Genomic DNA, 72089 nt, shown 5'->3' on the forward strand with positions numbered 1-72089 from the left:
GAATATAGTTTTTCGACAATATTATTTTTACTATGTATGACTTATATTTTCTTAGTTAAAATCATGGTCAAAATATGGCCCCAAATATGAAGGGACTAGTAAATCAAATATGATCCCAAATTGTAGAAACTTTAATTCATAAGAACCTTTTCAATAGAGGATGTTTTATTTATATGATTACAAACCTTAGCAAATCTAAGGGATTTGTGATTGCAGTCACTCAAAAACATGGGCAACCACTTAATTTTGTGCTTTACCTAAAAAAAACTTAATTTTGTGCTTTCTCACACGTGATATTTTATCTACCATAATATTTACGGTGGCACACAATCGTATAATTTCCTATTGCACGATGTGAATATACATGAACTACAAATATATTTCTCAGTCACTTTGACACATTAAACATGATCCCCTCGTAATATGAATTTATATCACAATCTCTTGTGTTCAGTACAATAGACAGAATTATAGAAAGAAAAAATATATATACTACTAAAACAGAGAGCAGTGGCGTCATCTGGACGTAGTCATTCGAGCTCCGTCGTAGATTCCTGCCGTCTCCTTGGGACGGTGATGTTAGGGTTTCTCGTTATGTGGCGGGATTTGGTGTCATCTTTTTCAAATCTTTTCAAGGGTTCGACGACAACGGCTACGGCTTCAAGGCACTAGTCCTTACTCCTTAGGGGGCATGTGTACGAAGACTTTTCGATTGTCATCGACAAGGTCAAGCCGACTCCTGTAGGGGAGCGGTGACAGCGGAGAGATAGAGGCGTGTAGGCGGCTCGTTCTGGCGACTGTAATGGTCATTCGGTGTTCTTGGGATCTCGATGTAATTTTTATTATGTTTGAGGTGCTTTTTTACTTTCGGTGAATTTTGATAATAATCAACAAAAAAAAAGAAATCAGCGTTTCTTGGCGGACTGAGGAATAGGGAGAAGAGTGGTGGGGAAGAGGAACAGTGGATGAAAGGTAGGGGTGGGGAGTGAGCGTGTATGCAGTAGAAGGAGGGGGCTAAATTTCGTGTTTTGACCCTTTTGACAAAGAATTTTAGGATCTGACCCCGGTTTCAAAAAAATTCGGGATTTGACCCTTTTGCTACCGCCAGGGGCTCTGGCGGTAGGGTTAGACAACCTACCGCCAAAGCACCTGGCGGTAGGGTGCGACGGAGGGGGGCGGCGGCCGTTTGACTGCGCTGACATGGATAAGTACCTACCGCCAGGGGGCCTGGCGGTAGGCTGTCTAACCCTACCGCCAGATCCCCTGGCGGTAGTTTGTGGCAGGGTTTTGCCATACAAACCTTCTGTAACGAAATGTGCAATGGACCTGGCGGTAGGTTCACCCTACCGCCATGGGGGTGTGACCTTACCGCCAGGTCCCCTGGCGGTAGGGTCCTGTGTTTTTCCAGTGTAAAGCTTTTGTAACGAAAAATGCAAGGGCCCTGGCGGTAGGTGCGCCCTACGGCCATGGGGGCTGGCGGTAGGGTGTCTGACCCTACCACCAGGCGCCTTGGCGGTAGGGTCCTCTGTTTTGTTGTTCCTAGTTCATTTGGTTGCTTGTTTTCGAATTCAATATGACAGCAATATCGCAACAAGTTTTACAAATATGACAGCAATATCACAGATTTTAAACAATTAAACTTGGGCATCACACAGATCCACATTAGATAACTTGTGCATATAACATTTCAAACGAACTTCAACGGAGTTCCACATAGTAGCAAACACATAGATCCACAAATAGCAAACACATAGTTCCACGTAGTTTCACAACCACTAGAAAAGTTCAACCAAACGAAGTTCAACCAAACTAAAAGAGCCAAGTATCGAAGAGCATAATCAGTTGCTCCTTCCCCTCTTGGAGGTACGGTCCTCGTTACTCTTTGAACGAGTCTCTATGGTCTTCTTCTTGGGCCGACGAGGAACCGGTTTCTGGAAAGGGTCCGGACTCAGCAAATCCTTCTTCTTCGGATTCCTCTTCTTCGGCAGCTGAGATGCTTGAGATGTTTGAGTTGGTGGAGGGCCATAATCTTCATCGTACTCCTCCTCCCCGTTGCTCTCATCCTCCTTCTCCTCCCCTTCTTCATGTGTGGCCTCCTCCTCCTCCTCCACCTCCCCAACCAACCTAGACGACGAGGTAGCATGGCTCGATGAGCCGATGAGACCCTGTGTGGCTACAGGCTGATAAGCTTCAACTGACCCAGCTCCAGCACACCCAAGCAGCCCTACCAGCTTGCGACAATGCTGCACGAACTTCTGCACTCACAATGAAACAAGGTCATAATAAGTATCAGATCGACTGATTGCAAGTGAACAAGATGCATCTGTTTCGAGGAGGCTGAAATTGTACCTTCATCGTCCCCCTCACTTTGTTCTCCGATTGTACGCTCCCGAGGAGATCACCTAGTGCATCTGAGGCTTCAAAGATGCATATGTTCAGCTCACCAGACTACAACGACATAAGACAGTCACGATGACGAATGAACTAATTTAAATACAACCGTCGGTTCAAACTTACCACTCTGTTGATGAGGGGTGCAAACTCCATAAATCCACTGTGCATGTCTCTGATGCCGGTCTGGTAGGCCTCTTCCTCGGGGTCATCCCTCTCTAGCTCTGCGATGTCTTCCGCCGTCCACCGAGGCCTGAGACGAAGACGGTGCTTCTGGCCATCATCGTGCCACCTCATGTGTCGGCCCAGGTAAGCATCCCAGTCAGTCACTTTCCTCTCCCCATCTTTACGGAACCTCCGTCGGTTCCACTCCGTCACATGAGTTTTATGCTCCTCTCCCCAGTCTGTGATCGACTGATTCTTCTGCCGGCTCATCCTGCAAGGCATAAGCAACAAGAATCATCATAAGCGCAATAAGATCATCATAAGCAACAAGAAACATGATAATCGTAATGAAATCATGGGCACGGAGAACAAAGCGCTCACAGGTGGAGCGCGTGGCCGCCGGTATCGGTGGGCTGGCCCGGTGGGGTATGCTGATAAATCCCAAACTGCGTGGCCACGCGATGTGGCAAGTGCCACTCGACGGCGTACACACAGATCATGGGCACGATGCACCGCCAGAGACCACGGTCCGCATCGCACATCATGTTCAGATCAAAGTCCCATTCTCGGTCTTGTCGATAGGGCCACCAGTTTACCTATTACATATACATTGGTAAGTTCCCACTCTCGGGCAAAACTGGAATCAAAGAGAAAGGTGTTGAGCGAGTTCATATACCTGCGTATGCGTCAAAGCGTCCAACTCGTTGGTGTAGGTCTTGTACGAAGTCTTGTTTAGGCCCATGTAGAGTTTGACAACGTCCCACTCGTAAGCTACGGTGGGGTTTCGAGTCTCGTCGCCGTCTTCGCTATAGTCTTCCCATGGGCATCTTGGCATCTTCTCCGGACGCCCCACCGGCAGCCGCTCCCACATCCAAATGGAGAAGGCCCAGACAAAGCCACCCATATTGGACTTGTCTCCCGTCCTCTGCGTTGCGTCGTCAAGCTGCAAAACATCAAATGAGTATCAGATATAAGAAAATGTCATGGACACACTTTCGTAGGTAGGTAGGCAATTAGACACTCTCTTACCGAACGGTATAGGTAGGCGAGAGATGCGGTCCCGCAACTGTACCCTGCATCCCAGTCCGCTAGGAAGAACAGATACGCCCAGTTGGCAGAGTTCCCGGAGCTGTCTAGAAACACGACCTCCGAGAGAATATACCACAGATAGGCCCTCGCGTACAACTCCACAGTCACCTCATCCGCGCCTTGGGGGCATGTCTTCCGGTGCTCCGAGAGCCAGGTCAACGGCACACCGGATGTACGGTTACTCTTGGCACCGGGGCAGTCACCGAGGAGGGTGGTGACCCTCTCCTGCCAGTTGGTCCTCTCCACTCGACCGGTGAGTGCATGACCCTCGATCGGCATGGCAGTAATCATCCCCCAGTCCTCGAGGGTCACCGTCATCTCCCCGCATGGCAGATGGAAAGAATGGGTCTCCGGTCGCCACCGGTTAATCAGAGCTGTGAGAGCTGCGTGGACAAGCGTTGGTGGCTGACGCTTGAACTGCAACACGAAACCCAACAGACGGGCTTTCTTGAAGAACGGCGTGTAGCGCTCGTAGTAGTCCATATGCCCATGAACCCCGTGACCCCTCATGCGCAGTGGCTGGAGCATCTGTCAAACATTGAAGGCCAAAAGTTAGGAGATCATTTTCATCAATCCAAAAACTTTGATCAATATTTCATTCGTATCACTTACCTCTCCGTTCTCTATGAAACGGCACGATGACCCTTGTCGAATGCCCAGTCCAGCATGGAGTACCGTTGGCCGATGTTGTCCGCAAGAGGTGGGCGCCTTAATAGAATTTCATGAACAAAAGCACCATAAGCATAAGCATATATACATAAACAAACAATGAACTCAAATCATATCAAAATGCATCATATCAAAATAAAATTTTAAGCATATTCCTCCAACAACATCTACTACACATGATGGATCAAATCATATCAACATGCATCATATCAAAAAAAACCTCCAACATACATCATATGATCATATTTTTAAATAATTTTTTCCAAACAACATCTTCATATCATCATATCAACATGCATCATCAAACTAGGGTTCATCTTCACACTAGATCATATCATCATATCAACATGCATCATCAAACTAGGGTTCATCTTCACACTAGATCATATCATCATATCAACATGCATCATCAAACTAGGGTTTATCTTCACACTAGATCATATCATCATATCAACATGCATCATCAAACTAGGGTTCATCCTCATATCAACATTACATCATAATTTGTTTAACAAAAAAATTTATGAACTAGGGTTCATCTTCACACTAACATATGAACTATTGATTAGAGTTCATATCCAATACCACTAGTTACTAAAGAACTAAGAACTACAACTACAATCAATCTTAGGTGAAAAAAATCCAATCCAAGTTCAAAAATATGAGGGATTTCAAGCAAATAATGTGTCGAATCGGAAGCAAGTTTGCAAAAACTAATTGGAGGGATTGGAGGAGCTTACGTTTCTCTCTTCGGGGCCATCTCGATCCGCAAAAACGGTGAAGAAACGGTGAAGATCCGAGGGGGGAGTGGAGGAGATGAGAGAGGGAGAGAGGGAGAGAGGGGCGACTTGGGGGAGAAAATGAGGAACTGCCGACGGGGGTGAGGGGTGGGGAGATGGGCAGGGGCGCGGGGGTTTCGGAGCAATTAACTGCCCGGACCCTACCGCCAGGGGCTCTGGCGGTAGGGTTAGACAGGCTACCGCCAGGGGCTCTGGCGGTAGGGTTAGACAGGCTACCGCCAGGTCCCCTGGCAGTAGGGCGCGACGGAGGGGGACGGCGGCCGTTTCCGCGTGCTGACGTGGATAAGTACCCTACCGCCAGGGGCCTTGGCGGTAGGCTGTCTAACCCTACCGCCAGAGCCCCTGGCGGTAGGAAAAAGGGTCAAATCCCGAAAAAATTTCAAACCAGGGTCAGATCCTGAAATTCTTTGTCAAAAGGGTCAAAACACGAAATTTTGCCGAAGGAGAGGGTGGGAGAGAGAAATGGCTTGTCCTGTTTTCGTGGCATGCAGTAAAAAGGGTCAGGTTTCCGTGGCATGCGGTAGAGACAAGAGGAGTGAATGCATCTCCTCTGTCCAATCTTTCGTGCTTGTCCTGTTCGTCCTCTCTCTCTCTCTCCATGGAATGGAATGGGTGGCCCTTTTTAATTGCGCTCTGCTGCATCAGCGGGAAACCGGGGAAGATGATGAGACCTGGCCGTGGAGAGAGAGCGCGCTAGAGAGCTAGAGAGAGAGAGAGAGGACGATGCCGCGTCCGATTATCGATGGGTTGTACGCGCGCGGGATGGCCTGGCCTTCTTTGTCGCCGCGTACAGGTTCACGACAGCGTGCCGGCCGGTTCCTCGACGGCGTTCAGCCCGTATGCCGACGAGGCGTGCGCGCTGGTCGGCATGTACGTTTGGTTTGGCCGAGGTTACGTCCGTCCGTCCGTCTGCATGCATCCATGCATGAGGTAATCATTGGCATCTGCATGCGTCGAACAGCTTGTCCAGCGATTAGGATCAGGGCGCATTCTTGTTGCGCAATCGCGTTTGTCGGCGTCTGCGAGTGATCGACTGTACTTTTTTTAACAGGCAGAAGCACTGTTTTTTCTTACAGAAAAACGATAAAAATGTAACGTACAAAGTGGCGCACGATTTTTAGGGAAGGCGGCAAAAAAACCCCGAGAAAAGACAAAGAAAAGACGCACTCAGCCAATGCCCACACATGGCATGGCCCTAACAAATGCCAAATCCCGTTGCTTTGTGGCCTCCAAGGTCAGCATGGCAACGTCTCGGTGATCATGCGGAGACCCGTGAAGATGCGCATGTTTCTTTCTTTTCAGATAGACCACAAAAGGTGTAGATGATCCTCCCGCTTCGTCGTCGACGAACATTCTTTTGCTCGTTTGCAAGCAAATTGTCCCACCAATCAGACATGGCGCCCGGCTCACGCAGGTAGATTGACTCCGGTAAGCCCTCATTTGTGCACGCGTTCACCTGGTTTCAGACGGTGACCGAGAAGGAGCAATCCTTGCAAAGATGGGTCGCCGTTTCTCGCTCCAGGAAGCCTAGCTGGCATCTCGGGTAGTGCGACAAACCCCTCATTCACTGTACTACACGACAAGTTTCTTTAGTTAGCTAGAGTGACTAGTGAGGGTGGTGGTGGATACAAGGCGCGGTCTGTAGGACACGTCACACATACGTACGCTAGCGGGTTTTACACGGGAGGTATATCCCTATGGACCGACATGTATAGTACTACGGTCATTGCAATACAGGAGACATGAGTTTCTCTAGGGATGTTCCAATATACTAGTACTACGGTGGTGGTCTCGTGATATTTGCTTCTAGTTCCGGAGAGGTTTGAAATAAGGACGTTGTGTGGAGGTGGGCAGTTCATCCTGTAGTAGTGTAGTGCACGGGAACCAGTCCTAGGTGCATGGATGGAGCACGCTGCTTGAGCCACGGCGCCGATCGACTTGCTCTCCCGTGTGTGTTGTGCGTGGGGGCCCGGCCCCAACCCAGTGCATGAAAACTGACGCATGCATGTACGTTTGGTTTTGCCGAGGCCACGTACGTACGTCCGTCCCGCTACATGCATGCATGAGGTGCATGCATGGCATGTGCATGCGTCGAACAGCTTGTCCAGCGAGTAGGATCATGGCGTCGTTGATGCCGGCGTCGGGTCGAGCACGACGAGGCCACGCCACCGGCGCGATCACGCTTGCTGGAGTCTGCCAGTGATCGATCATACTGCATGCACAACATGTTGGTTAGTATAGGTAGAGGGAGTGAGTGTGGTGGTGGATACAAGGCGGTCCCTCCGTAGGACACGTCACACGTACGTAAGTTAAGTGGAAGAATCCGATAAGCTAAAAACTCATTGCAGAGACTTAAATCTTAATAACCGCGCCTGCTATACCCAGCACATCCACGTCTTTTTTTCTTCCGTTCCGGTGCGATGATGTCACTTCTACCGCACTACAGTAAACGCGTCTGCTACTACTGGAATAGTAAAACAGTCAAGAATTCTACATCTACTGTAGTAGTAACAGTGAATGGACTCGACCAGGGCACATGTGCTGCACTACTGTTGCGTGTATACTACTGTCCTTCCTACTTTGTGAGAGAGGGAGGGGGAGGGGGAGGGAGAGAGAGCACAATAGTTAAACCTCAGTCAAGTAAAAATCCAATTTGGATCAGTCGATTTTCCCTAGAAGGAAGCAGTCGCAGGAGTGGAGGAAGAAGCCGCTAGAGTGAAGGAAGGAACTCGTTAGAGGGCTACCCGATCACCTGTAGTTAGGGGGCGGCAACACGGTGGTGGTGCAAGTTCGCCGGAGAAAAAACCGGTCATTGCCGGGGCTAGTGGGATGGCCGGCGGCAGTGGCGGGAGGTTCAGGGGAGGGCAGGCCATCTAGGCGGTTGCGGGAGCGCCGCCGGCCGCGGGTGGTGGTGACGGTGACCTGGATTGGGGTGTACTCACCACGTCGGCCTATCATTCATGGGCCGGGCCAAGGGCCACCGACAACCAAAGAATGGGCACATAAGCTATGGCCATCGGCATACTCAAGATGGAATCGTCCGAAGACTTTGCGTATACTTCAAGGGATATTCAAATATTCGGCATGTTTATCTCTAGATGCAACCGACCATGTGTAGCCCTAGGTACCCCATCGGCCCCTATATAAGCCGAGGGTTTAGGTCAGTAGAGGCAAGTTAGATTCATTCATACGATCTCGAGGTAGATCGTCATGTACTTTGTACCCCATCTACAATTAATGCAATACAAGCAGGAAGAAGGATTTTACCTCTTCGAGAGGGCCTGAATAGTGTGTCTCAAGCCGAGACCAGCAGATCGGGACCCCTACCCGAGATCTGCCGGATTAGCTCCGACATTGGTGGCCCATACACGTCCCACTGTGTGGTCATGCAGGCTCGATGGAGGTATCGGTTAACAATCATACCCACACCGGCATAATCTCTATGTCGTAACATCAAAACCTCGGCTCAACCGAGACACAAGAACGTTCAAAACTCCTATTCATCGTGTGGACATAAATCCCGACGTTTCAAATCTGGCGATCGGATGCCCTACCGTATCTTTGGATCTGGCCGAGGATCCTCAAGCGGTCGCCACCCGGGAGCTGGTTTCGCACCTGTCATCGGATAACAGTAACACCTGGTCGGGCCTAGCCTGGAGCTCAAACCCGAAGATTCATCCTTGGAACCCGATCGAGGTGGCCGCACAGTCCAGCCCAAGGCCGACATCAAGCCCGCCTCGTGATGATCTCTCCGGGAAACCGACATTAGATCTATCCGGGATGAAATTTTCTGTCCCACCCACCCCCATGTGGCGTACTGCCCTGATAACTTAGGGCCAACCGACGTCAGGGATTTGGCTTAAGTTACACAAAAACCAAAAGAAACAGTCTGGCAGTTATGGATGAGATTCATGTTCGTAAAGAACAAAATCCCAGAATGTTGTAATGCGGAGGCTTTAGCAGCATTACGATTCAATTGCCAAGACGCAGGACTCACAGACACTTTGGCATGAAGACACATTAGAACGTTCCCTGAGCTATCAGACATCGTAACAAGATATTGCGTCATGGAAGACGACTGGCTAGAGCAGAAACAACAAAAGAATTCGATTCAAGACCTATTAGATTCTAGAGATGACAGGTGCCCACGTCTCAGCCGGCGCCAAAAGCGCTTAAGGGTTGACAAGACAGTTGATCAGCCGAAACGTAAGAAGAAACGGTCGGGCAAGGGACCCAAGTCTGGTTGGACGTGATTTTGGATGGACCATGTGCAATCCACTCTGTCTCCTTGAACACAAATCCAACCCACTGGCTTCAAGCATGTTGGGCCGTCTGACAGGTGACAAAAGGAGGAATAAACCTCCTAGATAATCTCAGAACTCAGAAAAGCCGAGCAAAAGCACCAAGCTGGAAGCAACAGTCGTCTGATGCGACGAGGTCCTAATGCTCTATGAGACTAACCCCTCACGAAACAAGGACAAGGTAGCTCTTCGGGAGATCAACTGCGTTAATCACGTGGTATCCTCGGACAGAAGATAGTCGGACATCCGAGGAGTCGCGGCCTTGGTCCTCAACCCTATAATAGGCTGCTATCGATTAACCAATGTCCTAATGGACGGAGGTAGTAGCTTAAACCTCATTTACGAGGATACTTGGAAAAGATGCAGTTCGACAAGTCGAAGATTGAGCCAAGTCGGATTGCCTTCAAAGGAATAATCCAAGGAAGAGAAGCACGATGCATCGGCAGGGTCATGTCAGACGTGATATTCGGTACACCCGAAAACTACCGAACCGAGGAGTTAACCTTCAACATCATACCTTTATGAAGTGGTTACCATGCGCTCCTCGGACGAGATGCGTTCGCCAAGTTCCACGTTGTCCCGCATTATGCTTATGCCAGGGCCAAACGGTGTAATCACAATCCAAAGCAACGCGGCCAGATTGCTTAAAGCTGAGAACAAAACGACATGATTGTGTGCGCCCGTCAACAAGGATGCCGTCATCCTCGACAAAAGATCTAAATCCACATCATTCAAACCAGCCGACAAAATAGTTAAATATCAAGTTCATCCCGATGACCCATCTAAAACGGCTTCCATCGAAACTCAGCTAGACGCAGAGCTCACTGAAGCACTGCGCAATTTCCTCCTGAAAAATTATGAAATTTTATCCTGGTATCCATCAGACATGCCAGGAGTACCGAGAAACCTTGCAGAGCACAACATCACTATCGAAACCAAAAAGATACACAATGGGAGAAAACTAGCCAAGCTGCTAGAAGCCGGAATCATCCGAGAAATCAAACACCCAGAGTGGCTGGCAAATTTGGTCATGGTGCCAAAAAAGGAGAACTCATGCCGCCTTTGTGTTGACTTTAAAGACGTCAACAAGGCCTGCCAAAGGACCTGTTCCCGCTACCATGGACCGACTAGATCGTTGATGCCACAGCCGGGCATGACTTCTCTGCTTCCTCGACACCTACTCAGTCTATCACAGATAAAGACGGAGGGATCCAACCAGGCGTCCACTGCGTTCATGACTCCCTATGGGCAATTTCGTTTCAACACAATGCCCTTCGGGCTCAAAAACGTTGGCGCTACTTACCCGCAAATGATTTAAACATGTCTAGAGCCACAAATCGGCAAAACAGTCGAAGCATGCGTGGACGATGTGGTCGTGAAAACTAGACAGTCCAGTGATCTTGGGGAAACATTCAAAAATCTCCGAGCATACAATATAAGTTAAATCAGAAAAAATGCGTCTTCGGTGTGCCATCCGACAAACTGCTCGGCTTCATCGTATCCCATAGAGGAGGGAAGCAAATCCTGACAAGATCAAAGCACTGGCACGATTAGAGGTGTCAGTGATGACAAGATCTATTTCCTGGCATTGGCGACGACGCCTAGCCCTGGCCAGCAGCGGCGGAGAGGGGAAGAAGATCTACGGTCACGATTGCCCACGAGCACGCGGCAAACCGGCGCAAACTTCAGCCGGTCGCACGGCCAGAATCATTCACCTTTCCTGATTTTCCCTAAACACAAGAATTATTTTGTTTTATGCCACGCACGTAAACAAATGGTCGTCCATCGAGAACGCCCAATCTCTCTATGTCTCTCTCATCGTGGATCTCTCTCGCCCACTCTCATTGGCAATGGAGAGCAGTAGTGGGAGAGTACCGTGGGAGGAGGAGGATCATATATCATAAACTGGCAGCAAAGCAGCAGCAGCTAAGAATCTTTTCTTTTGATCCGCCATGATCACATGCATGGGCATGGCAGAGTACTAGAGTGACTCCTCCCTACCCTCTCCTCTTTATACCTCTCTCCCCGGTTTCCCGTTGCAGCTCGCTCTCTCTCTCTCTCTTGCCAAGCTCTCTCCTTGGTTTCCCGTTGCAGCTCTCTCTCCCTCTCTAGCCAAAGGTGGTGGCAGGCTTTCTCAGTCCCTCCCCACTGTCCATTGCTCTCTCTCTCTCTCTCTCCACTGTGTGCTTGACTGCTTGCTTGGTAGCAGGCTTTCCCCACCCCTCCTCTACACACACACCGACGCGGCCACTCCATCTCAATCCCGGTCAATCCCACTCCCACTGTCCCACTCCCACCTCGTCGCCTCTGCCTTCCTCTCATCCCATTCATCCACCAAGAAAGAGGAACCCCTTGTCTCTGCTGTGCTGTGCTGACCGAGATGCTGGGTCGGAATCGGAGGGGTAGGGGGAGGGGAAGGGGTAGGGGAAGAGCCGGGGCGGAAGCGGATCCGCCGGGCGTCGGCGTCGGCGTCGAGGAGGTGACCACGCAGCTCGTGTTCGAGCAAAACAGGCCCATTTGCGCGCCTCTGCAGCAACAACTTAGTGTGAGTACTTCTTTCGCCTTGTCTCACAATCTCCACCACCGCCGGTGCAAAACTTGGCGCCCTAGGCTAGGACTAGGACGCTGCTAAGCTCGGCGGTCCTCTCACCTTTTTCTTGTCTTCTTGGGAAAGTTTGTTTGCTTGTTTGTTCAAGAACCATGAGCAGGAGGAAGCTGCCCTACTGCCTGTGCCTCAACCTGTCATTGCCCCGTGCGTTCATGGCTTAGGCTAAATAATTTACTGGTTTGGGCGTGCGTGATTTGCGGGTACCACCGGCCAGCGCAATAATGGTAGCTTTAGTCTGAATGTTGCTCTGCACTTGCGCTGGTTCAGTTTTGACATTAGGATCTTTAGTCTGAATAATATTGTCCTGTAGTTGCGCTGGTTCAGCTTCGACAGTTTGCTTCAGCTTATGCTGTTCTGCTTCTGCACGTTTGGCCATGGCATGAGCAGCTAGATCACGCTGCATTCTGGCGTGACACAAACAACCTGTCCGCATCAATTTCTTGGAATAATGTTTATTTTTTTTCTGCTAGCTTACATTTACCTCACAAGGTTGCTCCTTTCAAACACCTAGTGCTACTAAGTACCAGTTGCTTGATGAGTAGTACCAGTTTCTTGGAATAATTTTGGAAGTTGAATACCATAGGGTCATCACAGAGATTAACAAGAGAGCTAGCAAAATAGCCCCTGGGCTGTACATGAACAAACCAATAACACCCATCCAAAATCCACAAAACTGTCCAAAGCCCTATAACTATGATGATCGAACCAAGTGGGGACATAGCTACTATACCGTTGAGATGAGGTTCCACCGCAAATGCCCGCATCCATTTCGTGGACTGAGGATTCAGATCATGTTTAGGGACTATGATGGTTATATGCTGGGGTATCGGAGGCGTATGAATGGACACTGGACCAACTGGTACTACTGCAGCAAGAAAGAGTTCCCAATCCCTTTCTTTATTCAAGAAGGCGCGATAAAACTACCATTCCGAGAAGACTATGTCATGAAGTAAGTAAATTTTTCAACATTGTCCTTATCTCATCAGTTCAATTGTGCGTGCTTATGTGCTTAACAAACCATTGCTCTCACTTTAAACATCACGTAGGCCTCTTATTGGTGGAGCTGCAACATTTATGAATATCTTTAAACAATTTGCACGATACCCGGAAATAGGAAACTCACAAGAGCTATTAGAGGCGTTTCTGTCCGCTGTGGTGGTTCTGTCAGAGGCAAGGCGCATCATTTGGGTATTTAGGGAAGTGAAGAATCGGATCCGACGAAACGAAGCACCGTCAGATCTTGACTGTAAGGTCCCTGGAAAGGAACTCCCCACTGGATTGGCTTGGACCTCAATTGGAGACTGGACCATGGACAGTAAACAGGTTTTAGGTTCTGCGTTCAAGGGAGAATATACGCCACGTACCGGTCAAAAATTCGCGGAAACTGTGGTACCTGTCAAGACGTTTGGGCAACTTATCTCACAAGATGAAGAATCTGGACACCTAAGCCTACTGATGCGGGTGGAGAATATAGCAGCTCCGGAGGGTTGGTGGGTGCTCACAAGTCACAAGGTTGAAGATGAAGGTGAATAATCCTGGACTTCGAGTCGTTGACCCAGGATTCCCTGACGATCCAGAATTATCTGATGATGAGTGATCAGGTTTGCACTTCAAGTACCCACATGTTAATCAAATCAAAGGAAACTAATTCTGCTTGCATCTTACTTACTAGTACAACCTAATTCTGTACATGCGAACCTCAGGTTCTCACACATTATCTGTTTCTTTAATTTGCCCAGTTAGCTTGCTGCTGCTGCATGCCCAAGGAGGAGGAAAGGAGAAGAAAGAAGATGGCCAAGAATTGCGGGGTGGGTTTCAGTCTGATCGTATCGTCGCGTGTCAATTGTCAAGTCGCAAGTTTAATTTCGTCTTAGTTAGTGTTGAACCCTAAAGTTGCAAGTTTCACTATTATCCTCTTGGAAAGAATTATGTTGTTTTCTACCTTGTGTGTACTCGAGAACGTACCGTTATGTGATGCACCTGGTTATTTCTGTATTGTATTGCATTGCATTGCTCTGCTTTTGCTTTTGTTTAATAGTGAAGCCAACAAGATAGATGGTTTCGATAATGTGTTCCGTTTTATGTGTTGTGTTGTGTATGTCCCTCTGAAAAGAATTCAGCCTTACCATGGGATTGGCACAGGCTTCCATCCTACTTATTTTTTGGTCTGCTAGCCGAACCAGAATGGTACTGTGATAACAACTGATGGATCATTATCTGGAGCGTGTTATGGGAAGCCCTGTGAAGTTTCTTCAGAACATGTTTTCCTGCTTTTAATGTTTGCATTCTCTTTTTTCCTGCAATCTTGCTACGCCAACGATGGTGCTCATGCAAAAAAACTAGGATGAAGCTTTGCTTTGGGCGATCATGAGTGCCAAGCGTGAGTAATGTAATGCCACAAGAGTAATCTTCTTTTTACCCACCTTGTGGGGTTATGTCTAAAATTCTCTTGATCAATGAAAATCGCAAATCTTTTGTCTTATTTAAAAAAGTCTACAATTCTCTAATTCTACTACATCAGCCTGTCATGGTTAGCACGAACACTGAATATGGCGGTAAAGGTACTACACGGAAGATCTAAACTGGCCTCATATTTTTACATAAAAAGATAAGTGATTCTGATGACTTTGAACCCAAATTACAAGTTTAAGGACAATTTTATTTTGGCCTCAAAATACAATGTGTGCTGATTAACAACAGCTTGTCTCTCAGAGAGAACATTCCAGTTATAGATAAAATCTCTGTGAGCTTCTAAAAAAGACTAACCAAATTACAAGTTTAAGGACAAATTTATTTTGGCTTCAAAATACAATGTGTGCTGATTAACAACGGCTTGTCTCTCTCAGAGAGAACATTCCAGGTATAGATAAAATCTCCGTGAGCTTCTAAAAAAGACTAAAATCAGAACAAGACATGGTTCACGTTACTTAGCAGAATTAGAAAGAGAATCCGAGAATACTTAAAGTGGTATAAAACTTTGCCCATACAAAAGCATCGACCACTAGTTACTAGTTACTACACAAACCACACACCAGTTCACACTAATTGACAAGCCACTTCTCTACAGTTACATAAACCAGTCTAGCAACGAAGGCAAACATAAATTTAACTAGTCACGAGGATAAGATCAAATGCTGAAAAGAGACCAGGCTACTGTAACTTCCATCCAGCAGTCGAGCGCCTCCACAGGCATGTAATGAGTGGCTTTTCCGGCATCTTCAGCTGCAATCCAAATACCAGCTATCGCTCGGCCTTCTTCCCCACCAGCACCACGTTGTAAGATAGACAGCCCCAGCTTCCCATCCTTTTCAACACAAATAACACGTCTTGATAACTTGACAAAGCCATCGGCATCAACAGGCAATTTATCACAATTAAGTTCAAGCAGTGAGATTTGCATGTCTCTTTTCTTGGAGGTGCTAGCAGTTAGTACACCTCGAAAACCATGTGGCCATCGCCCTTTAAAGACTCGAACAAAAATTGTGGCCTCCACAGAACTAAAAGCAGTGTAGTATTGCATCTCCACTGTGCAAAGCTTGCTAGTGTACTCAATAGGAAGGAAGCAGCCCAACCTGTATGAGTCCACAAATTTGTTTAAATCTTTATCTTCAGATTCAGTAGTACCCTTCACTTTGAGCTTAACCTCCAAATGTGAGTTATCATGCGACATGACAACACCGCGGCTAGGACCTGTCAGTGTTAGGTAGGAATCCTGCATGCATCAATAACAAATTAAGTAAACAATGTACGTAATATATTTATCTTTCATCAATAATTAAGACTCACAATGGAATATATTCAATAAATCCAATGTTGGTAAAAAATGAGGATGTACACATTGAAACATAATCATCTATCAACTAATTACAAGTAAAAAAAGTTATTTTCATCAATAATAGGACTGTAGAGAAATATATTCAATTCATCTAACATTGATAATAATAATAATAATAATAATAATAATAATAATAATAATAATAATAATACGATAATTGTATACTCAAACAGAGGAAAGCAGATCTAATTTGAAGATCTCAAATGCGTTGCAAGCAGAGGCATTACATATCTCATAGCAAAAACTGGACATATGCATCATGTTAAAAATTCCCCTTCAAGATTGTACAGGTTTATTTAGCATCTTGTTATCTTCGAAACCATTAAGCAAAAGCTACTAGCAGATTTACATCTATGTAAACCACTGAAAAAAATAGCGCGCTATAGCGTCGCTAATAGCACGCTATAGCGTATTGAGAATTACCTCGCTAAATATATCGGTGTACAATGTCTCGCTAATAGCACGCTATAGCGTGATATAGCACGCTAATAGCATATTTTGAGGTCGGCGCTATTTTGTTGTAGCACGCTATTTTTTTCATTGATGTAAACTCGAGTTGCGATCAGTATTGCAACAACTTTGTTCAGAAACACTTTGTTTGTGGGCATGAATTGTAAAGCTTATGACTTGATTCTAGATACACATACACTACACTAGTAAGACCAAGTTTGATAAGTAATGAATGTCTGGTGAAGCACAAAAGATAGTGAATTTTGCTGCCATTGCTACTTGTCCATTGTAATCCATGTCCTAGAGTGGGAAAATACCTGCTCATTGATACTTTGGCAGTCGTCCCTTTCACGGCTGAAAGCCACATTTCGCATGCGATCCACCCCATCGCGCACGGCGACGACACCGTAGACATCGAGGGGCCACTGCAAGCCACCAGTAAGGTCCTTGACTTGGACGGAGACGATCTGCAGTGTGTCCTCCGGCATGACCATGTACGGGAAACCAGGGCGCCTGAAGTTGGCGTCCGTGAAACGCATGCAGGGGATTTGTGCTGCATCCATCAATCAATCATAGGATATTACACGAGCAATCAAGGATGCAGGCAGGCAAGAAGGAAACTGAAAAGAGATGAACAGGACTGGCCGCTTACTGACGGCATCGAAGGGGATCTTGCCGTGCGACCAGACATCGATCCATCTCTCGCGGAACCTCTCCCACGATTCGCTGCAGAACTTCTCCCAGCTCTCCTCGCGCTCGCGCAGCTCCTCGGGCGTCGGAGGGTTTGCCAGCCCTCTCTCGAACTCCTCCCACCACTTCCAGGACCTTTCTTCTTCTTCTTCCGCCGCCGCCCTAGCAGCTTCCGCAGCCGCAGCCTCCGCCTCTGCCTTGGCAGCTTTTCCACTCGCTTTCCTAGGCCTCTTCTTGCGCTCCATCTCAATGCCCACCTCCATCACCTCCATCTCCGCTTCCGAAGAACCGATCTAATCTCGCCACCGCCTTCCGCAATTTGATATTTTTGGTATCGCAAAATGGTAAGAACCCTAGATCGGATTGGGATCGCGTTGTATACTCCAGGGCCATACCCACATGGGCTGCGCTACTTTTATGGGCCTACCAAAGAACCGACCCACACATAGCTCATTCGTAAATAAAAAGAAAAGCGAACAGTTCAAATTAGTATGTTTTTATTTCACTAGTTAAAAATACTCCTTTTTTTTTGCGGAATAGTTAAAAATACTCCTGATCAGCGTTTGTTCTAGGGTTTTCCTTCGTGCCGCCGTCGCCGCCGCCATCTAAGGAATTTAGGTCCCCTCGCCTACAGCTGCCATCTTGGCGCTGAGAGGTGGGGGACCTCGGATCTTCATGACCTCTATTTTCTTCGTCAACGTTCAGTGATCATCATAGTTGTGTGAGAATAAGTTTTCTTTCGTTCTTTGGTGGTGCCATGAGGTTAGAGAGTTTTCTGTCCTCGCAGATCCGATTGTTCGGATCTGATGATTTTATGTTGTTGTGTCAAGCTTTTCTTGTTGGTTTGATTCTTTGTGGAGGTGAAATCTTTCAACGGCATCATGGTGAAGATATAATGATTCGACGACCTGCACTTCTAGGGGATCATTCCGGACCCAAATACATTCATTGATAAAGGCTTCCCATCTTTCTAGATGGGCGACTCAAGGCGCTTTCAAAAACCATTTTTAGTAATGTTTGTGCGGGTGCAAGAGTGACAATATCATTGCTCAAGTCTAATTGCAGACTCTTTACCGAAGTTTTTGGAGTATTTCTTCGAAAAGAGATTGATACGGCGAAGAAGGTGTTTACAAGAGATTTCATTTTAATTCTTAGTCATAGAAGTTACTTTGTATTTTCTTAGATCTTAGGTCCAAATCATTGTACCTGTAATTGTTATGACTATCAATAATGTTACAGGTGTTTCTTGGGAAAAAAAATACTCCTTCTGTTTTAATTTACTATGTATAATTTGTTATAAGTTTAAATTTATAAAGTTTCACAATGTTCATAAAATATAAATGACCATTTACAATAAAAAATATATATGATGTGAAAATATATTCAATAATGAATCTATGATATTGATTGATATTGTAGCTGTTAACATTTTTTATATTTTTATTCAAATTATAAAAAAATTAACTTAAGATAAAGTTAATATGTAGACTAAATAAAAATGGATGGAGTACATTCAACTAAACGAAAATGTCAAAACATTCTTTTTTTAGCAAAAAAAAGGCGTATAAAAATGTTGATGCAACTGAAAAATCTTGCATTTTTTAAATGTTCATGTAACTAAAAGATTTCTTGAAAAAATTAACAAATGCCCATGTGTTTAATAAAATATTCATGTGATTTTAAAAGTGCTCATACCTTTTCCAAAAATGTTAATGCAATTTTACAAAGATTTTAACTATTAGAACCTATTCCTGCCTCAGTCCAAAGTCTAAAAACCCTTTGTTATAAAAAATCAAAGCAAAACTTAATACTAAAGTTTTAAGTGATGGGTCGCTTGACAGTTTAGTCACTAGTAGAAAAAGGGTCATTTGTCCCGGTTCATAAGGCCCATCTGTCCCGTTTGGGGAACCGGGACTAAAGGGTCGTTACTAATGCCCTAGGCCTTTAGTCCCGGTTCTTATACCAACCGAGACAGATGGGCCGCCACGTGACCGCTCCGGCGAGCCCAGGCAGGAGGGCCTTTGGTCCCGGTTGGTAGCACCAACTGGGACCAATAAGCTTCCACGCGTCAGCATTTCAGGGGCTGGATTTGTTTTTTGAAAGGAGGTGGTTTAGGGGTTTTGGGGGTTAATTTAGGTTGTTATAGGTAGCTAATAGAGAGATGTGTCCTCTCTTATCTCCGTGCTACTGCTATACTGCTATTTCTAAACATGACTTAGATTGAAGTGAGGCAACATGTGGTGCATGTCGAAAGTAATACTAATCCTAACTTGATCAAGTTTGGATTGTACTACTTTCGACATGCACCACATGCATGTTGGCTTCACTTCAATCCAATCCATATTCATTTCACCCACAAATATATAATAACTCTTCATGCTCGCATCATGTATCATCATAATAACAAGTCCTACTAATCATCATCATACAACTTCTACTCGTTATTAATAACAAGTCATACGATCATCATCCTGATAGTCATCGAACCAACCCTACTTAATTGTTCTTAGCACATGATCATCAGTATTATGCAGGACCTAAATACTCTATTTAAGGTAAAATAGCATAAAACAATATAGACCCTGACTCTCCATTATGGAGAATGGAGATCATCCTGTCTCCAATTCTTGCGCGGCGCTTCCTTTTGCTTCCAAGAACCTCCTTACGACTGTTCATACATTTTTTCCATTCTCTGATTAGCATGTCTCCACTTCTTTTAGAAATCCGGTATGGACAGTTGAGATTCGTAGGATGACCTGGATATATGTTCAAAACACGAAGGCTGCCATTTTGATACATCAAATGAGGCACACAATCTTGTGGGATTCTCTGTTGAAAAACATAGTAATAACTTCATAGTTAGCAATGATGTACTAGTTTTAGAAGTATGCAAAAGATGCACGGATGTCGTAATAGTAAAAAATCTTACCAGGGTATCTCCATGGTAGTTACCGTAGTTCAACCCGTGCACTAGTGGCACGTATTGACCATAATATTGAGGAGTTTGATTGTAGATATTGTAATTCTCAAGATCAGTACAAAATCCGACCAGATGATTTTTCTCCTGATAAGTTAACTCGGAGCCATCGGTGTAGTGGGTTTTGTCTACCATGTTCCGCACATTGTTTGAACAATCAAAATAAGCTGTCAATGGAAATAAGCTGTCAACTATTTTGAAATAAATAATATAAATTAGTTAATAATTAAATATGTTTGAGAAACTCACATAGCGGTAGAACTGGAGGCGTATCAACAAGGACTCAAATGTCCATATTGTCTTGGTCGATGTCAAGATCACCAAGATCCATGGTGACAAGCATACCCTCATCAAAACCATACATCTTGCAAAGTGCTTCCCATTTTTTGCAACCAAAATTGGTTACGCACTCAGAATTGTAGAGCTTTACTTTAAAATCCACACCATGATGGGTCCTTAGGTGAATTTTCATTGTTTCGGAACTTTCATGGTCTTCAAAACCCATCCTCTCCAAGACATAGCGTCTTGCATGGCATGGGATAAGCTAGTCGAATTGTAAAAGATGAAAAGTACACGTTGAAATATTTGAAGTCGTGCTTAATTACGAAAAAATAACACTTGTCGTCGTTGCGTACCGTTTCAACATCGAAGGTCTCCTCCAGCTTAATGCTGAAGCGCCGATCTTCGTCCAGGTGAGGCCTGTCGCACTGACCTCGGTGGTCGTGGCACCAGTCGCACTCCCCCGGGAGACTTTCGTCGTCCGAGTACGACATTTTCTATGTTCATAATTCAAATATTAAACATCTACAATTAAATATATGTACTAAAAAAGCTAAGTTAGATCATTATTATTCATCACGGGTTGACTATCGGTCTGTCGAGTCTTTTGTTGAAAACTCTCAGCTCACGTGGTGTATACATTCGACCATTGGTGATGGTCGCTCCTCCTTTCATCCCCGAGTGCATTACACCAAAATGTCTAGCACACGGGAATGAAGGAGAAGCGGCCCCGACGACAACAGTCGGGATTATTCGCCTTCTCATATATATATGGTGGAACTCTCCCTCACTGATTCCTCTCTGACATTTGCGACCGTCGGTGATGGTAGCTCCTCCTTTCGTTCCCGAGTGCATTTCACCAAATTGTCTAGCACACGGGAACGAAGGAGAAGCTACCCCTACGACAACAGTTGGGATTCTTCGTCCTCTCATATATGGTGGAGACTCGACAGACTTAAAGTCAACCTGAAATATTGTTTAATTATCACCTCCAGGTCGGAGGGAGTCGGTGACGGGGACGACGGCGGGGATGATGGAGGGGCCAGGGGCTCCTAGATTTCTGCGAAAACAAAAACCCTATAAGCTATCAACTAATCATATGCATACGCCTTGCATAGTGCTCTCCAATTTTAGCATTCAAAGTAGGAGTAGTTTTCCAATTTGAGCATTCAATAAGCAAAATCAAATCGCAAAATAAAGTAGTATTCAAATTAGGAGGCATTCAATTATAAGCAAAACAACATCATCTCCATGCGTCCGTACATCGTCAAATATTATCACTAATACACCTCGAATACTATCATACATATAGCATCGCCAGTACAGCTAGAACCGTAGCGCCCGACGGGTATCGGCGCGGGCGGTGGACACCCAAAGTGAAGGAACCATCACAGGGTCGCTCCAATGAGATCCCTGAAGAATCTGCCAGGTACTGTCGAACCTGCCCTCCAACGCAACCATGTAGCGACGGACGTGCTCGTCCTCCTCGCTGACACGGTGACGTACCACCTCCGCGGTGTCCGGAAGCCTCGGCACCGTCACTGGCCCACGCGACCGCCACCAAACAAGGATCGGGTCAACGACGGGCTGGCTCCTCACCAACCTACGCCCCCCGGAAGGTAGCACCTCCCAAACCAGCCCGGCGGAGCCCAGTCCCGGACATTGCCCCTCTGATCAAGCCGGCCTCCTCCGCCGAGTCGACGACGAGGATGCGGGATAGGCATCGTCGACGTCGATGCGGGAATAATTGCTTTAACTAAAAAAATAAACTAGTTCTATTAATTTCCTTGCTAAAAATAATATACTTCTATAGTAAAATAAACTAGTTTTGTTAAATCAACTAGTTCAACTACTAAGCACTTACTATAAATAGAATAAAGTAGTACTTACTAATTAAAAATAAACAAGTTTAACTAGTTCTATTATTTTTCTAACTAATTATATTAAACACTTTCTCTTCTTATTCTATGAACAAAATTACAACAGAAAAAAAATCATAAAAATTCTATGAAAAAAATTACAACAGAAAAAAATCATAAAAATTCTACGAAAAAAATTGACATATTCTTTGCATATATATGAACACACAAACATTTGCATATTCAACAATAATATCACCAAAAAAATCTATGAACAGAAAAAAATTCTAACTTTTGCATATTATTCATTTATGAACAAATTACAACAACTCAATTAACTACACATCTAAACTACGCATCTAAATTAACTACACATCTAAATTAGGAAATTCATATATGAAGCTCTCACTGCGCAACGGGGCGGCGATCAACAAGGAGGCAGGGCACGGGGGCGACGGTGAGGGGCGCGCCGACGGCGACAGTGAGGGGCGCGGCGACGGGCGATGAGGAGGCAGGGGGCGTCGACGGCGACGGTGAGGGGCGCGGCGACGGGCGGCGACGAGGCAGGAGGGCGCGGGGCGGCGACGGCGTCTGGGCGGCGCGGGACGGCGTCGGAGGCAGGGGTGACGACGACGACGGCGAGGCGCAAAGGGGCAGCCTGGCGGCGGCGGCGGGCGGGGAAGACGAACTGAATGAAAAATTTCACAAGAGCTAGTTATATAGACGAAGCATTGGTTCCGGTTCGTGACAGCAACCGGTACCAATGCCACCCTTTAGTCCCGGTTGGTGCCACCAACCGGGACTAAAGGGTGGCATTGGTACCGGTTAGTGCCACGAACCGGTACCAATGCACGCCTTTAGTCCCGGTTAGTGCCACCAACCGGGACCAAAGGCCTTGTGCTGCTGCACCCGCGTCGAAAGTTTAGTCCCACCTCGCTAGTTGAGAGGGGCGCGCAGTGGTTTATAAGCCCCACTGCCGCACCCCTCTCGAGCTCCTCTCCATTGCAGGCTTACGGGCCTAATTGACACTGCTATGCCTGATGGGCCTACTGGGCCTTCTGCTGGCCTGAATCCTGGCCCATGGGTTGGTTTCTAGTCGTATTCACGCAGTGGTGGTCCAGTAGGTGGCATATTTTTTATTTTTTCCCTGTTTTTTTGTTTTCTTTTTTGCTTTATTTATTTTGTATTGTTTCTACTTACAAGAAAAAACTTATTTATTTTATTTTATTTTGTTTCTAATTACTTATTTATTTCACTTTATGATAATTCTTTTTGCTTTATGTTATTAAAGTTTTTTTATTTTTTATTTGGTTTCTACTTATATATTTTATTAAAGTTTATCTGTTTTAATCAAAACCAGATTTTGTTAATTTTTTTTGCTATTAAATTCTTTTTTGCTACTAATGTTTTGAACAAAAAATACTTTGTTAATATAAGTTGCATAAATTTTATTTAATTTTAGTTTCAAAAATACTAGAGGTTTATATAAGTTTTTTAGTTGATCATAACAAATATTATAGTTTTATGCATTTTATTATTTTTCATGCATTTACTACTTTTTTGAGCTATAAGACCCGGAAATTGAAAAGCATTTCAAATGAACTCCGAAAAGGTTGAAAATTGGCATGGTATCATCATTTCACCCACATAGCATGTGAAAGAAAGTTGAGAGGGTTACGGCAAAAACTAGATGCACTTCGTGTACAAAACGGACAATCTCTTTCGAAGTATCAGGGTTTCAGACGAAAGCTTATCTGCTACAAAGGGATTTCATTTTTTGAACTTATTTGAACTCCATAGTTTTTCTGTGTTCAAAATGCACCATTCAAAGCCACATCATCAATTTTGAACCCTTTCTGACTTCATTTGTTATTTTCCATGCATTTACTGATTATTTTGAGCTATAAGACCATGAAATTGAAAAGCACTACAAATAAACTCTGAAAAGGTTGAAAGTTGGCATGGTATCATCATTTCACCCACATAGCATGTGCAAGAAAGTAGAGAGGGTTACGGCAAAAACTGGATGCACTTCGTGTACAAAACGGACAATCTGTTTCGAAGTATCAGGATTTCATACGGAAACTCGTCCGTTACAACAGACATTTCAAATGAACTACGAAAAGGTTGAAAGTTGGCATGGTATCATTATAATAGTTGTGGAGAGAAATTCTTCACTTTTTTTCGCTTGTGTGCTTTGCTTATTGCGCCGTAACCATGGATAATCTTCATCGTTTATCAAGATGCTTGGGTCAGCCTTGACTTTGAAGGGAGGAATTTCATGAAACTTTTCATAATCTTCGGACATGTCTGTCTTGCCCTCCACTCCCACGATGTCCCTTTTTCCTGAAAGAACTATGTGGCGCTTTGGCTCATCATATGATGTATTCGCTTCCTTATCTTTTTTTTTTCTCGGTTTGGTAGACATGTCCTTCACATAGATAACATGTGCCACATCATTGGCTAGGACGAACGGTTCCTCAGTGTACCCAAGATTGTTCAGATCCACTGTTGTCACTCCGTATTGTGGGTCTACCTGTACCCCGCCTCCTGACAGATTGACCCATTTGCACTTAAACAAAGGGACCTTAAAATCATGTCCGTAGTCGAGTTCCCATATGTCCATTATGTAACCATAATATGTGTCATTTCCCCTCTCGGTTGCTGCATCAAAGCGGACACCGCTGTTTTGGTTGGTGCTCTTTTGATCTTGGGCGATCGTGTAAAATGTATTCCCATTTATCTCGTATCCTTTGTAAGTCAATACAGTCGAAGATGGTCCCCTGGACAACGAGTACAGCTCATCACAAACAGTGGTGTCACCTCTGAGACGTGTTTCCAACCAACTGCTGAAAGTCCTGATGTGTTCACATGTAATCCAGTCGTCACACTGCTCCGGGTGTTTGGAGCGCAGACTGTTCTTGTGTTCATCGACATACGGGGTCACCAAGGTAGAGTTCTGTAGAACTGTGTAGTGTGCTTGAGACCAAGAATGCCCGTCCCTGCATATTATTGAATCCGCTCCTAGCGTGCCTTTTCCAGTCAGTCTCCCATCATACCGCGATTTAGGGAGACCTATCTTCTTAAGGACAGGAATGAAGTCAACACAAAACCCAATGACATCCTTTGTTTGATGGCCCATGGAGATGCTTCCTTCTAGCCTAGCACGGTTACGGACATATTTCTTTAGGACTCCCATGAACCTCTCAAAGGGGAACATATTGTGTAGAAATACGGGGCCAGAATGACAATCTCATCGACTAGATGAACTAGGACGTGCGTCATGATATTGAAGAAGGATGGTGGGAACACCAGCTCGAAACTGGCAAGACATTGCGCCACATCACTCCTTAGCATTGGTATGATTTCTAGATCGATCACCTTCTGAGAGATTGCATTGAGGAATGCACATAGCTTCACAATGGCTAATCGGACGTTTTCCGATAGAAGCCCCCCTCAATGCAACCAGAAGCAATTGCGTCATAATCACGTGGCAGTCATGAGACTTTAGGTTCCGGAACTTTTTCTCTGGAATATTTATTATTCCCTTTATATTCAACGAGAAGCCAGTCGGGACCTTCATACTAAGCAGGCATTCAAAAAAGATTTCCTTCTCTTTTTTGGTAAGAGCGTAGCTGGGAGGACCTTCGTACTGCTTTGGAGGCATGCCGTCTTTTTTGTGTAAACGTTGCAGGTCCTCCCTTGCCTCAGGTGTATCTTTTGTCTTCCCATACACGCCCAAGAAGCCTAACAGGTTCACGCAAAGGTTCTTCGTCACGTGCATCACGTCATTTGAAGAGCGTACCTCTAGCTCTTTCTAGTAGGGTAGGTTCCAAAATATAGATTTCTTCTTCCACATGGGTGCGCGTCCCTCAGCGTCATTCGGAACAGCTAGTCCGCCGGGACCCTTTCCAAAGATTACGTGTAAATCCTTGACCATAGCAAGTACGTGATCACCGGTACGCATGGCGGGCTTCTTCCGGTGATCTGCCTCGCCTTTGAAATGCTTGCCTTTCTTTCGACATTGATGGTTGGTCGGAAGAAATCGACGATGGCCCAGGTACACATTCTTCCTGCATCTGTCCAGGTATATACTTTCGGTGTCATCTAAACAGTGCGTGCATGCATGGTATCCCTTGTTTGTCTGTCCTGAAAGGTTACTGAGAGCGGGACAATCATTGATGGTCACGAACAGCAACGCCTTTAGGTCAAATTCTTCTCCCATGTGCTCATCTCACGCACGTACACCTGTTCCATTCCACAGCTGTAAGAGTTCTTCAACTAATGGCCTTAGGTACACATCAATGTCGTTGCCGGGTTGCTTAGGGCCTTGGATGAGAATTGGCATCATAATGAACTTCTGCTTCATGCACATCCAAGGAGGAAGGTTATACATACATAGAGTCACGGGCCAGGTGCTGTGATTGCTGCTCTGCTCCCCGAAAGGATTAATGCCATCCGCACTTAAAGCAAACCATGCGTTCCTTGGGTCACTTGCAAACTCAGCCCAGAACTTTCTCTCGATTTTCTCCACTGCGACCCGTCAACGGGTGCTCTCAACTTCCCGTCTTTCTTACGGTCCTCACTGTGCCATCGCATCAACTTGGCATGCTCTTTGTTTCTGAACAGTCGTTTCAAACGTGGTATTATAGGAGCATACCACATCACCTTCGCAGGAACCCTCTTCCTGCGGGGCTCGCCCTCAACATCACCAGGGTCATCTCGTCTGATCTTATACCACAATGCACCGCATACCGGGCATGCGTTCAAATCCTTGTACGCACCGCGGTAGAGGATGCAGTCATTAGGGCATGCATGTATCTTCTCCACCTCCAATCCTAGAGGGCATACGATCTTCTTTGTTGCGTACATACTGTCGGGCAATTTGTTATCCTTTGGAAGCTTCTTCTTCAATATTTTCAGTAGCTTCTCAAATCCTTTGTCAGGCACAGCATTCTCTGCCTTCCACTGCAGCAATTCCAGTACGGTACCGAGCTTTGTGTTGTCATCTTCGCAATTGGGGTACAACCCTTTTTTGTGATCCTCTAACATGCGATCGAACTTCAGCTTCTCCTTTTCACTTTCGCACTTTTCCCTTGCATCAACAATGACCCGACGGAGATCATCATCGGGCACATCGTCTGGTTCCTCTGGATCTTCAGTTTCCTCTTGATCTTCAGCTTCCCCCGTTGCAGCATCACCGTATTCAGGGGGCACATAGTTGTCATCGTCCTCTTCTTCTTCGCTGTCTTCCATCATAACCCCTATTTCTCCGTACTTCGTCCAAACATTATAGTGTGGCATGAAACCCTTATAAAGCAGGTGGGTGTGAAGGATTTTCTAGTCAGAGTAAGACCTCGTATTCCCACAATTAGGGCATGGACAACACATAAAACCATTCTGCTTGTTTGCCTCAGCCACTTCGAGCAAATTGTGCACGCCCTTAATGTACTCAGAGGTGTGTTTGTCACCGTACATCCATTGCCGGTTCATCTGCGTGCATTATATATAATGATGTGTGTCAAAAGTAAGAAAATTAGACAAGTATCTATCTAAAGTAAGATTATCTTTCTTTCAGAAAGAAGATAAGAACAAGAGGCTCACCATGGTGGTGCCGGCGACGAGATCGGCGCGGGCGATCGACGGCGGTGAAGACGAGGACGGGGCGTGACGGACCGCTAAACCTAGACAAATCTCAGAAAAAATGGAGCTCGGAGGTCGAGCTTCAAGAGGAGAAAGCTTAACTAGTGTGGCTCGGGCATTTCATCAAACACCTCACATGCATAAGAGGTGAGCTAGAGCACCCAAATGCCCTTCCTCGCCGGCCAGCAAAAAATAGAGCACTGTGGAGTGCTCTGCTTGCCGGCGATGGGGTATATATAGGCAACTCATTTGTCCCGGTTCGTGGCTGGAACCAGGACTAAAAGCCATCCTTCTGTCCCGGTTCCTGCCACGAACCGGGACCAATGGTTGTGGGCCAGGAGCGAGGCCCATTGGTCCCGGTTCGTGCCAAGAGCCGGGACAAATGGGCCCAGATGAACCGGGACCAATGCCCACGAGGCCCCGGCCGGCCCCCTGGGCTCACGAACCGGGACAAATGCCTCCATTGGTCCCAGTTCGTGGCAGAACCGGGACTAATGGGTTGCCCAGGCCCGAACGAAAGCCCCTTTTTCACTAGTGAGTGTTCGTTCTTAGGTTGCTAAGCTCAACCCCCTTTTACCTGATTATTTTCGCATGCGAACTTTAGGAAGTTCACCCTTCTGAACACTTACTGAATGGTCTTCTTGGAAGGTGGCATGTACCTTTCATTACATTTTGGTCTCTTGGGAAAATATTTGTCAATCTTGTCATTGTAAACATTGAAAGTAGTTTTTCCTTACGGGTAATCAATTGTTTTTTCCTTCCAAGGTGGAATGTACCTTTTGCTGCATTTGCATTTCTTGGGAATTCACGATCAATTAACCTGGTGTTGTTAGTTTTGGATGGTGCACACGTCCTAGATATGCTAACTGTGCATGAGAGCCTTCAAAGGTGTGAAATGAAGCAAGAAGTTCATACCAACCCAAAGATCGCCTGCTTCGTCAAGATCTACCCCAAGTGAGGCTAGCTAGACCTTTGTGGTCCTTCGTGGTCGTAAGCTATTGTCAATTTTTTGGTTGCTCCTTCATGGACCCTACATGGGTATTGTCCTAGAATCTCTTTGATTTGAAGCCTTCATCGACGTCGAGTAGGATAGCGTGAATTATTCGAAACATAAGGAAAGATATCGTCAAGCCTCTATGTGTTTGTGTTCTCCTAACCCTTTCTCCTTACTTGTGCAAGTTGTTTATTTCTGATGCTTTAATCTTTGTAGACTTGTATGTGTCGGGTGTATTAGGAAAACACTAGCTAATCTTAAAATTGCAAATAACTTTAAGATTGTGAAAAAGGTCCTCTTGGTTGTGCTAATAATAGATACGTAGGCACAATTTATTGTTACTATTCTAGACTAACATACTAATTTAGTGTCAAAGTGTCAATTGTTGTTTCCTACTAATTTTTATTTACACGAAAGGGTATTTTATGGAGATATAAAAGATGGAAAAATATGATTGAAGTTTTAATCGAAGGAGCAAGATGGGACAAACCAGCACATGAGGGGAGCTACACAAGGCCCATGGCTTGAGCTTGGGGGGCGTGAACAGGAGTGTGGTGCCCACATGCACCCCCTGCCACCTATTCACCCCGATGGCTTTATCTAACCACAAAACCCTACGTCGTGTTTATTTCATATATATTTTTTCAACGCCACTTCGAGGTAATCCAAGGAGATCCAATCTAGAATCCTTTTACTGTACTTTACTGGAGGGGGCAATCGTCACCGACGACTTCTTAATTTACTTTGCAACCAATGGATATAAAGATATAATTCATATGTGTAATCATGACATATATGGTCTATCATAAAAACAAAATTGAATCAATACGCAATAGTAATTTGTTTACTATGCCTACGCTACTTGCAGAGATGTCACTAGGGAATTTATTGATCCCGGCCTACTTTACCTCGTAAATGCAAAACTTTCTTTTATGTTTTCTTCCACTTTGATATTCTACAATTTATTGTTTTCCACTAATACTCAATACATTAACCATTATGTAGCTTGCAAAATTAGTGGGATTGGCAACCATAGAGAACTTGGGTGCACAAGTTAAGTTTCTTAGTTGAGTGCCTGGTGACCACTCTTTGTGGATTGGTTACCTTGGTTCCTTAATTGAGGGGAAAGTTGCTATAAAACCTTGAGCTTTAGGGTCCTACATTATCATTTGGTACCATAGCCAGTGAACATAGGTAATCTTCACCCCCTCTAGACATACTAAATGATCCCACTATAGCGTCTGTTCCTTCTTATATCGGTGCACCATCATTACCAGCATCAATAGGATTTGAAGTGTTGCTTGATGAGCGTGTTGACGCAATAGCAGAGGAATCGATGACTGTGTGCGAGGATCTCTCCATGAAGGGTTTGGCGACGGTGCTATGAGAGGGCATTGCGCGTGAATGTGAAGGAAATGAGGAACTCAACTCAACGAATTTCGGCCATGATGAAAAAGGAGCGAAGCGACACTCTGGAAAGAGGGTGATGGGAATATAAAGCCTAGCCTTCATGTGTCCTAGGAAACTTGAGTGACAAGTGATGAAGGCACGTCGTGAATCAGGGCGACGAGAAGCGCACCACAAAAATTTGTGTCAGGGCAATACCAGTACTCCACGTTGGAATATATCTTAGCGTTGATATCTAGGCAAAAATATGATGTGACACCCTATTTAGCGAGGAACGAGAGAGCCACCATATCTTAATCTAGATATAGCTCTTAGCCTCAAATCCAAGACTACTCATAATCTTTCTCTCACAAAACACATTAAAATGGAAGCTCCTTTAGATATAATAATTAGTACTCCCTCTGTACCGGTGCATTAGGCACATTACGAGACTGGATAATCCCAAAACACTTAGGCTCGTCATAGCGAGGAGTAACTTAAACTAGCTAGTAACATGCATATGTTACTAGTCTATGTTACTACATCTATTGTGGGTAGTAACATATGTGTAGTGTCATGCACCACTTCATTTATTACTCTGTAGACCCATTTTGCATTGGTAGCCTCTGTGTGATGCTAACATATTATGTTACTCTATTTGTCTCTCTCCTCTTTAATTACTTGCCACATCACATTTTTTGCTTATACATCATGCATGTTCCTACCTATGTTACTCCCACTATGACTAGCCTTAGACTAGTCATAGTGGGAGTAACTTAGCTAGTAACATAGCGCAGTTCAATACAAATTTGCTTATGTGGCATGTATTTAATGAGGAGAGATGTGTTTAGAGTAACATAATATGTTACTGTAACATGGCGCTTTTCAAGAGATGATGAGTCTACAAGCTAATAAATGAAGTCATCTATGACAGTACTAGTACTACCTCCGTCTCGGTGAATAAGTCATTCGCGTAGTTCTAGGTCGACGATTTAACTATCTAAACGTGTATTATATATGACAAAAAATATATATTTAGAAACTACATCCGTGTAGAAATCTAGTGATATACTTTTCATGACATATAACATATTTAATTCCTCGAATCGATGGCCTAGAACTACGCGAATGACTTATTCACCTAGACGGAGGTAGTATGTTACTTTGCACTATGAAGGTAGTAACTTTAATGTTTTCTTCCACTTCAATATTCTACAATTTATTGTTTTCCACTAATACTCAATACATTAACCATTATGTAGCTTGCAAAATTAGTGGGATTGGCAACCATAGAGAACTTGGGCGCACAAGTTAAGTTTCTTACTTGAGTGCCTGGTGACCACTCTTTGTGGATTGGTTACCTTGGTTCCTTAATTGAGGGGAAAGTTGCTATAAAACCTTGTGCTTCAGGGTCCTACATTATCATTTTGGTACCATAGCCAGTGAACATAGGTAATCTTCACCCCCTCTAGACATACTAAATGATCCCACTATAGTGTCCGTTCCTTCTTATATCGGTGTACCATCATTACCAGCATCAATAGGATTTGAAGTGCTGCTTGATGAGCGCGTCGACGCAATAGCAGAGGAATCGATGACTGTGCGCGAGGATCTCTCCGTGAAGGGTTTGGTGGCGGTGCAATGAGAGGCCATTGCGCGTGAATGTGAAGGAAATGAGGAATTCAACTCAATGAATTTCGGCCATGATGCAAAAGGAGCGAAGCGACACTCTGGAAAGAGGGTGATGGGAATATAAAGCCTAGCCTTCTTGTGTCCTAGGAAACTTGAGTGACAAGTGATGAAGGCACGTTGTGAATCTGGGCGACGAGAAGCGCACCACAAAAATTTGTATCAGGGCACTACCAGTACTCCACGTTGGAATATATCCTAGCGTTGATATCTAGGCAAAAATATGATGTGACACCCTATTTAGCGAGGAACGAGAGAGGCACCATATCTTAATCTATATATAGGTCTGTACCGGTACATTAGGCACATTACGAGACTGGATAATCCCAAAACGCTTAGGCTCGTCATAGCGAGGAGTAACTTAAACTAGTAACATGCATATGTTACTAGTCTATGTTACTATATCTATTGTGGGTAGTAACATATGTTGTAGTGTCATGCACCACTTCATTTATTACTCTGTAGACCCATTTTGCATTGGTAGCCTCTGTGTGATGCTAACATATTATGTTACTCTATTTGTCTCTCTCCTCTTTAATTACTTGCCACATCACATTTTTTGCTTATGTAGCATGCATGTTCCTACCTATGTTACTCCCACTATGACTAGACTTAGACTAGTCATAGACTAGCCATAGTGGGAGTAACTTCAGCAGTAACATCGACTCCAACTCAGCAAACTTGCTTATGTGGCAATAAATTAATGAGGAGAGAGATAGTTTCAGTAACTTAGGTGGTGTTTGGTTCTCTAGTCCTAGGACTTTTTCTAGTCCCTGGGACTTTTTGAAAAAGACTCTCAAGGAGGTGCTTCTAAGGACTTTTAGCAAAAGGTCCCAAAAAAGTCCCGCCCTGTTTGGTTTGCTAGGGACTTTTTCTAGTCCCAACACAAAAAAGTCCCTGGAACCAAACACCCCCTTAGCTAGTTACTCTAACATCACATGTCCCAATGCAATATGAGTATAATCTATGAAGGTAGTAACATAGTCTAGGGATATGTGTATGTTACTAGTGTATGTTACTCTCCATTGTGGCTAGTCATAGTGGGAGTAACTTAGCTAGTAACATAGCGCAGTTCAAGACAAATTTGCTTATGTGGCATGTATTTAATGAGGAGAGATGTGTTTAGAGTAACATAATATATTACTGTAACATAGCGCTTTCCAAGAGATGATAAGTCTACAAGCTAATAAATGAAATCATCTATGACAGTACTAGTATGTTACTTTGCACTATGAAGGTAGTAACTTAGACTAGTGTCATATGCATGACACTAGTATATGTTACTCCCCACTATGACCAGCCTTAGGCGCAAAGCATTAACTCCCCACCTCGTTCCTTGTTCTTGCCACGAAAAAAGGAATCTACCAATAGAGAACGTGGGGCGTTTATGCCTTTAATGACTCAGGACTACCTAGCACTACATGCAATGGTCAGTTCTCTACATGCAATCGTATTAATTAGCAAATAAATACCAAATTCTCTTATTTTTTCCTCTGCCTTAGTCACGGTGCACAACATAAGATGCCTAATGCACCGGTACGCAGGGAGTAAGATACTATATATTGAAGGGGTTATATTTAATTGCACGTTTAACGTATATGACATTACTTAAAATATAATGCATTGGGAGTGCCCTCACATCACCATTTGCAACTCATGCTGGCTCCCCGCTTACAGGGAATGCCACGTGGCAGCGGATCGCAAACAAATGTACTCACATTCAGGCCCTTGCAGCCTACCCAATTTACAGAGTGGCGAGGACGCAGACGTTGTCAGGACCTGCTCAGTGAGGCACACGTGCAAATAAGTTTTGTTGATGCCGAGTTGATGCATGAGGCAACGAAGCATATGAAGGCCCGCCTTTTAAATACATGAGAAAACATCTCGAAGAAGTCCACACCAGCATGTTGAGGCCCTTTCCAATGCTCCACATTCTACATGTGCTAAGAGTATCAAGCAGGGCAAAAAATCTGATGTGGCAACGGAATTTAGAGAGAGGAGGGGGGGGGGGGGGGGGGGGGGGGAGTGTGAGAGAGAGGAGTTTTGTGACCCCACAAGGAAACGATGCAGGCGTATGTAACTAGGCAAAAATATAATTTACTGTCTACCGTTAATTAAATGCAAGAAGCTTAGCAAAAAAATACCTATGCATTGGGCAGTTAGTTTTCTTTTTAAGGTGCATTGGAGAGTTAGTTGCTAAGCCATTTCATGTACTTAGCATCTTATTTAAGCACATGTACATTGAAAGAGGCCCGAGCAATTGAGCAAAGTCCCATACTACCCAACAGGCCTGTAAATTATACATGATCGAATGAGCGTACCGTCGAGATGGAATTTGCGACAGAATATCCACTTGCCGGTGATCACGTTGACGCTATGTGGACGGGAAACCAGAAACCACGACTGATTCGCGTGGAGGGAGCGCATTGAACTCGGCCGATGGTACTATTGCGGTGTACTAAAACGTCTACAGCACACGATACTGTCGCCTGTTCCCTGTTCCTCCTCTTTGGACCGGCCTCGCCGGCGTGGCCGGGTGAACAGGCGCAGCAGGGACTGTGTTGCCAAGGAACACGAGAAGAAAAAAAGCCACGCCGGAATGCATAAAAGATGCACGTGCACGTCAGTTTGCATGCAGATTGTCCTGCTCTTGCACGGGGTAGGAGCAGATTCGATCGGCGTCGTGGCTCAGGGGACGTGTTCTGCACCTAGGAGTGGTTCCGGTGCACTGCACCACTGGCCACCTCGTCGCCTTGTCTGGATTTCAACCTCGCTGGAACTAAACGAGAATATCTCGAGCACCACCGTAACTTGTTTATATTGCAACTCCAAAAGCTCTTGTATTGTGTGAAAAACGACAAAACTAACCCTTTTCAAAACGGGCTTGCTAAAACTCACTCGACTGAGATTTAACCAAGTCTTAGTCGACCTTGCAACATTTTGTCCCAACGTTTGCACCTTTTCTTTTCTACCTGTTGCAGCATCCGTCTTGTTGGTTGTAGCATGTTGTCCCTCATCGATTGTAGCACGTCCTCTCATCGTCTGTAACATTCGTCATTGACGGTTGCAGCATCAGTTGCCATTGCTTGCAAAACCGTCGCAACATTTTTCATCATCGGTTGTAGCATCTAGCTGTGCCGCTTGCAAGCAAAACAATAATGCCGACGTCACTCGACTGCGACTTCGACTAAGTTCTAAACAGACCCTTCGACTGAGACGGCGGGCGACGCAAACCGATCTTAGATCGAAAAATCAAAAAAAAAACACCGATCAAGATGACTGACGCGAGAGAAAAATCCGGATCAAAAGGTCAGGAATAAGACTCCCTAGGGCAGCCGATCAACACGACCAAGGGACGAACCGTAGTGGCGATCATGGTGATCGACCGCCCCGGGTGCAGCGAGGTGCGGAAGCGGCTGTGACGGCTAGGGTTTGGGTCGAGATTAGGCGGATCCCATGTTAGAAGGGATAGTGAGGGATTGGTGGAATTGTTGCCTATTGCTCGAGTCTCGTGGGCATATATATTGGAGTACTATATGACCAACTTGGATACAAGATAAGGTAGAAAAGATCCTACTCTATTTTATCTGCCCTAATAGTCATAATACTCAACAACCATGCTTAGTAGTTAGTAGCAACCCAAGGCGCCATGCCTATACGTGCGTGCAAGAAAACCGGGACGTGTGCTCTTGTTGTATGAGCGAGCCAGCGGACGAAGTTTGTTTAGTTTCCTTCAACAGTGGTCGTCGTACGCCTGAAACCACAGGATGAAAAGGAAAGCGGACGCGGAGCGTGCGTAGTCGTGAAACCAAGCCGATAAGCGCGATTGCGCAACAAGAATGCCGGTGGTGTGGCCTCGTCGTGTGGACAGGAAAGGAGAAACCACGTCGATTCGAGCCACGAGCCAATCGGGTTCACGGAGGGTGGCATGCCCAATGCTGCCATGCAGTGCAGACCGCGGGACCAGTGTGATGGCAGCGGCGGCAAGGGCGAAGTTGTCACACTGGCAGCTACTCCGGCCGGAAGACGCCACGTTGAGCTCGTGTGTAAGCGTCGGGTGGCCATCAGAACTATTGGTGTAATAGATAGATCTACAAGTACGACACAAGATCTTGTCGCCTCCGCCCTCTTCCTTGTACTCTCGCCCTCACCACCGCGGCGGCGGTAGAGGCTGTGTTGCTCTCGAACACGAGAAAGAAAATAGCCAGGCCGGAATGCATTACTACTCGAGCTTGTGCTCTTGCACGTGAGTTTGCATGCACAGACTGTCCTGCTCTTGCACAGGGTCAGAGGTAGGTCGACCGGCGACCTTCACGCCTCGTCTGGATTTCAACCTCGCCGGAACTATATATATATATATATATATATATATATATATATATATATATATATATATATATATATATATACGCTATTCGTCACCCAGGGTGAAGAATACTTATTCTTCACCCCAGCCAGCCCCGTGCGCCCGTCTAACCAGCCTCATGCGCCGGAGTAAGAAAAGTTGCATGCAATGTAAGATTACAACAGTGCTCACCGTGCCCCCACCTAACCAGCCACTTGCACCGAAGTAAGGAATCCTTGCATGCAACGTAAAATTACTACATTAGCAACTGTGCTTCACGTGCGTTTTGTGACTCCTGCATGAGCGATGTAAAAAAAGAAATTCCATGCTAGCCTATGCGTGCGTGCCTCGAGTTCAGCAAACTGCTGGCCAACTTAAGAAAATTAGGAGATTATGGACACGTTGTCCTAGTGACAACCACCCATGAAAGGATCTTGGCCGCTCGTGTAAGAAAATGGTAACCAGCGGAAGAAAAACAAGACTTGCAGGAAACCACTAATTGAACCAGCCAACATGAAAAAGATTGGGACCCGTTGTGAGAAATTGAGAGCTCACGTAAGAAGAATATCAGTAACACGCCGTATAATACTAAACTTTATCAACGCAATTATTTTATGGAAGATCTTCAACAAGGTGGAAATTCTCGTATTTCTTGTGTACATGTTCCTGAACACATAATGCATTTGTACGTTAATTAAGACGACCGATGTCTTGGCATGAGTAAATATAAGAATTCATTTTTATCATAATGCTTGACAATTCTAAAAAAATCATGATGCTTTACATCAAGAAGATGGAAGAATAAACAGATTCGGAAAGCAAATAACTATGATTCATTTGTTTCTTCCAAGAAAGTACTTCCACTGACCACTTGGCTTTGTTTCCATGGGCTTTTAGCTATTGTGTCCAGAGAAGATGGCATACCATCAAACCACGCATGAATTCACAGCCAAAAAAGAAAGAAAACAATTCACACTGCAGCCACAATCTAGTGGACATCTAGCCAGATCAAGTGTTGTAGCCAGCTGAATCAGGATGGAGTCACTAAACAGGGATGCCTTAAATCTGGGACATAATGAGTTGGTATGTTTTGCTCATTTACCATCCACGACATCAAAAGCCTACAAGCGAAGTAACCATGTTAAACTTACAAATCCTAAACTGACAGTGATAAGAAGGGTTGGAAACATAAGGAAAGCAAGATCACATTATAAGTTTACCAACTACATTAATGGTATAGTCCACACAAAAAAACTACATTAACGGTAATATATTTCTGATTCACATTAGACAAGGTAGCGGTTCAATCAGCTCTAGAACAAATGTGTTAAGTATGAAAGTATTTTTCATAGTATTTGCATGTGCTACATTCTAATTTTCTTAGTGCAGGTGGCTCACTTCCCACCAAGACTAAATAGTAAGATAGATACTAAATATTCAGATCTAAATTTGTAGAGTGAGTAGCATGCCACAATAGGACATATAGATTACATTAAATCTCAAGTATTTATGCTCGTTTCAAGAGTCAGGGCCGTCTGCAGAAATTCGGGGCCCCGGTGCGAAATGTAATATGGGGCCCAAAAGTTTGCAAAACAAATGTATAACTAATATTACTAGACATAATTTCAATTAATTACATAGCTTCGATATGTGTTATTTAGTAAAGTATTTAGAAATAGATCATATAGTAATGCCAAAGAGTAAACATAGTACTAATTTTATTTTATTGGCGAATTGTACTGAAACAGTAAAATGACTGTATGTTGTACTGAAAAGCATCTTCCGTCTAGTATTTCTTGAAACAAATCTGTAAATCCATTGAGTCTATTCTCATAAAATAAAAATCGATGGAGTGTTTCTTGTAATGAAATATACTAGTAATGTACCAGAAGAGCCAAAGACGAAGAATTAGTACTAGAATTAAAAATTAGATCAGAGGTAATGTGTTTATCATATTAATTTTGATTAAAATCGAGTACGTGCCTAATTGAGCAGCACTACTGTACAAGTAGGGATTGCAGTGGATATGATATGGCAACAGCAAAAGAGAACCAGAATTTGTATCAGAAAATAGATTACCCAACCCTAAACAAAAGAGATTACCCTAACAAGTTTTTCGTCCATCTATTTTGATTCCCAGCTTATGGTTTACGGCTTACCTAGGAAGATATTCGGGGATGACCAAATGAGGCTGCCGCAGCAGGGATACATCCGGCGACGGAGGGCAGTACAGCGGACTCGCCGTGGCGTTCCGCCATCCATCGGCGGCTCGTCCGTTCCTAGAAGCAGGTAGACGGGTCTCCCTATTCGTGAAGTTGTTTTTTCCCAAGACAGAGACATATCTATTTGATCTCGTACATCCGGCTGGGCCCTATTGGCTGCGATTAGTGGAACTAGGGGCCTCAACGTAATGAGTTTCCGCTTCTGGTGCATCCTTCTGCAGTTTTGTTGCGATAGGATAACACGAGCCAGCTAAAAAACCAGCCATCCAGCGCATGAACCGGATCGTATATGTTTTTTTCACCGATCGGGGCCCCTACGATTTTGGGACCTGTGCGGTCGCACCGCTCGCACACCCTTCTCAACGGGCCTGTCAAGAGTGTGCCAAAACATAAGTTAAATCTTGGTAGTGACTGAAGCAGACTATTGGAATATAAATTCAAGAAGTAGGATTCTTCTGCTTTTAGTAATAAATGGCTGGCATGAATTATATCTTCGTAGCGACTATTGCATCACGTACTATGTCACATCCCTAGCCTTGCTATGCACTAGGCTAGCTTCATGTGTGCATCATGTTTAAATTTTGCCTAAACTTGAAATGGGGATGTTCAAACCCTAGCACCAAATGAAATCCAACTAGGATCACAATGAAATATTTTCAATGATCCCAAAATGCTTGGTAATTTTCATCATTTCTGATAAAGGTAAAAACCTCTGCCAAAAATGATAAACATATTTCTAGGTCATTTCTGGATTTTTGAATTAAATCATAAGTATTTGAATTTGGACTTTTGAATTCTATAAAATATCTTAACTGTCCAAATAGTCTTGAAAGCATTTGAGGGCTATTGGAGATATTTTCAAAAGTGCCCACAATTATTTTCAGGATCTTACAAAACGAATTAGTATTTCTTTTACTAATTCAAAACAGAGAAATAAAATAGGAAACAGAACAATTAAGAAAAGAGAGAGAAAGGAGTCTTACCTGGCGCTTACCTGGCCTGGCCCAGCACGGCCCAGCCCACTGGCCTGGTGCCAGTCATCGCCTACCTCTGCCAGTAGGCAGAGGAGGGACACCGCGACGCCGCCGCGCGCCACGGCGTCACCTGCTTGCCGCCCGCGCCTCTGGAGGATCCGGACGACGCCCACGTCGCCTGCTCGACCCCCTCGCTCTCTCCCTGGACCCCCTCCCCCTCCTCTGCTCCCTCTCGCGCGCACTCACCCGAGCGCAGCCGCAGCCGCCGCTCGCCGTAGCCATGGCCACCGGCCACCCCTCGCCCTGCCGATGAGTCCACGAGCTCCGCCTCGATGCCTTGAAGCTCCCCCTCAACGAGAGCATCGCCGGACGCCCTGTCGCCTCGCCATCGACCCGTCGTCTCCGCGCACGGCCGTGCATCGCCGCCGTCAAATCCGTCGCCGTCTGTGCCTTCCGAGCTCGGCGAGAAGCTCTTCGTGACCGCGGTGAGCCCCGGGTCATTTCCCCCCTAACCATGCCCCCGTTCGGCCGGCGTAGCCGTCGCCCCCTTGCTTACCATAGCCATCGCCACACGGGCTCGTCGCCGGCGAAGCCCCGGGGACCAAATGGCCCCGCGCGTGCGTCCGTTGCACTCGCAACGCCCCGTGGAGCAACACTAGCGCGACAGCCAGCTCGTTTGCATGCCGCAGCGCTAACCCCGCATGTTCCCGAACTCCGGCCGCCGCCGCGAGCTCGTCTCCGGCGAGTACAGCGCACCCCAGTCGCTGCTGCCTACTCCGTTGGATGCGGACGAGCATGGGCTCCCTCCTGGTGCCCTCAGCGCAACCAGCCGCTGCCCCTAGCGCCACTCAGCGAGTCGCCGCCGCACTGGATGGTCGCCGGCGACCCAACTCCGGCTGTGCCAACGTGGCACGGCCATTAGGCGCTAACCCCGCTCCTTAAAACTGCCCACAACCACTGACAATGGGCCCCAGGCCTGGTCAAACCTCAGTCAGCGCTGGGTTTGACCGGGATTAGCCCTGTGTCGCTGACGTGTGGCCCCCACACGTCAGGTTTGACCTGGGTCAACCCAGTTGACTGCTGACACAGGCATGACGCAGTGCTGATGCAATTAATCCTTTTCTGGATTTTCAGGAAATTCCAGAAAATCCTATAAACTTCTAAAAATCATAGAAAATCAACCATAACTCCAAATGAAATAATTTATATATGAAAAATGATCAGAAAAATCCAATCTATCCATCTGTACCATCTCCATGCATGTTAGAACAACTTATGACTACTGTTTAGGACAATTCAATTAAATGGCATTTAAGAAATCACATATGGAGTTTGAATTTGAATCTTTGATTCAAGCCAACTCCATTTAACTTGCTGCTAGTTGCATTAGCCCAAACCACAGCATATTGCCATGTCATGATCATGCATCATATTGTGCATTGCATTGATCGTGTTTCTTCTCTGTTTGCCGGTATTTGTCCCCTCTCGGTAGACGATGTTCCGGCGTTGTGATCGTTGACACTAATGAAGACTCAATGCTATCTTCAGAAGTGCCAGGCAAGCAAAACCCCCTTGCTCATTCCGATACAATCCCACTCTCTCGCTCATGCTCTCTTTTACTGCATTAGGACAACAACGATTCATCTGTTACTTGCTGCGGTAGCTGAACCCCTTTATCCTCTGCATGACCTGTCATTGCCACAGTAAATAGATGAAACCCACTAGCATGAGTAGGAGTTGTTTGAGCCCTGATGTGCCTACTCATTCATGCTTGTTTGTCACGCCTGCTATTGCTTAGAGTTGTGTCAGGTCTGGTTCATCGGGAATGAATTGGAAAGTGGTGAACATGTCCTACTGTGTGAGAGCTAAGTGTGTGAACACGATTTGGTAAAGGTAGCGGTGAGAGGCCATGTAGGAGTACATGGTGGGTTGTCTCATTGAAGCCGTCCTCAGGAACTGAGTTCTGTGTTTGTGATCCATGAACAGTTACTACCACGCATTGGAATGCTTAAGTGCCCCTCTCGACTTATTAATCAACCTGATCTCTGTCCAGGAGTTGCAACTAGTTTCTGGTGTTTGTAGGTAGTGTTAGTAGTCTACCAAGTGGCACCCGGTACAGGTGGGCTTGGGACAGACTAGGCACCGTGGCACGGTGTACCAAGCGTAGATCCATCTGTCGAGGTGGGCTTGGGAACCCTGTTCACATCGTTTGGGGCCGTGAGCAACACCCCGGCCGGATCTCCTTGCGGATGGAACCCGAATAGGCGATAAACCTGGACTAGAGACTTGTGTGGTTAGTCAGGTCGTGGCCGACTCCCTCGCCAGGCTTCCGCTTGAAGGTTGCCGAGGTACACGACGTGTACATGGTGGTAAGTGGCGAGAGCGTGTGTGACGAAGTACACCCCTGCAGGGTTAATATGATCTATTCGAATAGCCGTGTCCGCGGTAAAGGACTTCTGGGTTGCCTATAACAGTTCATAGACAAGTGAAAGTGGATACCCTAAAATGCGCAAGATAAGCGTGAGTGCTATGGATAGCATTCTCGTAGGGAGACGGGAGCGGATCCATAGTGGAGTATTGATATGGTGAATATGTGGACTCGTGTGCGCCACCTCGAAAGAGTTTCTTGCAGTCGTGGTTCAGGATAGCCACCGAGTCAAAGCTGGCTTGCTGCAGTTAAACTCCACCACCCCCCCCTTGTTGATACCGATGCATATGTAGATAGTTCTGATGTAAGTCTTGCTGGGTACATTTGTACTCACGTTTGCTTATTTTATGTTTTGCAGAGAGACGACAGTCTCGCTAGTAGTTCCGTGTGGACTTCGACGTTTAGCTTGTTACCTCAGCTACGATCTTGTGCCCTCGGCAGGATCTGGTAGATAGTCAGGCTTCTCAGCCTTTTTCATTTGTAGATGTCTGTACTCAGACATGTTAAGCTTCCGCATGTGCTTTGATTTGTATGCTCTGAATGTTGGGTCATGAGACCCATGTTTGTAATACCTGGCTCTTCGGAGCCTAATGAATAAATACTCTGAGTCGTAGAGTCTTGTTGTGATGCCATGTTGTATTTGCACATATCGAGCATATTGTGTGTATGATTGAAATGCTTGGTATGTGTGGGATCCGACAATCTAGTTGTCTATCCTTAGCAGCCTCTCTTATGGGGAAATGTAGTCTAGTGCCTCCTTGAGCCATAGTAGTCCGCTACAGCCCGGTTCACCGGAGTCCTGCTAGCCCAGCACTACTGCTCTGGACACTTGACTGGCCGGCATGTGTTTCATATCGTTCCTGTGTCTGTCCCTTCGGGGAAATGTCACGCGGTGACATCCGGAGTCCTGCCTAGCCTGCTACAGCCCGGGTTCCCGGAGTCCTGTTAGCCCAGTGCTACAGTCCGGATTCGCACGCTGCTGACCGACACGTTCGATGTTGATTCATGTATGCCTGTCCCCATACGTTAGTGCCGCTTTGGGTTCACGACTAGCCATGTCGGCCCGGGTTCTCTGTCATATGGATGCTAGCGACATTGTCATATACGCGAGCCAAAAGGCGCAAACGGTCCCGGGCCATGGTAAGGCGACACCCGTGGGAGTACCGTGCGTGAGGCCGCAAAGTGATATGAGGTGTTACAGGCTAGATCGGTGTGACTTGGAATCGGGGTCCCGACATACTAAGAATAAAAAATTCAAAAATTCCATGTTGGATTTACCTTGATGGCTCAAATATGATGAGGGAACTTGGATTTTCAAAAAGAATTGCAAGTGAACTATAAAACACTAACATCGTTTAGCTCACAAAAACATAGATGAAAAACACTACAGAACCTAAACTATGAAAAGGTTTGGTGGATTCAACATTTAGCTCACCTTAGGCCATACGAGGCTACAGTTTTGAGACAGGCAGTCAAAACGCAGGCTGGGACTGCACCATATGATCATTTTAAGAAGTATTTCTTTCTTATGAAGGCAGACAATCTTTAGGCTACAATTCATTTTACTATGCAATAATAATAAAATCTAACTAGATAGAAGTATATTTCACCATTTCAGGTTCTGGCACCTACAAAGGTTAATGTAATTGAATGGCTATCTTAATAGCTAAAAAACTAAAATACAACAATCAATGAGCGACTCAATGTAACATCACATTCATTCAGGATATAAGCATGCTTGTACAGAGATAACCAGATAGCTCCTCAAACCAAGTAGAACATCACATAGTAGCCAGCCAATTGATTGTACTATATCTATAAGATAGTAGCCCTGAAACATCAATTCAGCTCCAATTCTTAACAAAGTTATCTAAAGTGAATATTAAAAAAATGGAATTGTTGACAAGAAGATTATTTCCTTGACAACACCTAATTTCCTGGCAGAGAAATATCAAAAGAAAACACAATATGTGCACGTAATCTGACATATATGCAGCAGCCAATGTTTATTTTCTAGTTTAGTTAGATACTAAATGTAAGGTGAAACGTCCCATTATACAAGGAAGGATTAATGAACCAGGCAAAGTAAAGAAGCAAAAAAGAAATTTCTCAAAATGCTTCTGAATAGTTTTTTTAGACTATCCTTGCTCAACAACTAAACACTGATGTTGACTTATTTAGTGAAGCTTGTAGCTTCTTTTTCAAGTGTATCTCTTCAGCAACTGAGCTCTTTTTCCTGCAGGCCATGATTCTTTTTAACAAAACACAGGAGGGCTGCCCTTCCAACAATAGAAAAACATTATATCATACAAAAACTTGCCAAGAGCAAGCGCAAGAGAAAAAAACACTAAGCCAATTACTCCAAGAGGAAAAAAGAACTACTCAAATAGTCAAACCTGTCCTCAACCAACACACCAGCTGCCTAATGGAAACAGCAGAACTGTGCATTGATCATTGCCAAACTACAGTTAAAAGTTATTACTCGGTCAAGTAGAAAGAATAAAGAATAAGAGACTGGAAAGATTATACAGTTTTTCGAGCTATCAAAAGACTTCATGTTTACAATGATCACAAATTGTCAGAAAACTCACAAGCAGCTCAAAAAGAATTGACAGGGTCGTAAGAGGAGGGGCTATTGTATTTCACAAAAACTCACCTGTTCCACTCAGGCACTCAGACCATACAACATTGTCAGAAAATCATTAAGGGGTATAAAACTGCTATGGTACTATATACTGTTATGTTGCACCGGTAGCTATATAGATTGAAAGGTGGCACGCCTAGGGATGGCTCTAGCGATATAATTTCTACTGCAAAACTAATGACATAATTATCCTAGTTTTTATGTGAAAATTAATGATGACACACAAGCAGCTCAAAATTGATAGGATTCCTACAAGTACGTGAGTTATTTAGTTCCAACTCCCACATGAGGTATATCTACTTTAAATCAAAACATAGATGACAGGAAAGACAAATGCAATGTAAGCAGAAATCAATCACATCACTGTAGCCCACACATCATTTTTTTATCTCTAGAAGGAAATGTTAGCAGCACCTCCAGAATCATTATTGAGTACATAGTAACAGACTAATGATGTTTGGAGTAGCTAATAGATACAGTAAGTATGGCCTTCAGTGATAGGGCAAAAGCTTTTCTGAATAGTAGCATATGGTGCATCTGATGAAACAAAAGTACAACCAAACGGTAAACTTGAAATAACACTCTGCAAGCTCTGAAAATTAGAAATCCGACAAATAGGACTATTTGTTCTAGAAACAAATGGTGATGTGTGTACGACAAGAATGATTTTTTTTCAATAATTCAGTGCACGAATGATGAGAAAATGGTTTGATGACGTGAAGCAGCACATGAATCGACCAAAAATTCAACAACCGGGGGGGAGGGGGGCAAGATTCTACTACATGTACGACTGCTACGAACCAGATTGGGGACTGAAGCAAATGAAAATGATTGGGGCAGGCAAGTATGGCTACATAGTAGTACATACCCATGTAACCCACGTGATGACCGAATGATTAGTAGTAGAGCTCGAGGACGGTGGTTCTGGTTGCCTCTCGCTTGCCGGTCACGTTGTTAGCCACTCGGGTCCCTTCAACACCACCATCCGGAGAACCCAGATCCATCGGACATTAGACATTAGTCCAATTGGGAGCTCGTGGGGCACCTGAGCGAGAAGATTCGGGTCTGTCTCGACTGATTTAGCGGCATGCAACTGAATATGGAAGGATGGATCTGGGGACGAGGAGGACGGATCCGAGGAGGCCGTGCTCGAGGAAGCTGTCGACCATGACGGCGGCACATCTCACCAGCGGTGCACACCAGGCCGCCCCAATCGCCCAGCGACCACCCCAGCGTCGACACCACGCCGCCGAGCAGCACGGCGCTCCGCGAGCAAAATCGCGCCGTGCCAAATCGCGGAGCACCACACCGCCGTATCCCTGCATGTTGTTCGCCGTCGATAATCTCAAACCGTTGGCAGCCTTTTTTTTTAACTCAAGAAAAGAAAAGGACGTGGATGGGAGGTGGACGGGAACGTGGGCATATAAACGTAAAATTAGATAGATACCGGTGTAATTTTACAGCCTGGACGCTGGCCGGTGCGGCTTAGTGCGTGGCCTCCGGCTCGGTAGATGGACTAGGGTGAGAAATAAGTAATTCCTCACCCAGGGTGTCTAATAGAGTATATATATATATATATATATATATATATATATATATATATATATATATATATATATATATATATATATATATATATATATATATATATATATCGACCACTACCGTAACTTCTATATATTGCAACTCCCTAGAAAAGTCCCTGTATTGCAATGACTTTAGATTTTCGTCCATGTAGATACTTCAGCTAGCGGTTTTTACAAGGACGCGAGTATTTTCGGGAAATTCTTCAGCTGTATGGAAGGGAATTGAACATGGTTTAGAGCTTGTTAAAAAAGGAATCATTTGGCAAGTTGGAGATGGATCTTTGATTCGTACATGGAGGGACCTTTGGATTCCACGGGGTCATAATCTCCGCCCGGTCACACCCGAAGGTAACTGTCGTTTTAATCGGGTGGCTGATTTCCTTGATGAAAATGGTGCTTGGTTGGTGCAACGTTTGAATAACCATTTTCTGGCCGATGGACGTCTGGGAAATTCTAAAGATTCGAACCTCACCTAGTCGACGACAGGACTTCTTCGCCTGGCACCCGGAGAAGAATGGCCAGTTTACAGTGAAAAGTGCGTATCACTTACCGACGGCCGAGCATGATGATCAGTTTTCTGGTGGATCTTCCAGTGCTAATCCTGAAGGAAACCGATCTGTTTGGAATATTATATGGCGTTCAAATGTTCCTCTACGTATGAAGCACATGGCTTGGCGTGCGGCGACAGGTGCATTAGCAACTACAACTTGCATGCAATATAGGCACTTGACGCGGCGTGGAACTTGTCCACTCTGTGGTATAACCGATGAGGACAGCTACGATGCACGTAGTATTTGGGAGGGCATGAGGCGTGTTTGGTCTCTCCCCCACGATCATCTCTTTGTTAACAGTGGGCAGGAATGGTTGCTTAATTTATTGCTTAACTGCAACGAGGCAGAGAGGGATCGAGTACTAATGCTCATTTGGCGTATATGGCAATTAAGTAATGATCTTACTCATGATAAAGAGGTTCCTCCAGTGGATATTACTGTTGACTTTTTAGTGAGCTATATGCATTCTATTTGTGATGCCAAGAAGTTGAGCACTGAGGAAATGCTCAAAGGGAAAATGCCAGTTGCTGATTGGGCTTTGCCCGAAGTGAGAATTAATCCTGCTCCTAAGCCTTGGCCACCTCCTCCTACAGACTCTGTTGCTCTATCAGTTGATGGATCTTTTTCAGTTGATTCTGGCGCCGCATCCATAGGGATGATTCTTCGGCGACATGATGGATCAGTTATTTTTGCAGCATACCGGTATATTTTCAATTGCATTGATGCTCTGGAAGTGGAGATACATGCGCTTATGCAAGGGATGGCACTTGCTATACAACACTCCAATTGTCCGGTGATTGTTCAATCTGATTCTAGTGTGGCGTTATCGAGTTTGACAGGAGATGGACTGATTCGTTCTGCCTATGGACATCTCGTAGCTGAAATTAAGGTGTTAATGAGGGATAGGGAGTTTATTCCCCAGAAATTAAATAGGGATCAGAATAAAGTCGCTGACCGCTTGGCAAATTATGGTCGCGTAGAGTGTACCACGGCTGTGTGGATGTATCTAGGACCACCATGTATCGAGGATCTTTTGTCCTTCGACTGTAACTCTATCAATTTGGAATAAAACTCCTTTTTCATCGCAAGAAAAAAAAAGCGCTAGCGGAAAAATGCCGCAGGCTTTCAGCATGCGGGTTCCGAGCGCGCGCGCGCACTCTCTATCCTTCTCTCTCGCTCTCAGAAAGTAGGAAGGACAGTAGTGTACAGCAACAGTAGTGCAGCACATGTGCCTGCTCCAGTCCATTCACTGTTACTACTACAGTGGATGTAGAATTCTTGATTGTTTTACTATTCCAGTAGTAGCAGACGCGTTTATTTACTGTAGTGCGGTAGAAGTGACATCACCGGAACGGAAGAAAAAAGACGTGCATGTGCCGGGTATGAGTATGGCACGCGCCGCTATTAAGATTTAAGAGTGCGTGCAATGAGTTTTTAGCTCATCGGATTCTTCCACTTAATTTACGTACGTGTGGCGTGTCCTCCTACGGAGGGGCCGCCTTGTATCCACCACCACACCCACTCCCTCTAGCTAGCTAAACAACATGTTGTGCATGCAGTACGGTCGATCACTCGCAGACGCCGACAAGCGTGATTGCGCCGGTGGCGTGGCCTCGTCGTCCTCGACCCGACGCCGACATCAACGATGCCCTGATCCTACTGGTTGAACAAGCTGTCCGACGCATGCACATGCCATGCAGCTCATACATGCATGCATGCAGACGGACGGACGGACGTGCGTGGCCTCGGCCAAACCAAACGTACAAGCCGACCCGGGCGCACGTTAAGTCGGCATACGGGCTGAACGCCGACGAGGAACCGGCCGGCACGCTGTCGTGAACCTGTACGCGGCGACAAAGAAGGCCAGGCCATCCCGCGCGCGTACAACCCATCGACAATCGGACGCGGCTTCGCCCTCCCATAGTCTTATATATGCTAGCCTTACTAAGCATGAACTCTTCTTGTGCATCCTAAATCCATAAGCCAAAGTTCATGCCATAAAGTGTCCACTATACCCACCTAATCATGACCGATAAAGGTTATTCAAGTAAATTGTCATCGACACATAACTTAAATACTGAAAAATTGTTATCAATGATCAACTTTTTCATTGTGTTGTAGCATCATTTGAAGTGCACAAACTTGTGATAGTGATTAAGTGGAGCAAAGGGGGTAGGCCAACCATATAAAGATGCATGACATGCCTATCTTAAAAAACTGGGGGTAGGGAAGACCATTACCCAGCCAAAAATAGCTCAATAAGAGACATGGGAAAAAGCTCTCGCACCATCATAGAGGGAAATGGAAGACCGATGTATTACATCAGATTAAGGATATTTATAGTAACCCAAAGTCATGGCAGCAAAATTTAGCCAACTTCTCAAAATTACGTAAGTGCATGGCAATCCCTTCCCCCCTTTGTAGAGAGCTCATCCTTATGTACTTTATATATCTTGAGTCATTTTCATCTTTCTTTAAGTACCAACTATTGAGCATGACGATTACTCTTAGCTTTGTACGCATTCTTCTTAATAGTAATTTATTGGGTGATGCTTGAGTATGATGGTTCATCTTCAAGTTTGGATACCTAGCCATCATCCTTACTTCACTGGCGTCTATGCACTGCTTTATGTTCACAGTGTAGTCTTGTAAGATTTGCGAGATACCTCATTATCACTTTATGTTATGTTGAACTTAGCTACAATTGTGCTTCTGGTTATTAAAACTATCATTCTCTATGTGGTCAAAGTTTTGTTCTTTTAGTAACATTAAAGCTTCTTTTTCTATTGTCATCTACATGCTCGAGGACGAGCATGGATTAAGTTTGGGCATGCTGATAAATCTCATGGCCTATGGAACAGTAAATATGTTAACTCTCTGTGTTATAGACTATAGACTTGTGACAATAACATCTGTAAGTATAAAAACAACTTGGGTCAATTCAATATGCTCGTTCTTCTCAAATCATACCCTCAATGTTGTCGGCATCCTCATTACACTTAACTCATGCCTATGATCAGGAAAACATAATCATCATGCAACACTTGAGCTAGTCCTAGGGCGAGATGAGGAATCAGGTTTTACCATTTATAACTCTACACGTGCTTATGAGTTTTCCTCTGAATCACATATTTAAGAACCATATCAGTTATAGCATAGAGTATACATTTAATTATAAACTTGAAAATAAATAATACAATTATTATTGCCTCTAGGGCATATTTTCAAAAGACTCTCACTTGCACTAGAGTCAATAATCTAGTTTGCATAACATTAATGGCAATCTGGTGTAGTTCATGCTTTTCTTGTGGTATAGATATCGTCCTATATGATTTGAAAAATTCTAATCCGAGTGTATGCATATCCAGGCATTTACATGCTTTCACCATATTCATAATTTGTTTGAAACTGACTTTGTATATATTAAATCACTAGTAGGACCTTTGATTTCTTAGACTAAGCTAAATGCCACTATTTAGAATAGTGTTCTACTTGCACATGACTTCTTGAAACCATACCAAGTTCATAAATGAACTATTTGATCCAACACCCTGCATCGTTGCTTCTTAAGCAACATATACTTAGCGTTTTTGTCATAGATTTCGCCACAATATCCTTTTCGGACATATTCTAATTTTTTGTGCCACCATTATGTGTATAATAAAAACCCTTAATTGAAATCAAAAATCACTTTGAGAACATATGAAGACTGTATCATATAACTCCTGACAGCGAGTTCGCATTGATGTGACTCGCCTGAGCTCGAAGGCGCCGCACCATCGAATGTAGAGACGCTGACCCGAGAGCTAGAGCAATGGTTGGTCTCGAGTCTGGGGCAGCCACGGAGCACGACTACAAGCCGAAGCACACACAGATCAGCAACACCATAGATACCGAAGGAGAACGATAGCAGAGGGTAAGCCGCTGGGAGAGTCGCTGAAAGGGAGCTGCCAGATGAACCAGCTGAAGAGGAACCTTGTCACCGACGGCGCTGTTGTCACCGGGAAGGGGAGCCCCATCCCCTTCCGCCCAGGCTCGAGGGCGCCGACCCACCAGGACACCGCTAAACGCCACCGCAGAGCACATGATGCTGAATCTGAAACCTCCCCAGAAGTGACGCCACAATGACGACACGAGGCGCCCACCTTCAAGCCGTTGCACGCATCCAAAGCACTAAGCTTCCCCAGGCGGCGCCTCCAAGGAGGGCACGATGCACCTGGCGCCGCCGCCGTCCATCCTCCGCTGGAATTCAAGATTTCGACCGGGAAGCCTAGCCAGGGTGGGGAGGGGAGCCAATAGCGGCAACTCCAATAGCTTAAAAGGGACATGCCGATGAAGATATGCAAGTGTTGGATGGAGTACTTCCTTGGATCCATATTAATTCACTAAAGCGAATGTATCTAGACGCATTTCAGTGCTAGATACATCCGTTTGAGCGATAATTAATATGGATTGGGGGGAGTACATGAAAAATGCATGCAGTAAGAAATAAATCACTGGAAAGAAGAACCATACCTTAATCAGATTGTTCTAGATCTTGGGAAGTTGGAAGCATTGGTCAAAGGGGGAAACAAACAGAGTAGTATTAGGCAGTAAGGCTGATAGGAGATAACCCGTCGTAATGGAGAGATTCTAGCCCTAATCTACTGTGCTGTGCACATACTGTAGCATCTCAAGACGCTAGCAGTGCATTGATCTATAAGCGAGACATAAAATGGATATCAACAAGAGAAATACTGGTCGGAAAATCACACAGATATCAAGAGGCAGAGCAAACCCCCTGTGCAGAAGTTAACCAAAACATACCAGTACACATCTCAAGATGCTAGCAGTGCAACATAATATGAAAATTAATCATAAAGATATCAAGAGAGAAAGGTGTTCTGTTTACAGCAAAGAGGGAAAGGTGTTGGTGCAGAAAGAAACGTAGTACCACCAGTCTTTGAATTAAGTTTATATATAGCAAGGTGTCAGTAGAAAAGCAAATGTCTAAACATGGCAGCTCAGAAGTATGTCAAGTAACCGATTTGCAAATCTGTAAACATGGAATGACAAACTATACATCTGCAATGGAGATGATATGTACATGCAAATAGAGCAGAAGAGCATGGTCAACTAAACGAGACAGTGTAATGCTGCAGCTCCAGTGTGCAAAGCTTGCCAGGGTGCTTGATAGGAAGGTAGCAGCCTAACCTGTACGTCTTAACAAATTTGCTCAAATCTTTGTCCTCAGATTCAGTAGCACCTCTCACTTTGAGCCTAGCCTCCAAATACGAAGGATCAACCGTCATGACAACACCACGGGTAGGACCGGTCAGTTTTAGGCACGAATCCTGAATGCATCAGTATTTATAAGTAAACAATAACAAAAAGAAGTTTCATTCATCAATAGCATTAACTGGAATATATTCAGTTTATCCTGACGTTAATACAAGTTAGGGTGCATCTATCAAAACAAAATTTATATATCAAGTGAAACTTCAAGACGGTGACTTGAATCAAAAAAACTTGTTGATGCAAAACATGAAAAATGTAACTTAATGATTAGCAGAATTTGCGAGAGGAAATTTGAGATGGGAAGTGAACATGTTAAGATATCTATATCCCTTCAGCTTGCCGGAACCAATTGAAAAATTAAACTACAAATTAACAATAGGCAAACATTGCATGGCATAAATGGAAAGGAGAGAGCTTGTCTGGTGAATGCAGAAGTGCAGGCCATAAATTTCTGTGAGTTGTATTACAAAATTATGGAAGAAATATTAGCATGATGCTTCTGTGACAAATGGAAGCAATAATAATCATCATATAAATGATGACCTCGTAATAGCAATACTGTTAATAAAAGGGAAAAGTATATTTTTCGTCCCTCAATTCTTTTGAAAGTATCCCCGCAAAAAGAAAAATTCTTTTGAAAGTATAGAAGTAGTCCCTCAACTCAAAAACCAGCAAAACCTAGTCCCTTAATTGTCAAAACCGATACTTTTGATCCCTCCGCTCAATCCAGGTGGTTTTGAGCTGACGTGGACTTGGTATTGACCTTTGACCTAACCACGTCAGCATCATGTTAAACACACGGTTCTGAATCTGTTATGTCCGCGTGCCGCGCTTCGGGACGGTGCTCGCGCCGCCTTCACCAGGACGAGGCCAACGAGCCACCATACCCGCCTTCGCCAGGACGCGGCCAGCGAGCCACCGCACCTGTCCTCCCGCCACTACCTCCTCGCTGGTCTCTCCCTCGTCTCCTCCCACCTGTTGAAGCATATATTCATGTCCCACTGCCACCACGTGATTATCTTCAGCCCGTTGCTCTTTGTAACAACCTAGCCTAGTCTTCAGCGCTATTATCGCATCGGCATGTAGGAGTACATGGTTAGTGGAGGCTAGCTCGGGAGTTAGTTGAGTTAGTGGCTGCACCTGCGTGTGCATATCCTTGTATAGATGTACACTTCCATGACTCTCTGTATAAATATACAAGCATTCAATCCATCTCGTGTTCTCACTTTCTACCATGACCGCATTTCGCAGAGGCCAAGCGCACGAAGGAGGCGAGTTCAGACTTCAGAGACAGAGGCAAGTTCCCGACAACCAGCTTGAGCTTGGTGACGAATTGGCATTTCGTCGAACAGTTTGCATGCGCGTTCTCCATCTTGTCTCCCGTTGTGCCTGCTGTACCACGCCACAACCAAGCATTGCCGTCAACCGACGACCCATGAGCCGCCACCATCGGTGGTCCTGCTAGCTAGCTACGACATGTGGTCGAGCCCGTTCGCGCACTGGCAAACGCTCCGCTCCAAGCCGTTGTGTGCCTTAGCGCCGCTCGACGTGCGCACAGCCCGGCACACCTTGCTGTACTGTAGCTCCCCGGTCACCGCACAAGCTCCTCCGCACTAGCACCAGCGACACGAGAATGCTGCCCATGCAGGCGATGAAGGCGACACTCGTGTCGTTTTGGAGCTCCCCTGCCGGAACCTGCAGCACTTGGCCGAGCACTAGCGTCCTTTCCGTCCTTCTAAAGCCGTTGAAAACACCATGTCCACCGCTGTGCCTGCTGCACGACGCCTCGCCGCCGTGGCGGGCTACCCTGCAAGGCACCACATGCGCCGCTGGCTGCGCACACAACCCCGTGTCCATCACCGTGGCGGAGGCCAACGTGTCGTGCGTGTCGACGCCTTCTTCAAAGTAGTGGCGTCATGCAAGCAGGAGATGCAGCGGCGGCGACCGGTTTTGTACTTTTGGAAGAATTGGGGGACGAAAAATATACTTTTCCCTTAATAAAATATGATATTTTTATAGTCAAACCAAGCAAACCGTGACATCACATACAACGTTTAGCGAAAAACAAATCCTACGCACCATGTGCAACTTTCTGTCAGGAACTGGCATAGTTATTCATGCATGCATAGCTTAGAGATATATTTCTTTCAAAAAAACATGCTTTCTACATAGTAGAAAATTTGACTTGCGGTCAGGTTTGTGAATGGCATGGTAGTTATACGGTGATGCACAAGAAAAGGAATGATTCCCTTGCTGCTATTCCATTCCAATCTGTTCAGTTTTCACGAACCTGTTCATTGATACTTTGGCAGTCCTCCCTTTCACGGTTGAAAACCATATTGCGTTTGCGATCCATCACATCACGCACTGCGACAAACCCATAGACATCCAATGGCCACTGTAACCCACCGGTTATTTCTTTCACTTGGACTGAAACAATCTGCAGAGTTTCCATGGTGCGGACAAGGCGTGGATAATTAGGGTCCTTGATATTTTCGTTCGTAAAGCGCATGCAAGGGATCTTCGCTGCAATATATACAATCTAGTTAGTTGCAAGAGTGATGGTGGATGGGAGGAGACAAAAACAACATATCAGTCAAATTGCATTTTTCTCAGGGGTGACATGGCTCCGGATTCTGTATCTATATAAATAAAAAGATAAAAGGAGAGAACCAAAAATTAATAGTATATCAAACCAAATAGGTTAGGAGATTTGCGCTGCATAGATCCAATCCTAGCAGGAAGAAAACAAGCTAGAGCTGCTGCTGCTGCTGATGATGCTTACTGAACGCAAGAGAAAGTTTCGGTGCATCGATCCTAGCCTAGCAAGAAGGAAACTAAAGATAGAGGGGAGCAGGGCAAGCTGCTTACTGACGGCATCGAAGGGACACTAGTGCAGAACCGGGCTTTAGCGCCGGTTCGTAAGGGCCTTTAGTGCCGGTTCTGCAACCGGCACTAAAGAGTGGAGACTAAAGCCCCCCCCCCCCCTCCCCCTTTACTACCGGTTCGGCACGAACCGGCGCTAAAGTGCCACCACGTGGCACGAGCCAGGCCCGGGTGCTGGTAGACCATTAGTACCGGTTGGTAGCACCAACCGGTACTAAATGTTTGGGGGGGTTTGGTTTTAATTTTTATTTTTTCATTAATTTTGTGTTTTCCATTTAATTCTTTTTTGTTTGCTGGTATTTTACGATACTACATATTGTACCCGTTATGCATATATATAAATAGATTTTCTCGTAGAACCGATCATATATATATATATAATCGAATGTCTCACAAACATTATTAATTATTCACACATACACATGTATATATATACAATTTCTCTTACATGTTGCCTTGGTGCCTTTGGAGCACGATGACAAGTGGTTCATGGGGGCGGTAGCGGGTAATAGTATTCTCCTTTGGGATCTATGACCTGGTCGAGCAAAAATCCCGCTATTTCCTCTTGAAGTGCTCGTATGCGCTCTGTTGATAGGAGCTGGTCCCGCACCTCTTTGAACTGTTAAGAAGGAGATCAATATGCATGTGTATTAGTTGTGTGACTAGATATCGACAATCATATAAGATTTGTGAATAGTGTTCTGGCAAACGTACCCAATCCTGTCTATCAGATCTGCTCCTTTCGGACGCCATCATGCGAATGTTCTCGCAAACGTAGTATGCACACACTTCAGTCCCCGGCGCCTGCTTCAGGGCCTTTACGAGAATAGAATTTAATCAGATAATTATTAATCAAGCATGTTAATTAATTAATTAATGGTATTGAATCAAGAATTAAAGAGATGGTAGCTAGCTAGGTAGTACTACTTAATTACTTACCTTGGGTCGATACCAACATAGCTTTTGTCGCCATTTTCCTGGAGTCACCTTGATGTACTTTGCCCAAGCCCTGCCCGCCGGCAAAGAAAATTAATAAAGGGGTTATTAAAAATAGTTCATATCAGGAAATGATGAACTAAATAGGCCGAGATATAGTTAATAATGATTGAAATAACCTGTCGACTATCCCCTTCACGATGCTGTAGTCACTATCTTTTTTATAGTGAGTCCAGTACTTCAACTTTTCCTTCATCAACTTTAATGTCTAACAAGATCCAGTGGAAGCTGCATGCGCATATGTTTGCATGTATAAATTAAGCGGGCATGTGCATAACACCAATCAACTATAACCCTAAACCCTATACACTTATTAACATCTAGCTAGTAAGCAAAAACAGAATTTGTAGTACAAGACAGTGTGACTCACTCGAAGTTATAAGGAAGTAGTATATCTTCATTGCTATTGAGGCGCTTCAAGAACTCTAGTATGCATTTATCTACATCTTGTCTACACCATTCCAATTTCCATGTGTATTCATTAACGGTATTTGCGTCAATGAACCCAATGCCATAGCGTCCAGCTTTTTTCATTTCATACATCTTCATCCTGCATAATACCACAGAAAAGAATATATAGTGAGGATCTATAATTACAGGTAATTAATGATCAATCAATGAGCACTAGAGCTAGCTTGAGACTTAAATTACAGAAAGAAATCACTTACAGACAATAGCAACTGACGATAGATTTGTCGAGTGCATCTTGATTGAATAACTGAAATAGTTTTGAATACTCAACGGACACAGCTTTCTCATGGAAGTAATGCTCCTCCTTGACATTCACCATGAGGGACCCTCGATTGGAAATCTTGGTAATGTTCATGTACCACTGATGCAATTCATACATTCTCGTTGGGAGGTTCTTGACCTCGTCTGGCTCGACCAAAGGTTGGCCCCGGACATATTTCCGTTTTATTTCCTCCTCTCTAAACGGAGATATGGGCTCGATCTCAAGGAGTTGTCCAACAGTGATCTTGAGCATTTCAGCCTACATTATATGCTCCTCGGTTATTACCACATCGCCCAGCTCGGGAACGTAAACGGTTTGCCCACAATAATATTGGGCGCGTGTACTCTCATGTGTTGTTGGCACAACAAGCGGGGGGGGGGGGGGGGGGGGGGTCGATTGCGCCGCCTGTTCTCCCAGCTGGGGAACGGTTTTCCCGCATTTTTTGACAGCTGCTTGTTGGCTCGAGCTCGAGCTCGCTTCTTTCTGTAGTCGTGCTCGATGTGCCTTCCTGATTTGGCGCTCATAGTCTGAGTCAACAGGCTTGGGAGCTGGTGGTCTAGCCATACGAATGAAGTGGTCAATCTTTTCCTCAGGCACTTTCTCCCTCGGCGGCGTTGCCGGTTTCGGTCGAAAATGAGCGTCCACTTCGGCCCGCACTATTGCACGTTTTGCTCCGCGGTCATGTCGTAAGGCCTCTGAGGAAGAGGAGCGAGGCTGCTTGGACCATATTTATATCGCTTGTCTCCGCCTGTACTTTCTGTACTACCTCGACTCGTACCGCTATGCACCATAGCTGCGGCGTGTCTCTTCTGCGATTGCTTAGGCGGCGGAGACGGCTGACGTGGCTTAGTTGGAGTAGGAGGAGTGGCCTGACGCTGTTCCGGACTTGAAGCAGGAGGTGTGGCCTGACACGGTGTCGGACTTGAAGCAGGAGGTGTGGCCTGACGCTGTGCCGGACTTGAAGCAGGAGGTGTGGCCTGACACGGTGTCAGACTTGAAACATGAGGAGTGGCCTGACGCTGTGCCGGACTTGAAGCAGGAGTCTGCTCACGCGTTCGTGGACTTGGAGGAGCGGGAGTCTGCTGACACGGTGGCGGACTTCGAGGAGGAGTCAGCAGACGCGGTGTCAGTGGACTTCGAAAGATGATGCAATCCTTTCTCCATAGGATGATACGATGTATGGCCTCTCCCAGTGTGTACTCGTCGTCACCTCTAGGAATGTCAAGATCTAGCCCCGAATATGGGTCCACCACCTCATCAACCAAGACACGAGCATAGCCCTCTGGAATCGGGGCGCAATGGAAGGTTGCTTCGGGGGTAATTGTAAAAGCAACGACGTCCGCCACCTTCATGGATATGTTCTTCATTTTGAAGTGTAGCTCACAGTTAGTGTTCTCTATGATGTCATCCACAGGGTATGTATCCAACAGTGCGTCGCCCGGGGCGGAACCAATGCTGCTTCTCGGCATGGATGGGACGGTGCTATCCAATGCTGGATGATCATCCGCTTGCTGCTGCCGCTGCTGAGACCCCCTTTCCTGGCTAAGTGAGTCGATCTGCTGCTGCTGCTGGAATTTGAGTGCCAAGTCCGCGTGCCTTGCTTCTAGGCCTTGAAGGCGTTCCGCATCCTGCTTCCTCTGCTCCTCCTCCAGCTTCCTCTTCTTCTCCTCCTCCATCTTCTTTGTTGCACGGGTCCTGTAGTCGTCATTCCATTCCGAAAAGCCCTCATACCAGGGAATAACGTCCTTGCCTCGTGTTCTTCCCTGGTGTTCAGGATTTCCCAGGGCGCGCGTAAGCTCGTTGTTCTCTCTGTTGGGCGTGAACACCCCCTTTCGAGCATCTTCTATTGCGTCAAGTAGCTTTTGTTCTGCTCCTTTTAGACTCGCCTTCTTCGAAACCAAGCCTGTCTTCGGGTCCAACGCCCCCCCATGCGCATAGAACCAAGTTCTGCACCTGGGGGGCCAGCTCCTAGTAACCGGAGTGACCCCTGCATCCTCCATCTCTTGCTCAGACTTATCCCACTTAGGCATTGCCACCGCGTAGCCACCTGGACCCAGCCTATGAAACTGCGTCTTTTTTGCGGCATTGGCCTTGTTTTTTCTTGACCGTTCCTTAGATAATTCTGATTCCTTGAATTTCACGAAAGCGGGCCAGTGTTCTCTTTGCTTCTCCAGCGTTCCCTTGAATTCTGGAGTCTTCCTTTTTGCAGCGAGGTAGTTGGCCCATACAGTTTTCTTGTAGGTGTTGAATGCAATTGCCATCTTCTTAAGAGCAGCGTCCTTGACTTTCTGCACATCTGCATCAGTGAAATAATCTGGTAGGGTGAAATGTTCCATCAGAGATTCCCAAAGCTTTTGTTTTGCTCTGTCGTCGACCCAAGTAACATCTGGGCGTTTAGTTTTTGGCTCTTTCCATTCTTGAATGGAGATCGGGAGTTGGTCCTTCACAAGAACTCCACACTGACGAACGAACTTGTTCGCAATGTTCTTAGGCGTGAGGGGTTCGCCACTAGCTTTGATGGAATCGATGTTGTACTTTACACCCTCCTTCAACTTTTTGTCCGGGCCGCGCTTTGTCCTGCTGTCCGTATAAGCAGATTTGCTCGATCCGGAGGGCTGAAAGAAGAAAGATCGATTCGTTAATATATCTTCAAATAAAAAAACATGTGATGATCACTAGATGCCTGCTTATATAAATATACCTCGCCGGTAGTCTTTGTTATTTCAAGATCAACATTGTATTCGTCATCATAATCATTGTCTACGTCATCATAATCATAATCGTAGTTCATGACTTCATCAGCTCGGTCGTCGAGATCGAATATCTTATCATCACCCTCCCCGGTATTGTTCAGATATTGGGAGCCGTCATTTGCTTCATTCAGATCATCTGGCCTACTAGGGCTGCGTATGATCTCGAACAGGGCCTCTTCTCCCTCTCTGCCGGTATTGTCCGCCATAGCTTTTATTTAACTAATACCGAAGAAATATAAAACAATTTAGTATTCAAATTACAATGCATGGATGCAATCAATAAGGAAAAACTGAATCATATAGTACATAATATGCATCGTCTCGAATAATATATAATCTCGAATACATCGTCTCGAATAATATATAATCTCGAATACATCACTGGCCAGGTAGCTAATAAAGATCGAATACTATAGAAGAATCTAGGCCACTCGCGGTTCCTGGGGCGCGGGCGGTGGACACCCAAAGACAAGGAACCATCACAGGATCATATCTCCGGTCATCTGCCCAAAGAACCTGCCAGGTATTGGAGAACCTGACGTCCATAGCAGCCATGTAGCGATGGACGTGCTCGTCCTCCTCCCTGACACGACGACGCACCACCTCCGGCGGGGCCGGCTCCCTCTGCACCGAATGTGGCCCACGCGAACGCCACCAAAGGAGATCAGGGTCGACGACAGGACCCGAGGCCGGGTTCCTCACCAAGCGTCGCGCCCCTCCAGGTAGCACCTCCCAGAGCCAGCCTGGCGGAGCCCAATCCCGGACATGGGTCCTCTGAAGCAGGACGTCGTCGCGAACGGGTCGACGGCGAGGATGCGGGCCGGGCATCGTCGACAACAAATACTATATGCCGCAAAAGTAAAGTAACATTTTTTAAATGATTGGATTGTGATTTCTTATATGCAAATTCTAAATTTTATAACTAAAAATATAATAAACTAAAAAAACATCGACCATATCTAAAACTAACATTTCTAACATTTCTATAACTAAAATTGTATAACTAATTTTTCTTTAACATTTCTATATAACAAACATTTCTATAACATTAATACAGAAAAAACTAACATTTCTATATATAACTAACATTTCTATATAACTAACATTTCTATAACATTAATACAGAAAAAACTGAAAAAACTAAAAACTAATAACTAATAACAGAAAAACTAAAAACTAAAAACAGAAAAACTAAAAACAGAACAAAAATTGTGTATGTGTGTGTGTGTATGGTGTGTGTGTGTGTGTATATGTGTGTGTATGTGTTGTGTGTGCAGGCTACGGCGACGGCGAGCCAAGGCGACGGCGCCGGCGGCGCCCGCGGTGGCTTCGATTGGAGGCAGAGGAGAGGGGGGACAGAGGCTCACAGCGCGGGCGAGGTCGAGGCGACGGCGACGGCGACGGCGACGCGGGCCGGTGCGGGGACGGGGACACGGGCCAGTGCGGGGATGGGGACGGGCCGGCGACGCGGACGGCGCGACGAGGACGGGGGCGGCGCGGAGTCGACGGGGACGGCGCGACGGCGGCGGCGACGGCGCGGGACGGGGCGGCGGCGATGAAGCAGAGAGAAGTGGGAGGAAACTGACGAAATTTTCGTAAGTGTTGTTTATATAGGAGGGGCCTTTAGTACCGGTTGGAGCCACCAACCGGTACTAAAGGTCGATTTTGGCCAGGCCAAGCGGCGGAAGGCGCACCCCTTTAGTACCGGGTGGTGGCTGCAACCGGTACTAAAGGCCCCCCTTTAGTACCGGTTGGAGCCACCACCCGGTACTAAAGGGGGTGCGCTGGCGCAGGTGTGGTGCGGCAAGTTTAGTCCCACCTCACTAGCCGAGGGGCGCCCGCACTGGTTTATAAGCCCCAGTGCGGTAGCTCTCTCGAGCTCCTCTCCAAAGCAGGCCTACTGAGCCTAAATGTTCTGTGTTGCCCTGTCACTACAAGAATACCCCTTATAAAGCAACGCACATTCTACAACATTTTAGCTATACGTTGTAAAATTCATAATAGATACGCATATGAAAGGTTGCATCGTATGCGTTGCAGAATGCAGATTTACATCTCTTTGACCCTATCGTGGGACATATACCAAAAAAACAGGGAAGAAGAGAGGGATGCGCGAGAAACAGATCCCCCGATGCCCCTCCTCTCTCCCAAGTCGCCGCCACCAACCGCCTCATCACCCTCCTCTCCCCCTTGCCGCCGGCCCTCCCCTGCCCTCCTCCCACCTCGCAGCTCCGGAAGCTACCGGATCCGCCGCATCACCCACCCACCCACCCACTTATCCCTCTCACATCCCATCTCTCTCTCTTGATGCGACTCCTCATTGCGCCACCTGCGGCGGCTGATTCAGGCGATGTCCGGCGAATCCCGCCATCGCGAAGCACAGCCCAACGTCCCCTCACACCGTGGCGCCCTTCCATGCGGCTAGATCCGGCGGTAGCGGCCACCAAAGCCCACCCGGCCGCGACCTTTCCCCGATGGCTAGGGCTTCGGGCGTCGGCTCAGGCGCCGGTGGCCATGGCGTCGTCTCGTCCGGTGAGTGAATCCCCTCCCCTGGCTTTGGCCTCTCTCTCTTCCCTTTTCTCTGACCTCTGTTCTTCTCTTCTCCTGAGACGTCTCGGTATACCCCCCCCCCCCCCCCCCCGATTCTATTGCTGCTAATCCCTGTCAAAAAAGTTTGACCCTTGTGCAATTCATTGACGAACACTGATAGGCCTATAGACTGACTTCCGATCTCCGTTGATTTACATTTATGCACTGATTGCTACTCTATTAAATTAGTAATTATTAAATATCAATGGAGCATCAAATTTTTAAAAATTCTTATACGCTGCTAAGTGCTAACTCATCCATCCTTGGTAGATGAGTCGTTAATCCTTTCTATTTTTTTATGTAGAGAAGCACTACTTATATGCGGACCCCATGTTAAATAGTCTATTACAAGAGTTGCAATATTTAAAGAGGGATCCAGTCTTAATAGATCTCTGTATTGCAGTTTTGATGAGTTACTAATCAAAGTTTTTGTTGCAATTTCACACTTTTTGGGAGTCTGATGGTCAGGTTATTCAGGTGGAGGTAGTAGCTTGCTAATGGTGGCTTTCACGTCCAGCGCAAATACTAGTGGACGTGGACCTGTTGGGGAAAGCACGTACATCTTTGTGTTTAGTGAGCAGGTGAATTAATAATCCACATTGTTTCTTCTATGATGTTGCTTTGATGCTATTGATATGATTCAGAACACTGATAAATAAGACAGTACACATTTTCTTTGTCATTTGGTTATGTGATTGTGCTCTCATACACTGGAGGAGGGTAGTGGAGGCGAAACTGGGCCACGACCTCCCTTCCAAAATTACAAAAAGAATTTTATACAAAGTTTATTCACTACTTTAGCACAGCCCAGGAGATAATGCCCAGTAGCAGTCTAGGAACAGCGTCCATCCCTGATTCTCCACGGCTCCGATAGACTGCTCCTGCAGGGCTAGATCACTACCAGGCCACAGCTATTGTGAACCATCCTCCGCTGACATGATTTGAGCGACCGACCATTGCGAACTCGTCCGTTCGTCTGATGACCTCCTTGGCTCCTCCTCTTTATCGACTTGTCTATCCCCTTCTTATCGGTCGGAGGCTTGGAGCTGCATGCCGCTGACGCCGGCAAGCCACCACGCCGGACGGATGACGCACCAGCACTTGTGCGCACTGGACCTTAATCCTCTTGCTGGGTTGCGGCTCCTTGTTGATTGAAACCAAACGCCTTGGACACTGCTGGTTGGTGCTTCGTGCTTGCCTGGCTAATCGCTTGGTTAGTTTACTACAGAAATGTATGTCCTATTTTTTGATTGGAACGGAGAGAGTAACTGAGAAGCGAGGTGTGATGATAATTTATTCATATAGATGTTCACTGCATCGGTTAAATGCTGGAAAATTTGATGCATTATAAATTCCTGATTTAGATATATAGCAACAATGGAAACGACATATTGTTTAGTCATATAATTATGGGATCCCTACAAATTATCGCTTACACATGTTCTATGATGAGTAGCTTTTTCATGCATATTGTGTGTTTTTAGATGGATTTGGCCCCCTGTTGTGTTTTGGTCACGCTCCGCCACTGCTCTCATAGCATGCAGTTATTATATATGCAATTGGGTCAAGTCAATGCAAAGGATTCATCTATACCAAGTACTTATCTACTAATCTAAAAAAGATACTTATCTACTACCGCTGTACATCATAGTGTAAAAAAAACTGAATCCCAATACCCCACTTAGATGCAACCCACACCTGAGCTTTATGCATGTTCATGTGCAAACATTCATATACTAAAGCTTGCAGCAAGCACACGCACATATACACCGGCAGCAGCTCACTGTTAATCATCATATTAGTCATTCATTAAATAGAGGCTCACTGTTTGTTTGTGCGCAGGTTTCCGAAGAAAGAAATACTCAATGCCATTCGGTGGTTTTCAATGTGCCAGTGTCTACATTCGTAGTACATCATTGAGTTTTACCTTCAACTAAGACTATTTCCGTTGAGGTGATTATTTATTTATTCCTTTATTGCTTAGATTAGCTCTAACAATTTTTCAGCCTTCTTTTCTGCTCTTATTCAACTATTTATGTACTCCTATCTCACCAATTGTGTACCTATTGTTGTGTGTAATTTAATGTGAGGCGCCGCACTCATCCGTTCCAGCACTGCCGAGATGGAGGCGACATCACGGACGGCTGGAGCTGCGAGTAGATTTGTCCAAGATACAGCAGTGTTCGTAGTCATAGTTCTGGTAACTGTCTGCAATCTCCATATGTTAACTCTTTGCGAAGACGGAAATGCAAGTAATGTTCTTCTTAGATGCTCTTGCCTTTTTGATTTGTACATTGCTAAAGTGACCACTGAGCTCATACCACTTTGATTCATAAATTGCTGAATTACCCTCATGAACTCTTGCTGTCATGGTTTGTAAATTGCTGAATTTCCCATTATGTCGCTTGCACTGTTCCATACAAGCAGTGTCTATTATGCTTTTAATCCGTCAACTAAGTAGGTACTATGTTATTAGTGGCTTGCTTTTAGGCCACAACCACATCTGTTTATTTTTCTCCGAGTCTGTTTATGTTTGTTTTGTGACCTGAGGTAGTATATTGAGTTGTAAGGGAATACTTTCAGGTGACAACTTTTCTTTGTAATAGTTGTAATCTAGGCAGGCAACCAATGTTTCGAAAGTAATGACCCATTGTAAGAAGTAATGTTTCCTATTTGCTGGGCAACCCATCACTATTTGCATCATGTCAATGCATTGTGTATTAACAGTTCATTTTGTTATTTTGTTTGTAGATTCAAAAGATATACGGATGATTATATGGGTGCATGGCAAGTATACTGCAATGATGATGATGATGTTCCCGGTTCACGATGAAGACGATGATGGCTGTTCTCAGTTTTAGTTTAGTTGTAGGGATGCTTTTCCTGCTGGATGATGTTCCTTGGTTAAGTTTTAGTTTAAGTTGTAGGGATGTTGATGGATGATTTCAGTTTAAGTTTTGCTGTCAAGAGAATATTCAGGTTATGCATCACATTTGGATGTTATTCCTCCTGTAATATCAACTATTGTAATCCCATAGTTGTTTTCAATATATGATTTCTTCCTGTCGTGCGTATATTTTTTCTTCTGACTTGATATACATACTTATCATCATTATGTGGAGCATTAATTTAATTACTGGAAATATATAAAATATTATTCACATTTTATATGTAAAACACCTGAAGCGTTGCAAATTCTTTGTGGCCAAGCAATGGGATTTGAAATCCTGTAGATGAGATTTGAATTCCTCGACATTAACCACCAACGTATATGAGTGTTGTAAAAGTCGGTTTTATGTGTTGTACTCTTGCAACGGTTTCTTTTACCAACGGAAGTATAACCGTTGCATTATGCGCTAGCAACACTGGATAAGGCTACGCATCCAAAACCGTTGGTAAAGACGCTAGCAACGCATATATGGACATTTAGATACGGAAAAATGCGTTGCTATATGATGGGTCTTGTTGTAGTGTGTGGGCCTACTGGGCCTTTGCGGGCCTGCATCCTGGCCCAACAACAGGTTGGGTTTCTAGTCGTATGCAGGCCGCTGTGGCGCAGTAGGCGGGCTTTTTATTTTCTTATTTTTTTGCTTTATTATTTTTATTTTATTTATTTTTGAGTTGGTTTTTGCTGTATTTAGAGTTTCTTTGTGAATATTTTTGCTTTAGGTACAAAAAAGTACAAACTTTCTATTAGTGCCGGTAGGTTACAAATTTGAATTATTTGAAATTTGTGTGAATCACTAGTTTGTGAATAACTTAACTTTGAAAATAGATTTTTCAGTGATTCTTTTATCTTATGTTTAATATTAGTGTGTTTTATCATTATATTCAATTTGGTAATGCTTAGGTTATTTAAAAAATGAAATGCCTTTGTAACGGATGAGTTTTCGTCCGAAACCCTGATACTTCGAAAGAGATTGTCCATTTTGTACACGAAGTGCATCCAGTTTTTGCGGTAACCCTCTCTACTTTTTTGCACATGCTATGTGGGTGAAATTATGATACCATGCCAACTTTCAACCTTTTCTGAGTTCATTTGAAATGCTTTTCAATTTCAGGGTCATTTAGCTGAAAAAATCAGTAAATGCATGAAAGAATTTGTTTGCACATAAAATTTCTTCGCGTTTCAAATACCAAAACACATAACTACCCTAATGTTGGAAATATGCCCTAGAGGCAATAATAAATGGTTATTATTATATTTCTTTGTTCATGGTAATTGTCCATTATTCATGCTATAATTGTATTGTCCGGAAATCGTAATACATGTGTGAATACATAGACAACACCATGTCCCTAGTGAGCCTCTAGTTGACTAGCTCGTTGATCAATAGATGGTTACGGTTTCCTGACCATGGACATTGGATGTCGTTGATAACGGGATCACATCATTAGGAGAATGATGTGATGGACAAGACCCAATCCTAAGCATAGCATAAAAGATCGTGTAGTTTCGTTTGCTAGAGCTTTTCCAATGTCAAGTATCTTTTCCTTAGACCATGAGATCGTGCAACTCCCGGATACCGTAGGAGTGCTTTGGGTGTGCCAAACGTCACAACGTAACTGGGTGACTATAAAGGTGCATTACGGGTATCTCCGAAAGTGTCTGTTGGGTTGGCACGGATCGAGACTGGGATTTGTCACTCCGTGTGACGGAGAGGTATCTCTGGGCCCACTCGGTAATGCATCATCATAATGAGCTCAATGTGACTAAGGCGTTAGTCACGGGATCATGCATTGCGGTACGAGTAAAGAGACTTGCCGGTAACGAGATTGAACAAGGTATTGGGATACCGACGATCGAATCTCGGGCAAGTAACATACCGATTGACAAAGGGAATTGCATACGGATTGATTGAATCCTCGACACCGTGGTTCATCCGATGATATCATCGTGGAACATGTGGGAGCCAACATGGGTATCCAGATCCCGCTGTTGGTTATTGACCGGAGAGGCGTCTCGGTCATGTCTGCATGTCTCCCGAACCCGTAGGGTCTACACACTTAAGGTCCGGTGACGCTAGGGTTGTAGAGATATATGTATGCGGAAACCCGAAAGTTGTTCGGAGTCCCGGATGAGATCCCGGACGTCACGAGAGGTTCCGGAATGGTCCGGAGGTAAAGATTTATATATGGGAAGTCTTATTTTGGTCGCCGGAAAAGTTTCGCACTTTATCGGTATTGTACCGGGAGTGCCGAAAGGGGTCCGGGGGTCCACCAAGGGGGCCCACCAGCCCCGGGGGGCCACATGGGCTGTAAGGGGTGCGCCTTGGCCTATATGGGCCAAGGGCACCAGCCCCAAGAGGCCCATGCGCAAGAGATAAGAAAAAAGGGAGAGTCCTAAAGGGGGAAGGCACCTCCGAGGTGCCTTGGGGGGGGGGAGGACTCCCCCCTGGCCGCACCCTTCCTTGGAGGAAGGGGCAATGCTGCGCCCCCCCTCTCCCTTGGCCCTATATATAGTGGGGGGAAGGGAGGGCAGCAAGATCACAGCCTTGGGCGCCTCCCTCCTCCCCTGCAACACCTCTCTCTCTCTCTCGCAGAAGCTCGGCGAAGCCCTGCCGGAGAGCCGCTACATCCACCACCACGCCGTCGTGCTGTTGGATCTCCATCAACCTCTCCTTCCCCCTTGCTGGATCAAGAAGGAGGAGACGTCGCTGCACCGTACGTGTGTTGAACGCGGAGGTGCCGTACGTTCGGCACTCGGTCATCGGTGATTTGGATCACGGCGAGTACGACTCCATCATCCACGTTCATTGGAACGCTTCCGCTCGCGATCTACAAGGGTATGTAGATCCACTCCTTTCCCCTCGTTGCTAGTAGACTCCATAGATGCATCTTGGTGAGCGTAGGAAATTTTTTAAATTATGCTACGTAACCCAACAGTGGCATCATGAGCCAGGTCTATGCGTAGTTACTATGCACGAGTAGAACACAAAGCAGTTGTGGGCGTTGAGTTTGCCAATTCTTCTTGCCGCTACTAGTCTTTTCTTGTTTCGGCGGCATTGTAGGATGAAGCGGCCCGGACCGACCTTACACGTACTCTTACGTGAGACAGGTTCCACCGACTGACATGCACTAGATGCATAAGGTGGCTAGCGGGTGTCTGTCTCTCCTACTTTAGTCGGAACGGATTCGATGAAAAGGGTCCTTATGAAGGGTAAATAGAAATTGGCAAATCACGTTGTGGTCATACGTAGGTAAGAAACGTTCTTGCTAGAAACCTACAAACCACGTAAAAACTTGCAACAACAATTAGAGGACGTCTAACTTGTTTTTGCAGCAAGTGCTATGTGATGTGATATGGCCAGAAGATGTGATGAATGATATATATGATGTATGAGATTGATCATATTCTTGTAATAGGAATCACGACTTGCATGTCGATGAGTATGACAACCGGCAGGAGCCATAGGAGTTGTCTTTATTATTTTGTATGACCTGCGTGTCATTGAATAACGCCATGTAAATTACTTTACTTTGTTGCTAAACGCGTTAGCCATAGAAGTAGAAGTAATCGTTGGCGTGACGACTTCATAAAGACACAATGATGGAGATCATGATGATGGAGATCAGGGTGTCATGCCGGTGACAAAGATGATCATGGTGCCCCGAAGATGGAGATCAAAGGAGCATAATGATATTGGCCATATCATGTCACTATTTGATTGCATGTGATGTTTATCATGTTTTTGCATCTTATTTGCTTAGAACGACGGTAGCAAGTAGGATGATCCCTTATAATAATTTCAAGAAAGTGTTCACCCTAACTGTGCACCGTTGCGAAGGTTCGTCGTTTCGAAGCACCACGTGATGATCGGGTGTGATAGATTCTTACGTTCGAATACAACGGGTGTTGACGAGCCTAGCATGTACAGACATGGCCTCGGAACACACGCAATACACTTAGGTTGACTTGACGAGCCTAGCATGTACAGACATGGCCTCGGAACACGGAGGACCGAAAGGTCGAGCATGAGTCGTATAGAAGATACGATCAACATGGAGATGTTCACCGATCTTGACTAGTCCGTCTCACGTGATGATCGGACACGGCCTAGTTAAACTCGGATCATGTTTCACTTAGATGACTAGAGGGATGTCTATCTGAGTGGGAGTTCATAATCAGATGAACTTCATTATCATGAACATAGTCAAAAAGGTATTTGCAAATTATGTCATAGCTTGCGCTTTAGTTCTACTGGTTAAGATATGTTCCTAGAGAAAATTTAGTTGAAAATTGGTAGTAGCAATTATGCGGACTGGGTCCGTAAACTGAGGATTGTCCTCATTGCTGCACAGAAGGCTTATGTCCTTAATGCACCGCTCGGTGTGCTGAACCTCAGCGTCGTCTGTAGATGTTACGAAACATCTGACATACACGTTTTGATGACTACGTGATAGTTCAGTGCGGTTTAGAATTGTGGCACCAAAGACGTTTTGAAACGTCGCAGAACATGTGAGATGTTCCGAAGACTGAAATTGGGATTTCAGACTAGTGCCCACGTCAAGAGGTATGAGACCTCTGACAAGTTTCTTAAGCCTACAAACTAAGGGAGAAAAGCTCAATCGTTGAGCGTGTGCTCAGATAGTCTGAGTGCCACAATCGCTTGAATCGAGTGGGAGTTAATCTCCCAGATGAGATAGTGATAGTTCTCCATAGTCACTGCCACCAAGCTAGTAGAGCTTCGTGATGAACTATAACATATCAAGGATAATCATGATGATCCTTGAGCTATTCGCGATGTTTGACACCGCGAGAGTAGAAATCAAGAAGGAGCATCAATTGTTGATGGTTAGTAAAACCACTAGTTTAAGAAGGGCAAGGGCAAAAGGGATACTTCATGAAACAGCAAGTCGTTTGCTGCTCTAGTGAAGAATCCCAAGGTTGAACCCAAACCCGAGACTAAGTGCTTCTGTAATGAGAGGAACGGTCACTGAAGCAGTACTACCCTAGATACTTGGTAGATGAGAAGGCAGGCAAGGTCGACAGAAGTATATTGGATATACGTTATATGAATGTGTACTTTACTAGTACTCCCAGCAGCAGCAGGGTATTAGATACTGGTTCGGTTGCTAAGTGTTAGTAACTCGAAATAAAAGCTGCGGAATAAATGGAGACTAGCTAAAGGTGAGATGACGATATGTGTTGGAAGTGTTTCCAAGGTTGATGTGATCAAGCATCGCATGCTCTCTCTACCATCGAGATTTGGTGGTTGCGCTGAACATGATTGGATTATGTTTACCGCAAAACGGTTATTCATTTAAGGAGAATAATGGTTACTCTGTTTATTTGAATAATACCTTCAATGGTCTTGCACCTAAAATGAATCTCGATCGTAGTGATACACATGTTCATGCCAAAAGATATAAGATAGTAATGATAGTACCACATACTTGTGGCACTGACACTTGAGTCATATTGGTGTAGAACGCATGAAGAAGCTCCATGTAGGTGGATCTTTGGACTCACTCATTTTTGAAAAGATTGAGACATGCGAACCATGTCTATTGGTATATATGCATGAAGAAACTCCATACAGATGGATCGTTTGGACTCACTTGATTTTGAATCACTTGAGACATGCAAATCATACCACATGGGCAAGATGACTGAAAGGCCTCGTTTTCAGTAAGATGGAACAAGAGAGCAACTTATTGGAAGTAATACATTTTGATGTATGCAGTCCAATGAGTGCTGAGGCATGCAGTGGATATCGTTGTGTTCTTACTTCACAGATGATTTGAGTAGATGCTGAGTGTATTTACTTGATGAAACACAAGTCTGAATTATTGAAATGTTCAAGTAATTTCAGAGTGAAGTTGAAGATCATCGTGACAAGAGGATAAAATGTCTGTGATATGATCATAGAGATGAGTATCTGAGTTACGAGTTTGGCACACAATTGAGACATTGTGGAAAGTGTTTCACAATTAATACCGCCCGGAACACCATAGTGTGATGGTGTGTCCGAACATCATAACTGCACCCTATTGGATATGGTGCATACCATGATGTTTCTTATCAAATTACCACTATCGTTTATGGGTTAGGCATTAGAGACAACCGCATTCACTTTAAAAGGGGCACCACGCAATTCCGTTGAGACGACACCGTTTATAGAAACCTAAGTTGTCGTTTCTTAAAAGTTTGGGGCTGCGATGCTTATGTGAAAAAGTTTCAGGTGATAAGCTCGAACCCAAAGCGGATAAATGCATCTTCATAGAATACCCAAAAACAGTTGGGTATACCTCCTATTTCAGATCTGGAAGCAAAAGTAATTGCTTCTAGAAACGAGTCCTTTCTCGAGGAAAAGTTTCTCTCGAAAGAATTGAGTGGGAGGATGGTGGAGACTTGATAAGTTTATTGAACCGTCGCTTCAACTGGTGTGTAGCAGGGCACAGGAAGTTGTTCCTGTGGCACCTACACCAATTGAAGTGGAAGCTTATGATAGTGATCATGAAACTTCGGATCAAGTCACTACCAAACCTCGTAGGATGACGAGGATGCGCACTACTTCAGAGTAATGCGTGATCCTGTCTTGGAGGTCATGTTGCTAGACAACAATGAACCTACGAGCTATGGAGAAGCGATGGTGGGCCCATATTCCGACGAATGGCTCGAGGCCATGAAATCCAAGATAGAATCCATGTATCAGAACAAAGCATGGACTTTGGTGAGCTTGCCCGATGATCGGCAAGCCATTGAGATAAATGGATCTTTAAGAAGAAGACAGACATGGACGGTAATGTTACCGTCTATGAAGCTCGACTTGTGGCAAAGAGTATTTTCACAAGTTCAAGGAGTTGACTACGATGAGTTTTTCTCATCCGTAGCGATGCTTAGGTCCGTCGGAATCATGTTAGCATTAGCTACATTTATGAAATCTGGCAGATGGATGTCAAAACAAGTTTCCTTACCAGTTTTCGTAAGGAAAGGTTGTATGTGATACAATCAGAAAGGTTTTGTCGATCCTAAGGATGCTAAAAGATATGCTAGCTCCAGCGATCCTTCCATGGATCAGAGCAAGCATCTCGGAGTCAGAATATACGCTTTGATGGGGTGATCAAAGTTTTTGGATTTATACAAAGTTTGTTAGAAACTTGTATTTACAATAAAGTGAGTGGGAGCGCTACAACATTTCTGATAAGTATATGTGAATGACATATTGATGATCCGAAATGATGTAAAATTTCTGGAAAGCATAAAGGGTTGTTTGAAAGGAGTTTTTCAAAGGAAGACCTGGATAAAGCTACTTACATATTGGGCATCAAGATCC

The 72089-nt window shown here is 45.1% G+C and overlaps 1 protein-coding gene and 3 long non-coding RNA genes across 5 annotated transcripts; 2 read left to right on the top strand and 2 right to left on the bottom strand.

The window, feature by feature from the left end:
* Nucleotides 1-12484: 12484 nt before the first annotated feature.
* Nucleotides 12485-14293, top strand: LOC120976273 (uncharacterized). Its single transcript, XR_012181103.1, has 3 exons — nt 12485-12972; nt 13070-13624; nt 13763-14293. It is a non-coding gene; the product is annotated as an uncharacterized lncRNA (long non-coding RNA).
* A 633-nt stretch (nt 14294-14926) lies between these two features.
* LOC109747342 (uncharacterized) lies at nt 14927-17370 on the bottom strand. 2 transcript variants are annotated; one of them, XM_040386002.3, is made up of 4 exons: nt 16961-17370; nt 16626-16861; nt 15596-15735; nt 14927-15327 (listed from the first exon to the last, which is right to left on the bottom strand). In XM_040386002.3, the coding sequence occupies exons 1-4, from the start codon at nt 17268-17270 to the stop codon at nt 15264-15266; spliced, it is 750 nt and encodes a 249-aa protein (XP_040241936.1). In that variant the 5' UTR covers nt 17271-17370; the 3' UTR covers nt 14927-15263. The 2 variants fall into 2 exon arrangements, with proteins under 2 accessions (XP_040241936.1, XP_020162010.1); XM_020306421.4 differs by having other exon boundaries at nt 14927-15735; nt 16961-17368.
* Nucleotides 17371-36929: 19559 nt separating this feature from the next.
* On the bottom strand, nt 36930-38485 carry LOC120976274 (uncharacterized). The gene is made up of 2 exons (XR_005771521.3): nt 38330-38485; nt 36930-37291 (listed from the first exon to the last, which is right to left on the bottom strand). It is a non-coding gene; the product is annotated as an uncharacterized lncRNA (long non-coding RNA).
* A 23023-nt stretch (nt 38486-61508) lies between these two features.
* LOC141021097 (uncharacterized) lies at nt 61509-64872 on the top strand. Its single transcript, XR_012181104.1, has 4 exons — nt 61509-61752; nt 62278-62390; nt 63652-64009; nt 64561-64872. It is a non-coding gene; the product is annotated as an uncharacterized lncRNA (long non-coding RNA).
* The last annotated feature ends 7217 nt before the right edge of the window (nt 64873-72089 follow it).

This window comes from Aegilops tauschii, chromosome 3 (assembly GCF_002575655.3).
Source record: "Aegilops tauschii subsp. strangulata cultivar AL8/78 chromosome 3, Aet v6.0, whole genome shotgun sequence".
In the NCBI taxonomy this organism is placed as follows: domain Eukaryota; kingdom Viridiplantae; phylum Streptophyta; class Magnoliopsida; order Poales; family Poaceae; genus Aegilops; species Aegilops tauschii.

Coding starts and splice junctions, on each gene's coding strand:
- LOC109747342 (XM_020306421.4), bottom strand. CDS start 17,270: ATGGAGGTGATGGAGGTGGGCATTGAGATGGAGCGCAAGAAGAGGCCT. Junction 16,862..16,960: donor GATCCCCTTCGATGCCGTCA/GTAAGCGGCCAG, acceptor TGATGGATGCAG/CACAAATCCCCTGCATGCGT. Junction 15,736..16,625: donor GCCAAAGTATCAATGAGCAG/GTATTTTCCCAC, acceptor TGATGCATGCAG/GATTCCTACCTAACACTGAC.